This window comes from Triticum aestivum, chromosome 7D, assembly GCF_018294505.1.
Source record: "Triticum aestivum cultivar Chinese Spring chromosome 7D, IWGSC CS RefSeq v2.1, whole genome shotgun sequence".
In the NCBI taxonomy this organism is placed as follows: domain Eukaryota; kingdom Viridiplantae; phylum Streptophyta; class Magnoliopsida; order Poales; family Poaceae; genus Triticum; species Triticum aestivum.
Genome location: NC_057814.1, coordinates 168210141 through 168282229, shown reverse-complemented (window position 1 = coordinate 168282229; position 72089 = coordinate 168210141). Strand labels below are relative to the sequence as shown.

The 72089-nt window shown below is 48.0% G+C and overlaps 2 long non-coding RNA genes across 2 annotated transcripts; both read left to right on the top strand.

The window, feature by feature from the left end:
• The first annotated feature begins 16296 nt into the window (after positions 1 to 16296).
• On the top strand, positions 16297 to 17896 carry LOC123167889 (uncharacterized). The gene is made up of 3 exons (XR_006484126.1): positions 16297 to 16417; positions 16628 to 16717; positions 17212 to 17896. It is a non-coding gene; the product is annotated as an uncharacterized lncRNA (long non-coding RNA).
• A 14588-nt stretch (positions 17897 to 32484) lies between these two features.
• Positions 32485 to 34782, top strand: LOC123168211 (uncharacterized). The gene is made up of 4 exons (XR_006484245.1): positions 32485 to 33053; positions 33155 to 33992; positions 34083 to 34211; positions 34396 to 34782. It is a non-coding gene; the product is annotated as an uncharacterized lncRNA (long non-coding RNA).
• Positions 34783 to 72089: the final 37307 nt, after the last annotated feature.

The following is a 72089-nucleotide window of genomic DNA, read 5'->3' as shown; positions in this document are numbered from 1 at the left end:
GCAAGGATCATCCGGTGCTGCTCTTCCAACTGAGCGCGGCCGACAAGAACTACACCAAGTTCGACAACTTCATCGCCGACCCCAGGTACACGTTTGTTGGCTTCTCCATCGACGGCGACATAGAGATGCTCGGCCGCGTCGGACTGGAGATCGCCCACTTCATCGACATCCAGAAAGAATGGAGGGTGCCTACAGCTACCAAGCCTCTGGACTCCCTTGGGGACGTCTCAGGCATCCTTGTCCACGACGTAGAGCTCACCAACGCAGAACGCAGCCGCTGGGCGTGCATGCCCCTGTCCATGAGGCACATCGAGTACGCGGCAAAGGACGCTTACTCTACGTACGAGATATGGAGCCGCCTCACCATCATCCAGGAAGAGTTGTGCCGGGCAAAACTCGACAAGGAGCAGACCAGGAAGCGCGCTAGGTCCTATGGCGACTACGACTACTGAAGCAGGTGGTCCCGGCCAACAAAAGTATCTAGAACATTGCTCATGCCTTTCTAGATTTCTCATTAGATTTGCTTTCTCTCAAGACTGTCATTTGCTTGTTATAAATTTAGGTTTGCTTGTGTCGCAGTTAACCTTGTAGTTTGCTTGCAGTTTACATGTCTTTTGCACAAGTTTATTTCCAGTGCACCACATAGGCACTTATGTGCCTATGTGCCTCTGATACCAAGGGGACCGTGCGTAACTTGGCTTCACGTCGTTTTATGCAACATTCTAGACGTCAACCAAAAGGTTCACCTTCTCTCTGATAAGTTCATTAATGAGGCCTAATGCCTTCGAAAACACATGGAGCTCATAGCCCATGGCCCCCGCAATGAAAACGTGTCAGTGAAAGCTTCTTTAAAGCAGAGGCACACCTTCACGTCCTTGCATCACGATCCTTTTGCGTCCGTACCTCCCTTAGAATCACGTCCGTGCCTCCAGTTTGTTACGTGTGTGCCTCTACGTCGGGTAAAACCGTACCTCTGTCGTGCGTAACATGTTAAGAAAGTTGCTGACAACAAAAACATCAGCAAACCAAGCATTACGTCCACCCCACTGGCACTAAATGTGACGTCATCGAAAACGCAGAGGCAGGAGCATGCCTTACGGCCAGCTTCCGATGTATCGGGTCTATGAAGATTTGCTTCGTTCTTAATATGGGACATGACTATCGCAGAGGCATAGGCTCCATCCTTCACCTCCGTGCCTCGACAAGAACGACGATCGTGCTTGTAACAATGAAGTGTATAGATGATACATTAAGGAGACATTAGGGACCACCTTGCACCTATTTCATACGTGACCGTGCCCGTTCCGTCGGCACATTCATGCCTCTCACAAAAGTAATAGTCGTGCCTCTGCCACACAACATATAAGTGAAAAACAATTATTTCTACACTTATAAAACCCGGAATGTCCTGGATAAATGTTGAATCCCATCTTGCGATAAAACCATGCAAGACGGTGCTTCTCAGAAGCACATCTGTGGCTTTTTTGCGCATGTTGTTGAGTGCCTCTCTAGAATCTAACCATGTTGAAACCATATTCAAATCTAACCACACTGAAATCTCTAGAATCAAATATGTGCCCCAGCTGAGACGTTTATTTTGTACTTGAAACTGCAATCTATAATAAAACAATGTAGTGTAATAAAACATACGCCTTCCGACCCAAATTAATTGGCTCAACCTTGTACTAACCAGTACAATGTGAATTGTATTGCCTGGTACGAAGTTACTGCAAAGTTGACACATTTATTTTGGGACGGGGTAGTACTACTACTTAAAAACAAAACACGATTGCTTGACATGGAAACGAAACTGTCTCCATTCTGACATCGACGATTGCTTGACATACCCGTGGAAAGCATAAAAACCATGGAAAAGCAAACATCTACTAACAAAACTACACTACTCCCCGTCGTCGGAGATGTCCACTATCTCCATTCTGACATCGACGTCGTTGGCCTCCGCCTCCTGCTCCGCATCCAGCTCATCGAAGAGCAGATCGGTCTTCGCTTGTTCTTCCCGGAGGAAGCGCCGGTTGGACTCCACATACGCCTCATCTTGGATGGACTCCAGGATAGCGGTCTGCTCCGCCATCAAGGCCGACTCACCGAGATAGAACTCCGCCTCGTCTTCCTCATCACCCCACTCCTCCTCGTCCTCGTCTTCCTCGTCACCAGCCTCCTCATCGTCCTCGTCATCCTCGTCACCCCCCTCCTCCTCGTCCTCATCATCCTCGTCATCCCCCTCCTCGTCGTCCTCGTCATCCTCGTCCACGCCTTCCTCGTCGTCCTTGCCATCCTCTTCCACGCCTTCCTCGTCGTCCTCGTCATCCTTGTCCACACCTTCCTCGTCGTCCTCCTCATCCTCTTCCATGCCTTCCTCGTTGTCCTCGTCATCCTCGTCCACGCCTTCCTCGTCGTCCTCGTCATCCTCATCACCCCCCTCCTCTTCCTCCATCACATCTCCCCCCACTAGATCACCCCCCTCCTCTTCCTCCATCACATATCCCCCCACTAGATCACCCCCCTCCTCTTCCTCCATGACATCTCCCCCCACTGGATCAACTCCCTGCATGAGCACCGACGCATCCCCCTCCACTTGCTCCACCTCCCCAATCTCCTCCGGCCCCGGCGAGTCCGGAGACATGCCCGCTGCGACCCGAGCGGCGCGCCTCAAACGGTTGTCCTCCTGCAACTAAAAGCGGTGCTCGGGAGTAAGCATCGCGTAAGTAGTTTTCTTGTGTCGAACCATGGCGGGGGCCATCACAAACGAAAAGAGGAAGATGGATGATTTCCTGGGATTGCCGGCGAAAGTGGGAGAAGCAGGATGATGTCTAGTGGTGGCGGACGCCGCTCGGCTTAAATAACTGCTCCTTGACCTCGGGCGAGGAGCCGGAATGGTGACACGCGGCGTTCACTTCGCTGACGGATGAGATGGCCGTCGGTCCTTTTGGATTCCGCACCGCCGACACGTGGCATTCACTCTATTAAATACCTCCACCTCCTCCAGAGCGGCGTCACTAGAGGAAACGCCCGTCGGACCCTTGGGTTTTCGGAGCGGCGTCCACGCAGCGTTCACACCGAATACGAGGAGACGCTCGTCGAACAGTGGGGTTTCTGCAATCAACACACGAATGTGACTCTGTGTAACGCATAACCGTGCCTCTCCTGGCTTCATAGTTGTGCCTTTCAATGCGAACGATTCAACAGAATCATTTGGAACACCAAGACAAACTAACGTCACTCTACACAATACCACGTTGTGCCTTCCTGGGACCCATGACCGTGCGAAGAATATACCACAACAGCGATAGGTCATTCCGTGCCTCACAGAGTAAACAGTGGGTGTTCACATCTGAACCAATTCCGCTGGGTCTCCCCAATTAAAGAACCTTTGTGCGTTGAATGCCCTTGCCTCTCCGTCTGATCGAGTCGACAGAATCATTCGGAACACGAACACACGGGAACGTGACTCTATATTATACGGCAGCATGCCTTTTAGCGCTTCACGCCCGTGCCTGTGACCCTTAACACTGCCACGAACGTCCATGCCATCGTCAGTGCACAAGTCATGTCGCTACCTGGTACAGAACCGTGGTTGTAGTCACTTCACACCCGTGCTTCTAATAAAAGAACCGCCACGCAACTCAGCACAGAGCCGTGGCTTTTAAAAACAAGGAAATTACGCTTTTAAACACCTCGACTCTCGAACCGGCCACTCGCAAAGTAAACATTTAGCGTTAACATCTAAACCCATTCCGCTTTGTTTCAATAATAAACTTACGAAACGTGACTCTCCGACAGACCCAACCATGCCCTCATGGCATTCATGTCCGTGCCTCTTCTTCTGAACGAGTCAACGGAATCATTTCGAACACTAATACAGGCGAACGTGACTCTATATAAAACCACGCCATCCGGAACACCAAGATAAACTAACGTCACTCTACACAATACCACGTCGTGCCTTCCTGGGACCCATGACCGTGCGAAGAATATACCACACCAGCGTCTCTCGAATAGGCCATTCCGTGCCTCACAGAGTAAACAGTGGGTGTTCACATCTGAACCAATTCCGCTGGGTCTCCCCAATTAAAGAAAGAACCTGATGGTGCCTTTGTGCGCTGAACGCCCGTGCCTCTCCGTCTAATCGAGTCGACGGAATCATTCGGAACTCAAACACACGGGAAAGTGACTATATTATATGGTAGCATGCCTTTTAGCGCTTCACGCCCGTGCATGTGACCCTTAACACTGCCAAGAACGTCCACGCCATCGTCAGTGCACAAGTCATCGTCCGCGGCTATATTCACTTCACGCCCGTGCTTCTAATAAAAGAAGCGCGACGCAACTCAGTACAGAACCGTGGCTTTTAAAAACAAGGAACTTACGCTTTTAAACAACTCGACTCTCGAATCGGCCACTCACAAAGTAAACAGCTAGCGTTAACATCTAAACCCATTCTGCTTTCATTCCATGATAAACGTACGAACGTGACTATGCGAAAGACGAAACCATGCCCCCATGGGATTCACGTGCGTGCCTATTTTTCTGAACGAGTCAACGAAATCATTTTGAACACAAATACAGGCGAACGTGACTCTATATAAAATCACACCATGAATTTTTGGGATGCAAGCCCGTGTCTGTGACCCGAAACACTACAACACAGAAAAGCCACGAACGTACACGCCTTCATCAGTACACAAGTCATTACAATACTAGGTTCACAACCGTGGATGCAGAGACTTCATGTCCCATGCATCATAAGTAATGGCGCCTAATTACAATGATACTCGAAACCAAAATACATTTTGTTAACAAAGTAGCTGACAGCGAAATTTCACAAGACAAGGTAAGAAACTCCACTCCACTGCTTAACAACACCAGACGCACACAACAGCCAGGGACGCTACTGTATACCTAGTCCCCACCAACCTTTTTGCTGGTTTGCTCCCGGCGCAGTTCATCAATCTCCTTCTTCAGCGCCTTCATATTCTCGTCATGTCGCTTCACAGATGCGGCCGATTCCTGCAACGACCAGATGTGCTCTTCAAGGAGATGTCTCGTCTGAGCCGTAATTTCTACGATCCTGGCATTCGCCTTCTCCAAATCTTCCATTGTTTCCTGGCAAAGCTTCTTCCACGCGTAGGTGATCTCCAGCAGCTGCTCGTACGTTTTGTCAGCCTTTGCAATTGAAACCAAAGCATTCATCTCATCGACCAGGTTATTGAGAGTAACTACAAGGACCTCACAGCACTTGTCGTCGCCGCCCCGCTCACCATTCCCTTCTCTCTCGAGCCACAGCTGCTCCCCAATTCTACAGCAGGGGACTTCTGTTCAAGACCATGACGCAGCCTAACCCTACCTCCAATTGACTGTAAATCAGTATCAGCAAGACACACCCGCATCAAATTAGGAGCCAGCTGACCACAATAATTCATGTTTCACAAACTAAATCAAAGCAGCCGAAAGAAAGAAAAAATGAATGAAGGAGAAGCAGAAACAGGGTGAACTTACAGACGAGGAACCCTAGCGAGCCGGGATCTCCTCCCGCGACAGGGCACGGCGGTCCGGAGTAGTCTCCTTCTGCCCAGCCATGGCGGAGATGGTCAGTGAATAGAGATGAGCAAGAGGAATGGAAAGCCTGGCGGCGGACAAAGGGAGGAGTAGAATGTGGCTAGGGTTTCGAGACTCCGTCCGTCCGCCTTAAATAGCCGGAGCCTGGCCTCGGGCGATGAGCCAGAGCGGCGTCACTGGAGGAGACGCCCGTTGGACCATTAGGTTTCTGGAGCGACGCCACGTGGCGTTCACTCCCGAATACGAAGAGACGCCCGTCAAACCATTGGGTTTCTGCGATAAACGCACGAATGTGACTCTTGGCAAAGCATAACGATGCCTCTTCGGGCTGCACAGATGTGCCTGCCGTTGCGAACGGTTCAATGGAATCATTTGGAACACGAAAACAACATAACGTGACTCTTCACAATACCACGCCGTCACTTCCTAGGACCCACCATCGTGCAAAGAATACACCACAGCAGCTTCTCTCGAACAAGCCATTTTGTGCCTCACCGAGTAAAGAGTGAGTGTTCACATCTGAACCCTTTCCGCTGGGTTTCCGCAATTAAAGAAACGAACGTGACTATGGGTAAGACCAAATGGTGCCTTTCCGTTGGGTTTCCATCTGATCGAGTCGACGGAATTATTCGGAACACAAACATAGACGAGCGTGACTCTATATAATACCACACCATGCCTGTGCCTCTCCATCTAATCGAGTCCACGCCTTTATCGAGTAATATACGAAACATCAAGAAAGAAGCATGATTGTGCTTTTGAAAACAAGGAAACAAGCTTTTAAAAACAGCGTCTCTCACATAGGCCATTCGGTGCCTCACAGAGTCAATAGTAAGTGTTGGCGTCTCAACCCATTCCGCTGGGTTAAAGAAACGAATGTGACTGTGCGTAATGCAAAGCTATGCCTCTGTGGGCTCACCGGTCGTGCCTCTCCTTCTGATTGAGTCGACGGAAGCACTCGGAACAGAAACACAGGGGAGCGTGACTCTATATTATACGGCACCATGCCTCTTAGCGCTTCACGCCCATGCCTGTGACCCTTAACAGTACCATGAACGTCCACGACATTGTCAGTACACAACTCATGTCGCTGCCTGGTACAGAATCGCGGTTGTATTCACTTCACGCCTGTGCTTCTAATAAAAGAAGCGCGACGCAACTCAGTACAGAACCGTGGCTTTTAAAAACAAGGAACTTACGCTTTTAAACAACTCGACTCTCGAATCGGCCACTCACAGAGTAAACAGCTAGCGTTAACATCTAAACCCATTCTGCTTTCTTTCCATGATAAACGTACGAACGTGACTATGCGAAAGACGAAACCATGCCCCCATGGGATTCACGTGCGTGCGTGCCTATTTTTCTGAACGAGTCAACGGAATCATTTCGAACACAAATACAGGCGAACGTGACTCTATATAAAATCACACCATGAATTTGTGGGATGCAAGCCCGTTTCCGTGACCCGAAACACTGCAACACACAAAAGCCACGAACGTACATGCCTACATCAGTACGCAAGTCATTACAATACTAGGTTCACAACCGTGGCCGCAGAGACTTCACAGAAGACCAAGCCCCAAAATATTCACTCACCGAAAAACACGCAGCAGAGACGGCAGCAGCGACAACGACTGAAAAGGTAAAGTTACATAAGTTGATCCTATGAAAGTATAAACTAGCTATGTGGAACCTCAAATGCACTGCCACTTAGCTACCTGTGTGTTTCAAAAGCTACAAGACAAAAACGACGGCATTGGCGATGAACTACAAAAGAAAGAAGAAGAAGATGCCCAAAAACCTCCACTCAACGAAGAACAAGCACAACATTCAGCAGCAGCAACGAGAACAGTAGCAGAGACAACAGAAGCAGCAACGATTGAGGAGGTAAAGTTACATAAGCTGATTCTACGAAAATATAAAGTAGTTCCATGAGAACTCAAATGCACTCAAACTTAGCCACCTTTATGATTGAATAGCTGCAAGACAAAAACCATGACAGTGACGATGAACACCAAAACAAAGAACAGGAGGATCCCCAAGAAACTACACTCAATGAAGAACGGGTGGAACTGTCAGCATCAACAAAAACAGATCAACGGGTGAAGTTGCACAAAATGTTTCCACAAAATTACGACTTAATCACAATCAAAATAGCTCAAACCACGCACCGAACGCTTTGCTATTTTCCCATAACAGCTGCTATAATTAAAATAAAGTAGCAAGTTAAATTATTTCAATGATAACGCAGAAACACGAAGAAGGCGACCACGGAGATACAACCAATGAATCAAACACACAGATTGTTCCAGAGAAAGAAGCAGAAACCATCGAAGAAAACCCTACACCGTCATACGATGCCAATTCCCCTGGCAGAGAGGTCAGTGCCAACCAGGTCGAGACTGAAAAACAAGACGGAGAAGACCACCAGCAAGACATGACGGTTGATAAGGAAAAACATGATGCTAAGAAAAGCACAGACGACTCAAATGAGGATGGAGCAGAAACTGAACAAAAGGGTACAACACAAAAAGAAGAACATAACATGCCGCAAGAAGCAGAAGGAGAACAAGAAAGGAACAACACTGGACAGGACATATCTTCTAGCATCGAAGCAGGCAAGGCAATAGAAACTTAATTGCTATCTTGTGATCTTGTGACTTGGAATTATTTACATTAAATTCAAAATCATCGCAGGCACAATGGAGAAAGGGGGCAAAGATAGTGATTCCGTCAACAAAGCCATCGAAGACCTGTATAACGCTGTATGCAAGCCATGGACACAGAGAGAAATGTAAGTTCATGCAACTAACACAAAACACATTATTACACACGATCATTTTCACTATATCATGTGTAAACTAAAACATTTTTTCTAAATATACTTTGCAGGGATGAGCTTTGCATTACAACGAACAAGTTTGATGTCAATCTAGGCCATGTCGCCGAAAGCTTCAAGGTCGGTAAATCAGTACGCACCAAAGCAATCGAGCCCATGCTAACAATCTTGAGAAAACAACTAAATGGCATAGGGAGAAAGATTCTGTCGTTAAGCAACACTGTAAGTAAAGATCACGGCAAAAGAATCACGATTAAAACAATATATATGACTTTATAAATAGATAAACTTCCCCTATAACTGAACTGACAAATTCCCTTTGTGTATCTATGACAAAACAAGCAGCACTCGATAAAGGAAGCCGACGACGAAGATCCAATGTGCTACAGAAATAATGATCAAGAACACATTAGAAAAAAATTACTACCTGTCAGGCTTACATCATTTTTCAACATGCAAGAAGAAGAAAAACGACAAGATTATAACACGGTAAGCAGATCAGCTTGCGTATATGTTATGCAAAGTTCTCTTTTTATTTTATGTTTCTAAATATAAAAAGGTTTCCAATTGTTTTCTTTTTATTTTTTGTTTTGCAATTCCTTCTACCATGTTCGTTGCGCGGGTTTGAGCAAGACGAAACTATAAGTCATTACTTCACCATTACAGTTAACATGCAAAAACAGCGCTTTGAACTCCTTGACTCTTCAACTGCATATCCAGGCACAATAGAATTCTTCAACAATATAACCAGCAAATTAATGAAAATATGGAAGCACGTAAGCACAGAGCTACAGCTTTCACAAAAAAGCATCGACCATTTCAAAAGGGTCAAACTGCAGGTGCCACTTCAAGGAGAAGACACGTAAGCACTTCCAAGATTTCACTTCTTACTTTTTTTCAATGCAAGATTCACTACTACTATTACTGAAATAATTCTGTTCTTTCATCTTTTCAATGCAACAATAACCACTACCATTGCTCCAACATTTCTCTTCTTTCCGTTTCTTGAATGCAACAATCTTACTAGTACCATTCCTCTACATGCAGAATGGACTGCGCATTCTATATGTACATGAACCTGAAGCACTACTCCAATGATGGAACAGCAGCAACCTTAGAGCCAGAACAAGTACCAGAGTTGAGGAAAAAAATTCTATATCAACTAATCAGTCAACACAGAGGGAATACCAAACTTTCATTAATCAAGTGTACAACAGGTTAGTCTTTTCATAAACTAAACCTTACAATTTTGTCAGACTAGAAGAAGTAATATTCTTTTTTTAATTTTTATTTTTTGATTCTAAATGATATGCTGAAGCATGAAGTCGATATGGGAGACAAAGAAATGCAACAGACAGAATGTTGCGTACTAGAAGAGTTTCCACCAAATCCCGAGCCAAAAGAACATATTATGCATGCGACAACCACAAAAGAGCATGAAGTTATTGATATATCCAGTAAACACAAAGAGGTTATGGATGTCAGCAGCCACGCCGTCGCCCAAGAATCTTGCACAGACCACGAAGAAAAGGATCCACCAATAGAACCAGATCAACCACCACCAGACGACAAGATACCACACCAAGCCGAAGAGGAAAAGGACGAGAAAAATATCAAAAGCAATATCCCGAGCACAGAGAAACTAACAGGCACTGGTTTAAAAGAGGATGACAGAAGCAACGACGTACCAAATACACAACAACAGGTTTCCGAATAGAAGAAACAGCCTGTTCTTCTTCAAGAAGAAACAGGCTCAACAAGCAATCAGCAAGGCACCTCCAGCACCATCTCTTTAGACTTCCTAAAACCCAAAACAATGGAAAAGCATGAAGAAGTTGATGAATTTCTTTCAAGCCTTAACCCACTCCAACTAGACGAATACAACGAGCATGTAAAGATGGGCTTTAAATTCGATGTAATCAAAACATGGTTGAATGACCATGAAAGCTATGAATTCAACAAAGATGCCAAGCCGTATCTGACAATCTTGCAGCAAGAATTGGGAGAACATTCAATGCCTCAATCATCTGAGAACAGCTCAGACAAGAAAATCTCGGTCAAGAAGAGGCCGGTAAAGCCTTCAAGAAGGCTCCATGGAAAAATCATGATTCCTACTTTTGTCCCAGGAGATTTCAAATTTATGAACAAAGCCAGAGCACTTCATGAATACCTATTCAGTAAAGAAGGACAGGACGAATGCAGAGAGTAAGTACTTTCTCTTGTCACAACAAAAAAACAAAGAAATGTTGCCCCTTTTTCAACCAACCTAACTAATGTATAAAAAATTTCTGCTTGCAGTCTAAACGTATATATTAGCTCGAAGCGACCCGATTGGATTACAGGAAAACAAATAATGGAACAGCTACAGAAAGGAGATCATGGACAGATGGAGGGCTCCATCGCAAACGCATTGTTCGAAGAATGGACAGTGCAACAACAATACAACACAACTGATAAAGCCATACTTCCCGCAGAATTTGCAAACGTATGAAGTCCAATTTGACAAAAACACTTGCATCATTTCAGTGATTATAAAGATTGAACTAAAAAGTAGAAAACTTTTTGGTCGCAGATCGTGCTCGGTGTTAAAACTGGAGAAGAAGAAGGACTAGCAGAATTCAATGAGGACGAAGCATCGAAACAGTTTGCACCCCTTGTAACAGGGAAGGAACTTTTAAAGAAAAAGCTGGTAAGTTAATAGAAATATACAAACATAATTCATTCTTCCTACAGATTGCACATTTACATGTCATTTAATTCTCCTGACAAGAATGAACTTTAACTCACTCTTGCTCCAAACACCGCAGATTATGATACCTCACAACACAGCTAAACACTACACACTGTACGTGCTCAACAAGTACACGAGCTCCATCGACATACTTGACTCACTGAATTACAGACACGGAGGAGGAAGAAATACATGGAAAACACACCATAAGGATCACCAAGAACTAGCACATCAATTCAACCTTGGTTTTCTAATTGGTTTTCCAATTCCTGCATTCCCTTTATTAATGGAAAAACCCAACAATAAAACCAAACCGTAATCACAGATTAAAAGGATGCACGCACTCATGAAGAAGCATTACGGCGAAGCGGAGCTATGAGCCAACAGCGAACCGAACTGGTAGAGGATAGCAGAAACACCTAACAGAGTTTGTGTTCCAAAATAGCAGGGTACCCAATGCGGACACTTCATGGTTCAATTTTCAAAATACTAGAATGGCATTGATCTCATAAAAGATGATGAGGATTTCCATGTAAGTGAATAGTACGAGAGAAACAATTTTAATTTTTACAAGCAGCACTACTTGAATCCTTCAATTATCTCGTGAAAGAAAAATAAAAGAATATCCAATGACCTCCATGCAGCAAAGCAACGTAGATGCCGAGTGGAAACCAGAGTTCCTTTTTACAGCCATATTTGGTGAAACAAACCAAGTAAAGTGCGAGCAACTACCTGGAAGAACCAAAGAATTCAAACGAGAAACTTCAAACTTCTTTTCCACCAACAAAGGTAAGAAAATCATTTCTGGTTATCTTTTTTCTTGTAATGACCTACCCATCCCACGGTTCACCAATGTATTTCGTATCACGAGAGCTTACATATTACATATATGCTTCCGCTGACAGAAACAGATGAAACAAAAAGGAAAAAAAGACGGAGCACCAGTCCATACCCAAAACATTCTCATTGCTTCCAACACACAAAGGAGGCATCTGACCTCTTCCAACTAGTCATGAGCGACAGCTGGCAGGAGGAATACAAAAAGTGAGTTGTTTTCTATTGCACCTCAAAATAGTTGGACAGAGGCGAAAATTATATAAAAATCTGTTTCTCACTCACCGTGACCTCCAAAATTATTTTATCTTCCTGTCGCAGCAAAACTATATTTAGGCGCATCCGGAGGGACAGTGAAAGCACGCAACTTACTGGAGCCCAACTAAAGGCACTATTTGGTCCAAGACCAGCACAGACGAACATACCACATCATATGGAAAAGAGGGTGCTCGATGACATAGCAGAAATCTGGGAAAGCAGACAAGATTCAAAAGAGAGTGACAGAGTAATATTAGGCCCAAACTTTGCAGAGGTAATCTTTTAAGAAGCAAAATCTTGTCTATATTGCAACACCTAATCTTTTTATATTGTTACACAACTCTTTTTTCTAACAGTCTTTTTCATCGTAATTATTGTTTGCAGCATATACTGAAATTAAATAAAGACAAAACTAGTGTTGCAAAATTTAAAAGTGAATTGCAGAAAACAAAGAATCAGCTGGTTTCCGTGTATCTCAAAGAAAATCAACGGGAAAAGCTCTCAACAGCAAACATGGTAACATCCCTTTCCTCCGCGACAAAATCACAAAATATGCGTTCTATCAAATTACTTTATATTAAACTGTCAGGAAACCAACAAGTATTTTGTATGCAGATATTCATTCATTCCAATGGAGAAGCATGCTGCTACGTACTATATGTGCTGGACAAATACAAACACAAAGTTCACATTATTGATCCTCGAGAAACGACTCCAAAGGAATTTGAGAAAGAAAAGATAGATGTGGATAAATTTCATCCAGATGAAGCATGTCGAGTTCTTCAGGAACATGAAGATGCTAAAAAAAGAGAAAGACAGTTTCAGGAATATCATGCTCATAAGTTGGCAATTGTAAGCATTTATACATAACAATTTTTTCAGTTTTACTAGTTGCAGTATTAAAACAATTACAAAATGCAATTCCCAGGTACCTAGGATTAAAGAAGTCTTCAACACCATACTTGAACAAATAATGAATCCAAAGAAAACAAGATGGCAGATTCATACCGCGCAAGATGTTCCAGTGGTAGAAAAGGGCGAATCACCATTTGCTGTTTTGAAGCTTGCATTTCTCTACAATGGTGAAAAGTTCGTCGAGGACCTGGAAGATTTGATAGTAAGTCTATATATATTTACTTATAAACAACTTTTATGCACCAACTCTAATAATATATTTCTCTTCTCGGCAAAATTTCACAGGATGAGGTCGAAGACTGAAGGGCAGAGGCAATGTACATTCTCTTAAGTAGCGAGATGAATGAAGTCAAAGCTAGTGAAATGGGTGACGAGATTAGCAAGATCTCCAGCAAGAATGAAGACTAAAACTTATGATTTAGCCCGCGAGGCTAATTCTATCAAGACGTGACAAAACAGTTTATCAGTAACTCATATTTGTATATAATGTAGTTACAAATTACGTGTTCATGTTGAAAAAAGAACTATTTCGACAACAGTACCTCTTACATCATCAGAGAGTGCCAGTAAACTATAAACAACAATGCCTCTTCTTATTTGTACGACAGCAGTGACTCCTAAAATGAACCCTTACGCGTGACTCTGGAGACCACCCTCCGTGCCTCCAGAGGCGACATGGCCCTGTGCCATCAAAGCCTGGGTCACCATGCCTCCGAGCAATATCCACACACACACACACACATACCAAGAGCGCCTCAATCGTGGCTAGCTCCTACGCACACGTGACTGCACATGCTTCAAACCCGTGCCTCCGGAGGCAACATATCAATGCCTTCGTAGGATGCACACATGTGCATGCACGCACAAACCTATAGATCCTCAACCATGCCTAGCTTAAGCAGACGTGACTGCACATGCTTCAAACCCGTGCCTTTCGAAACAAAGCAGCTTGCCTTTTGCACGACCTGCTGTAAAAAAAATTAAACGAGCCGAAGGCGAGCAGGAGGTTCCCTCGCGCCGGCGGCGCCGTGTCACACCACGACGGACAACGCGCCGCACGAACCAGCACGCTGCACGACCAACACACACTTCGACCTATGCCCCCCCTTCAAGATGTTTATGAAAATTAAACGAGCCGAAGGCGAGCAGGAGGTTCCCTCGCGCCGGAGGCGCCGTGTCACACCACGACGGACAACGCGCCGCACGAACCAGCACGCTGCACGACCAACACGCACTTCGACCTATGCCCCCCCTTCAAGATATTTATGAAAATTAAACAAGCCGAAGGCGAGCAGGAGGTTCCCTCACGCCGGAGGCGCCGTGTCACACCACGGACAACGCGCCGCACGAACCAGCACGTTGCACGACCAACACGCACTTCGACCTATGCTCCCCCTTCAAGATGTTTATGAAAATTAAACGAGCTGAAGGCGAGCAGGAGGTTCCCTCGCGCCAGAGGCGCTGTTCTTCAATTTAGTAAAGTTATACAGTCGTGTCTCTGCTAGTCTACACCTGTGCCTATACAGAATTCACACGATTGAACGATTCTGAAAACTGCCGTTTTGCATTAAAAAGTTGCTGTTTTTTCCTTACTTGAAAGGTCACATTTGATAGTGTTGGTAGTCCCCGCCCGTAACTACCCTATAAATCTCCATTACTTGGAAATATAATGGGAACAAAAAGGGAAACGAGAAAGGGAAACAGAGAACCAAGCACGCGAACTTGTATCTTACATTCTTAAGAAGTTGCTCCCCACTACAAGCAATTATGTCAGCATACATGCTGCCACGTCAGCAGTTTGCCACATAAACTTTGACGGACGGCGGTACGCAGCCACCCCAGGTAGGGCTGCAAACGAGTCGTGTTCGAGCGAGTTGGCCTAGGCTCAGCTCAACTCATACTAAAATTCGAGCGAGCTCAAAATGTGCGAAGCTCAAGGTCGAGCTACAGAGAGTGGCTCTTGCTCAGCTTGTAACGATCCCGATTCGATCTCGAACTAGTTTCGAGCTAAATAAGATGATTTTTAAAATCATTTAAGGTAAATTTTAAAGAAAGATAGGCCACAACAGAACAGAAAAATCACTATAATTTTGACTTATTCTTTCTTAAGTGAAGACTAGTATTTAACAACAAGAGATCATAGATAGAAGGCGGCGAAGGTGCGCCAGCTCTGAAACTTTGACCAAAATAACAAGATATTGAACACACGGTTGGCCACGTGATGAGAATAAATTTTCTTCATGCTTAATTTCCATGTTTGCTAGTAGGTAAAGTGAAGAAAAAAAATCGTACATAACATATATGGAAATGAATGATCCTAATTCTTGGCAATAGATATGAAGGTTATTTAATATACTTATATGATATCGAGGTATCGAGCTAAAATCGAGCGAGCCAATGCTGGCTCAAGATCAGCTCGTTTCTCGATTGAGCTATATAAAGTGTTCATACTCAGCTCATTTATTTTCGAATCGATCTCGAGTTGAGCTAAAATATGAGTCGATCTCGAGTGGCTCACGGGCCTCGAGCTTTTCTTGCAGCCCTACCCCAGGGTCGTTTGCTCTTCCTACTTCTATAAGTTTGCTCTTCCTACTTCTATAACCGGCGAGGTAGTCAAAGAGGCCAAATGCATCTAAACACGGTTGTTTGATCTACACATCTCATCTTCCTATTCTCAATAGAGCCGTCGCTGCCAAAATCGAGGTCCGATGTGCGAAAACTAATCACCATGAGAGCTCGATGTTGTGCACCCGGACCACCACACCTCGCCTGGATGGCGTCGCCGCCAGGCCGCAGTGACTCCCTGGTGCCCGCTTGACCTTCGTCGCACTACTGCACCACGCCTGGACGGCACCGCCGCCCGCCCGCAATGCGTCACCGACACCCGCAGCTTCTCCTCGAGGCCCCCAGTAGCTTCGCCCAACTGGTCACTTCCAATCATCGGCATCCGGTTCGCCCATCTGCCGCGGCCCTCCGCACCCACCATAGAACGTCCATCGCCACCAAGGATCTAGCCACTGCCCGTCCTGCATCCCCTCAGTTCCTCCTCCCTTTGTGGTGGTGTGGAGCTCGGTGAACTAATCGGCGTGGTCTGCGGCGAGAGAGGAAAAAGAGGGGCTCGGGCTCTGCTTGCCTCTACCATGTTTATTTTATTTTCTCCGTCAGATTGGAACATCTCTAGCGCCAGCGTGAGTTTCTGGGATTTCCTTGCGGTTTACAAGATGAACCCCTCTATCATTGGCGCTAATGTTCCCATTAGCAAGGTAAATGGGGTTCAATATTGCATGATTCTTTCAATAATCCTTTATGTCTTCAAGAAACTTTAGTCCCAAATTATTCGGTAGTTGTGCTACAAAACATTAATTCTTGCATTGTCACCTGCGTGCTGGGATCAGATTTCAGCTACCTGTGCCTAAACTATGACTGGTTGTTGTCTCTTGGTCGATTGATTCTGATGGAAAGTTTTGTTTTAGGAATGGGTTCCAGAAGATAGACAAGATCAAGGACTATCACAGGCATCCAAGCAGCTAGATGGACTCACTGGCAATGAGGGAGTGCAAGCGGTAAGTCTGACTGAACATTGTCATGTGCTCTCATAAAGCACCATTCTTTGCTTCTAAGTGAACATGAAGTTTCACATCTTAGGTGGTGTGATGAACTATTGCAACCTCTCTGTCTGGGTAGTAATATTGAACTGTTATGTAGTGTCTTAAATTTGTCTATATTTTCTGAGAGTTCCTGCAGCTTAATGAAAGAATTTGATCGTGTACTCAAAGATGAGAAGAAAAAGAAAACACTTCTGAGATCAACAAGCAGCTAAATGACAAGAATCAATTTAAGGTTGGTAGTTTCTTTGTTATATCATCATCAGGTGACCTATCCACAAACACTGATTGGCCTCAAACATACAGTGAGTTGTTTTTTCTGGTTTTCTGCATTGTCTTAGATCTGTTACTAATCATAACCTTTCTATATCTTTTATCTTCTTTCTCCACGTGACTAATGATAGATACCCTTCTGTTTTCTTTTCCCTCAACAAAATTTACTTCGTGTGCAGAACTGCAGATCAATGAGGTTGCTGCAGCTAGCAGTCAAATATATATGATATTATCTTCAGTGAGGTAAATATTAGATACTGTAGCTAAGTTCTGTTATGCAAATTGCCACACCATGTTCTTTTAGCAAATACTTTCATTGACGCTTAAATATTAGAAAAGACATCATCCGCAATGTATACACAGAATGTGGGCTTTGCTAAACAAACATTGGTGGTAAGAAGTTCAGATTATCAGAACTTCTATCGTTCATTTCCTCATAATTGTTTTTGGTATTCAACCCCAACATAATAACTAATTCTTCTTGGACGTCGTGTTTTGATCCCCAAAAGGAGTACACAGTCATAGGTTATACAGTTTTCTGCTTTATCTCACTTATTTACCATAAGCATTGAAAGGGATGCAAAGAAGATAGATGGTCTGCCGAAGTAACTCTGACCTGGTTCCATGTTGAGGTTGCACATCAGCTTTTTCCAGAAACTATGTTCTCACAAATAAGACTGACTTTCTGCAACCGTATTATTTTCATCATTGTAAAAGTAATTTAAATTATTCTGTAGTATAAGTTATGGTGCAAAGTGATATATGTTGTTCTAACCTTTAAATTATTCTGTTCTTCAGATTCCATAGATCTTTCATGCATGTGGCTTATTAATCATTTTGACATTCCCATCAGATTACTATGATAGGAATTGAAGCATTTTATAAGCTTTGATTTTCATTCTTTCGAATTGTCATTTGTATAATTTTTTGTTCTATATCCGGTGCACTCCACTTCAACATTCTGGTATGCCAGTTGTTACTTCTTAGGCCTTTGTTTTTCACCTCTCTTCCTAATATTTACTCGCTACTACATTGACTTTTGGTAAGCTAGGTCTGCAGCAAGGATGTACATTTGGATTTGATGTTATTATGCTATAAACTATAATTGTGCTTCAAAATGATTTATATACAGAACCATGTTATTACATTTCTATAATGTTTTATATTCTCCTTTTTCAAGGAAATAACCCCTCAATGGAGCTATTCTTCGTATGTGCACTTTTTTTTGTTTTATGACTGGTTTCAGTGGCACAAGAGCAATACTCAACTTTTATTTTGTCTACCTACCTTTTCTAAGTGAGGTTCAAGTGACCTCAAATTACAAGTATGCTTAGCTATTTTTACCAATCAACCAGCCTTACATATAGTAATTCTTTTCTTGCAATTTAAATCATTATATTCTTTCTTGAGACATTAAGGATTGTTGTTTTTCCCCAAGAAACTATTCAGTATTCATTGAGTTTGGTTCTATAGCACACATGATTATCTTGATTGAAACATGTGTTTTATTTGGTCAGGTTCATCTCTTCCCGTTTGCTAATTTTTCCCATCTCCACCCCGAATTGATTGCCAATAATTCCGCGGCAATGCGCGGGGTATTATCTAGTTTTCTTTGTGTTATTGCGCGGAAAGGGAAAACGGAAAATTTTAGTAGTTTGAGGATCAAACTGCAAAACGCACGAAACCACAAACCAGAAAAGGAAAACCGGGAACCAGCCGCGCCAGCTGGTTTTCCCTTGCAGGAGCGCTCAGCGCACGACACTTGTCATGTGTGAAGTGCTCCCGAACCGATCGTTACAAGCGCTGCGAAGGAGCGCTCGTTAAAAGGGATTTGCCTTGGAAGCCGCTGTCCTTATGTTACCCTGCACCATAAACTGGGTCGGATCTAGCTATTGGGCCAGAGTACGACTGTGAGGCAAGACCATGCTCCAATGGGCCGACAACATAAGGTATGGATGGAGCAGTGAGCCAGCACAAATGCTATTTCTCACCCGTTGCCAGTGGTAATAGGTCTCGCGTACAATGCGGCGCACTGCTCCCACTATGTTGTGTAGTTGCACGTGAGTTTTTTTCCTGTTGTTTTGTTATCATTTATTTCACTTTTCTGGAGTGGTTTTTTTGTTTTTCTTTGGATTTTACCCTTTTCCTATTTATTTTATTTTTCCTTCTTTGTTTGTTTGTTCCTTAAAATTTCTATGATTTATTTTATTTTTTTCCTTTTAATTTTTATTATCTCATTTTTATGTTTAGTCAACGAATGTCTAATTTTTCATACACATTGTATATTTTTTGCATACATTAGGACTTTTTTTATACAGGCTTAACCTTTTTTCATATATATATATATATATATATATATATATATATATATATATATGTTTTGACGTCTACTTTATTCATACACATTGTACATTTTTTATACATTTAACCTTTGATAAATACATGATTAACATTTTCTAAAATACCTACTTTGAATATATTTACGAGAAATATGTGCTAAACACTTTTTGAATAACCGTTGGAACATTTTTTAACTATGCCAAAAATTATCATTTTTTAAAATGTCACATACATATTTTTGAAATGCCTGAAAATTTCTTTTAAATGCAACATGATGAGGTTATCTCCCACCGGGGAGGCCGATAGTGGCCTAAACCTAGTTGGAGCCCATGGAGACCCAGACTCACATTCACCGGGTTCGGGGGTAGCAGTCAATGTGACCGAGGTTTATGAATCCTTTCCATCTGCGAACTATTAAAATGAAAACCATGATCAAGTAATCATTTAGAAATTTTCAGCCACGTCACTATGCAAACTACTTTAAAAGCAGCAGTTTAAACTGTTAAAACAAACTACTTTAAAAGCAGCAGTTTAAACTGTTAAAAGAATATATTTTTCAGCAAGCATACCGCATGCAATGCAGCTATGTATTGTTCGATTTTCAAAATAAAACAAACCCAAGAAATTCTCTATTGGCAAGTCCAAAACTCCAATACTGCTATTGAATGTGACCACTTGGAACTCTGCTGAATAGTTTTTTTTTTTGAAACGGACTCTGCTGGATAGCTAATTGCCAGGCTTTGTACATGTGTGCATTAGCAACTATTGTCTTTGTTTGATGAAGTTCTAGAACGAATCTGGATTTATTTTTTCTTTTTTCTTGTGTGCTTGTAATGTAAGAATCTGCATTATTTCGGACATTTGCGCAAGGTCTGGAAAAGGGTCCGATCACTTTGGGTCTACTGTACGCAGTGCAAGAGACTGTTTTCAAAACTCGAACCCGTGACCTCATGGTTACAAGGCAACAGCTTTACCGCTATGTCAAGACTCCCCTTCAAGTTTGTTTTCTATTGCATTGGAGAGAAAAATTCTGGCTCCACCACTTTCTATCGTATTGCAATTTTTCTTTTACAATGAATACCAAGGAGCAAATTCCTGGCTCCACCACTGCCGTGAGCCAGTAGCGGCAATCCTTTTTTTCAGTTATGTTGGACAGACTTAGAGTGGGAACAACAAATGGTAATTAATTTGTACTATTTATCATCACAGAGATCGCAGTGGCACATCTACTAAATCACACTTTTCAGCAAGGATTGTGGAAATTGTCCGTATTGGGAGGCCGTGTATTCTGCTAGATATCACAAAGTCTAGGATAGACATAGACAGGCATAAAAGCTACTCCCGGAGAATATCGGTAAGTTCTCCCCTCCAGCGACGCTCCCGCGGGCGTCCGGGAGGCAACCCTAGCGCTGCCGCCGCCACCCCCTCCTCCTCTCTCTCCTCCCTCGCCGCCGCCAGGGGGCACGAGCGGGCGAAGCCCGGTCGTCGCCGGCGGCGGCGGGGCCATTTCGTCTCCTTGCGCGGGAGGTGCGGCGCGGGCCGGATCTCGCCGGCGGGGATGTTGCGCTCGATACCGGGCGTAGCGGCGCGGCGGCGCTCCGGAGTGGGTCAGCGACGGCGGCGTGGCGTCGGGCGACGGGTGGCATGGTGGTGGTGCAGGTCGGCGGGTGGTGGCGGCGGCGGCTGCCTCGCAGCAGCACCTCGGCGCCATGTCTGGCGCTGCGGGTCGCGGGCGGCCCTTCTCGCCATGGATCTCTGGTGGAAGGGCGGCGCGGTAGCGGTGGAGGTGGGCGGCCCCGTCCAGCCGGGCCCTTGCGGCTGGACGGCGGCGCTCGGCGCGGGAGGGCCTCCCTGGTGACCTCACATGCCTGCGGCTTGACAGTTCCGTGCTCCCTCCTCCTCGGCAACGGGCGGTGGCCGGCGCTCTCTTGCGGATCTGGGCGTTCGGCTTCGGGGGCGAGACAGGGAGTCTCGGGGGGGGGGGAGCTGGTAGGGGGGGCGGGTGCGCTGTTGCGTACCCCGTCACCGGCGCAGAGGTGCCGGTCGTGGCCATAGCGGTGGGAGTCGCGTTGGTCGTGGCGGGCTACGCGACTCGGATGCAGGCGAGCAACCATGGCCGCTTGGGTGGCATGGTTGCAGGTGGTTGGCGGACCGGGGATGCAGCGGAAGGGTGGAGCACCGGGGTTCATCACTTACCTGTCCGTGCATGGGTCGACGGTGGCGGCGTCCGCGGACGTCGTGTTCCTCCTTGCAGGCTCCGTCGTGGTGCTCTCACTCCTCCCGTCTTCTTGTTCCGGGTGAAAACCTGATCTTTGGATCGGACGATGGCGACGGTCCGTGGTCGTGCCCTTTTTGGAGGCATCGTCTTGGAGCCCTTGGCCCGGCGTTGTCCGTTGCACTTCTTCCCGGATGATCTCTCATCTTGATGGTGGTCTCCGTCAGCTACAAGCGGTTCTTTTTGCTCATTTTGTTGGTCTTGGTAGTCGTTAAGGTTGTGTGTCGGTGCCCGGCATTCTTGTATCTTGCCTTGGGTTGTGTGGCGTGCGTTTGTATCGGTTGCTTGGATGTAAGTGTTGGTGCTTTATATATAAAGCGGGGGAAACCCTTTTTCGTAATATCGGTAAGTTGCGTTTGCTTAAGTTTCCACTTACCAGTCCCTTGAACTCCAATTCTTGTTCACCTCCAGTGTATCTACCACATATGCATACACACACACACGACACACGAGTTTGCAATCATGCTGTCATTCCATTGGCAGTGAATGGAGTACTGCCAAGTCAATCTTCACTTTTACCGCCCCCGGTGCTCATTTCACCGAATCATCATTCACAGCAGTAGTGTTGGGCAAGCAACTTATTCTTGCCTATGGAATTTCCATTGAACTTCGCTCTCTTAGGCTGTCTACGCATAAGCCATTTCAATGGCATGCAACATGCCAGCTTGACATTCCTCCGACTGGGCCAATTTGCGGTGGCTTTTGAAAGCGTCCATGACCCTTTACCAGCGTGCCAGGTTGCCTTTTCTCATGACCACGATACCTATCTCATCTTTTCTTATCACATTGCCCCAACCCGCCTAATCGTCTGACCCCACTACTCATTGGGGTTGATTAAGCAACGATCCGGTCAGGAAGATGCACTGAAAATGCTGGCTTTGCGCTAATTGCTCGTGTCTTTATAGGATTTTCCAAATCCTCTGATGAAACTGAAGTGAGCAGTGCGTGCTGAGTGCTAACACTCGAAGATAACAACGACAATGACAAAACAAAAGAAAACTTGAGGATAACTATACAAAACGGGGTACAGTTTTTTAAGCTAGTACCAAACCAAAGGGAATACTATTCTATGAAATGGCACGGTGTGATGATTAACCAGCGGACAAGATTCGTGTGTGTCTCTGCGTGTGTTAACCGTTGACGAAATCCTCTTCTAACATTGACTGCTTCGATCATGTGTTCACACATTCTATGACCCAGCAGATGCCCCCTCCATGGGTCAAACTGCACACCATCCCCGGTTTCTCCATCAGCGAGCGACAAAATGTAGCCGGATCCCAATTGTCAAATGCGTGATGCATATACGGCCATAAGAGACGATCTGAAAACCTAACAAACCTGAAGATAAGGAGCATGCATTCGGCACGGAATGACTGCATTTGTTTTTCAGATCCTGCGCTCATTCTTACTCGTCTGTTTGCCCTTTTTCTTCGCTTCAGTTTTCTACGAATATCACAGAGAATGAAATACATATCTCTGAACCAAACTGCTGGTCTGCTAGTGCTGAAAAAGGTACTAGTAAAAAACTGCAGCTCCCGAAGTCCGAATGCACGAGTTGGTGTGGTCAAAGAATTGGCCGGGGAAGTTGCAAGGCGCAATGCAAAGAAGGCGCGCACGCTCTCGTAACGGAGGAAAAAAAAAAGCAGTCAATTAGTGGCTTTGGTGCTCTGGTTTGAAGCGTGCAGAAACTGCAAACCGCATGGCCGATTGACACCTAACCCATCCGTCTCTGCTCGTGATTCTGCGGCTGCCTGCCATGGACGCTCTCAGCTCGCCAGTCACCTACCCCATCCGTCTCTGCTCCTGTAACTTTCCGACTTCTTCATGCCCGAGATTCGCGGATTAACTGGGCAGTGCAAAGTGCCGGCCAATCAATCGGTTTTCACCTGTGCAAGTCTTCAGCGTTTCTGTCTCTATCTTTTCTGTTGCCGTAGTGACCGTGTCATGATGTGAAGATGATGTTACGAAATCCCTCTCTCGCTCGTGCAGCGCGGTAGGTCAATTACGACCACTGGGCCTGTGCAAGTTGAATTCGCCGGGCTGCTCTTCGGCGACCGTCCGGTCCGGTCGCACGGTTGCTGTCCGGCGACCTTTATGATTTGTTATAAGTAACGAACAGATCGATTAAGCACGAGGCCTTTTACCGATTTCTGTTCATGTTCGCTCGTTTACCTATTTCTCTTTGAAGTGAAATTGGAATCTCTGCTCGCTTTTTCTTCTGTCTGCAAGTGTCGCTATGTTCTAGAAATGCCAAAGAAGAGTTGGCTTGGACACTAGTCTGTAGGCTGTTGAATATACAGTCGATAAGTTGGGGTCAGGTCAGGTCAGGTGTCTACAGCACTCTCTTTCTTCATCTGCGTCTTGAGATTGGATTGGTTGAAAACTAACCTATTCTAGCTAGCAAGATAGCATAGAAAATAAGCGCGACGAAATGCAATTTAAGTCCATAAATCTACCCGGTCTTTTCAATTTCATCATCGCCGGTCGCGTCGTGGGAACATGTCCATGAAAAATGTCGATTCAAGCAGACCAATACCGTCCTCCTGCATTATTTATACAGATGCAGTCATGCAACATGCTGCAAGGATCCAAATAAACCGTGCTACGGAGTGCATTACCAAACAAAAGAGGCAGAGGAAATTTTGTGGAAGGCAAATTGATACAGTACTGTTGAAAGAAACAGGCAATGCCGATCTTCCATGTCCTTTGTGCAGAAAGGACTCGCCACACGACGAGTCCCATACAATTTAAGAGCGACTGACAGCCTTGTCTAAGTGATTTAACTCGCTGGTTGGTGAAGCATCCGCCGCTGGGCCTATTCATGTCCTCAACTGTTTAATACTGGCTGGATGCATAATTGTTTTGAACAATTCTTATTTTTCCAACCCCGGTGGATCGATCTGTAGTTCGTACCACTTCTAGAAGGTGTGTGTGTAGTAGTAGTAATCATGAAAAGTAGATAAAACATGGTAAATATGGTTTGGTCATTGGTGCATGCAGTCTTTCAAACCTGAAGCACATACGTACATGCTATGCACATGATCCAGAATCCAGTGTCCAGACCAGTTTTGGTCGAACTCAGTCACAGTCTGTGTGTGAATTTCGAGCCTGAATATGTGTCCAAAGGGCACCAAGCGAGCCTTTCAGACACGCAAAACCGTTCAGAGCCTCTCGCGAGCAAGTTACTCCCTCCGTCCCAAAATAAATGACTCAACTTTGTACTAACTTTGTACTAAAGCTAGTACAAAGTCCGAGTCACTTATTTTGGGACGGAGGGAGTAGAACGGTCTGAACCATAAACCCCCTACACCATCACCATCCTTTTCTCGACAGTGCCTTTCAGTTATATAGACAGTATCAGCACGCGCGTCGTGCTGCGTTGAACACAGTGGGAACCATCCAAATCCCCGAATAGAAAGATGCCTAACGGCTTAACGCCAACATTGTTTCAGGAAAGCAACAGTCTGCAGCTTTTTGGGCTCCAGAAATTCCTCAAACTTCTGAAATCCTGATATTACCGTTTACCCATATCCAGATCCTGCTAGAAACACTCCTACACTTCAGAAATCCTGATTCATGTCCCCTCAAAGGGTCAGAGAGCTAGTGTTTGACTTGCCCTTGTTTTGCTTAGCATATTTCAAGGAAAACTGCCTCACTTTGCCAGCTCCGGTAACCTCCAAATTTAGGCGAGCACAAGGGCGGACATTGTTTCTTTTTGTTTGGCGCCGCAAGGAGATGGTGCTCATGGTCAGTACACACTTGGCTAGAATAAGACATGCTTGCGGTTAGGACAAAGTCCTAATCATGCTATAAGCCCCACATAGAGCCTAGCTAGGGATAGATTTTGGGAAGCTCTTGAGCTGCTAATCCGTAGCCATTATACAAAGATGGGTCAAGTAGTGCAAAATTCGCTCTATAGATTCCGTTCTCTTTCAACACCTTCACGTGCCTAGCTAGTTTGAAACTTCTTTTTTTCCAGAGATCATTCCTTTTGCCCAAACTTCTCTGCCAGCACAACGGCTTCTTCAGAATTAGCCGGAGTTAATATCTTGACTAGCAGCAGGAGCTAGAGTCCTAACACATGTTAAGTTGGCGCATATTGTTCACACTGCTTATGTCTCTGTATTTAATCGCATTTCATCATTGTAATATTGACTTTGCTGTTGTCCTAGAATAAGAATCGTACATGGAAAATGTGTACAAAAAAACTCACACATTCCTTTGCTGACAAACGCACGATTTAGGTATTTCAAATTGCAAATATTCCGGTAAAAAAGTTATACTTGGATCTACGTGCAAATGGAGTATGATAAATCGCACTCCTCACACCACAATCTTATTTTCTTTCCGCTCCACGGATGCAACACAAGTCATTCTCGTACGGCACCACTTACGTATCCCACTTTCGTCAATGGCTCCCACGTTCCCTTGGTGACGAAGGCACAATTTAGGTAAGCTGTATTGCAAAGATTCCTAGCATATGTTAAGTTGGCGCATATTGTTCACACTGTTTATGTCTCTGCATTTAATCCCATTTCGTCATTGTAATATTGGCCTTATCGTCCTAGAATAAGAATCGTACATGGAAAATGTGTACAAAAAACCCTCCCACATCCCCTTGCTGACGAACGCACAATTTAGGTAAGCCGGATTTCAAAGATTCCCGCAACCGAAGTAAGTTATTCTTCGATCTACTGGTGCACATGGAGTATGATAAATCTGGCACTCCTCACAATACAATACAATCTTCTTTCCATTCCATGGATGAAACGCAATACATTCTCGTGCGGGCTCCACTTCCGTAGCTCACTTTCGTCAATAGCTCTCCTTGATTAGGGAGGCTCTGGCCGGCTTAATCCATGGAGCTTATTTCAAGGAACTGCCTCACTCTGGTAGGCTCCGAATTTGGGCGAGCACAAGGGAGGGCATGTGCTTTTTGTTTGGCGCCGCAAGGAGATGGTGCTCATAGTCAGTACACACTTGGCTAGAATAAGACAGGCTTGCGGTTAGGACAAAGTCCTAATCATGCTATAAGCCCCACATAAAGCCTAGTAGTGATCGATTTGGGGAAGCACTTGAGCTGCTTATCCGTAGCCATTATACAAAGATGTGCCAAGCGATGCAAAATTCGCTCCATAGATTCCGTTCTCTTTCACCACTTTCACGTGCCTATGGAGCATGGAACACTAGACAGGGTACCCTAGCTAGCTAGTCGAAGCTTCTTTTTAAGGTTCGCTCAAATTTCCCTTCCAGCGCAACACTTTCATAAAGTCATTTAGTGAGGGCCACATTGTTTAGATGGGGCATGTTGTTCAAACTAGTTAGAGCATCTATAGCCGGACTCCTCAAATTGGCCGGTACCACTGATCGAACAGGAGAGAGGGAAAAAGTTGACTCAAGCGAACCATGTCCGTGGGGGACATGGCTGTGAAAATGAAAATTTGAGGTGGTCAGTCACTGTCCGCGAACGCGTCCGGACGTTTGAGGGGTCAAATTAGATGTACACTGCTGTAGATGCTCTTATGCTCCGCTATTTAATTACATTTTGTCATAGTATTCTTGACTTTGTTGAGCTAGAATAAGAACCGTACATGGAAAATGTGTAGAACAAAAAACGCGCACATTCTTTGCTGACGAGCGCGGAATTTAGGTAAGCCGGATTTCAAAGATTCTCGCAACTGAAGTTAGTTATGCTTCGATCTTGTGGCACATGGAGTATGGCAAATGTGGCACTCCCAATAATACCAGTATGGTATAATCTTGGTTTCTTTCCATGGACCCAAAACGCAAAGTGCATGCATTCTCTTACTATGGCTCCACCTCCGTAGCCCCGTTTTTTCAATGGCTCCCCTCCCGAATTAGGCTCTCGCCGGCTCAATCCATGGAGCCATTCGCTCCGCGCATCACGGGCGATCGATCGATCGACAAAAGACAACGTACTACGCTTCTGCAACGTGTGGAAGAAGCGAGATTTTCTGCAGCTGGTTTCCGGTTGTTGCGTAGTGCACAGGCCTCCCGCGGCAGCATGTTCGTTTCCCGTCCCGCTCCGCCCCGTCGCGGTCGCCGCCGATGCTTCCAGAAACGGTGATCGGAAGAGAAAGAAGCAGAGGTAGCCATGTGTCATGTGTGCTCCTGCGTCGTCAGCAGAGCTAGTTTTATACGTAGTACGTACGTACGTGTGGAGCCTGCGGGCGGCGTCGACGTAGGGCGGATGAACCGACGGTTACGCTCACGTCAGTGTTACTAGTAGTAGCTCGGAGCAGGAGTAGATGACAGAGCAGTCTGGCGAACGCCGGCACGCGGCTGATCGATGGTGTACGTAGGGGTAAACGTGAGGGGAAGTTGTGGACGGTCGGATGAAGGTCATGCTCTCCACCAGGGCAAATTTAACAATTTTAACATGCGGACGAAATCAATCACAGAATGAACTGCCCACAAAAGTATTTCACACGGCTGAACTTTTTGTGTGGCGCCCGACACGTCGACGCCACACCCTACGGTGCAGCGCCTAGCTCGGGGGCGTTGCATCTCTGTCCACCGTGGAAGCTCCTGGGCCCGCACCCATCAGTGCAGCGTCTCCGAGCTAGGCGCCACACATGTAATGTGCAACGCCTAACCCTTAGCCGATGCACGGTGACTTAGATGCAGCCGCCGCGGCCCTCTCCTCCCCCACCCACCCCATTGCACCAGTTACAGAAGAAGCCGCGGCGGCGGCCCTCTCCTCTACCCCTCTCAATCCCCTCTCCCAAATCCTTCAGATCTGACGATTTGGTCCGTGGATTTCTTCACCAATCCATCCTAGAAGGTAATCTCCTCCGATCTCCTTCTTTCTATCCATAGAATGTATGCTATTATGAAGATATGGGAAACCTTTCTTTGAATCTTGCATGTATTGAATCTTGCATGTATTAGATTTGGGGAATCCTTGTTAGATTAGAATGTTGCATGTATTATATACCTAATTTTGCAACCCTAGTTTAGTTGATTTTATTGAAAAGATATGGTTTGGATACATAGGTTGACATGTTATTTCTATGAAAAAGATATTTGTATTGAATCTTGCATGAGGTAAGCCTAGTCTTGTTTATTTGTATTGAAATTATATTTGTATTGACAAGAATGCTTTGGATACATATGCTTTGAATTTTGCATATAGTAGGCGTGCTTTAGTTTATTTTTATTCAAAAGATAATCGTGTTGACAAAAAAGCTTTGTTTGAAATTGTTAGGATGGTTTGGCTTCTCGATGATCACTGGGATCATCAACACCGGTCGTATGCTATGTCTGTGGAGCAGCGGGTAATAATGAAATTGGCCGGTATTATGAATTTCGTGTTTATTTCAAACACAAATGCCCCATATGTAATTTTTTGATTTGCTTGTTTGTAGGAGCTTCAACCTCTGAAGATTCGGTCTCACGGGGTCAACCTTGGGGGGATGCGCTATGATGAGCGATACACACCGTATGTAAGGGAGATAGGACTCCTCCCTTTCATTCAGTTGGTCAGCCGGTCGACGCCACCCCTCAATGCTGCAGCAATCACCGCGCTTGTTGATCGTTGGAGGCCGGAGGCACACAGTTTCCATCTTCAGACCGGGGAGATGACCGTGACGCTCCAGGATATTGCTATGATCGCCGGTCTTCCTATCGAGGGGAATCCTCTATGTATGAGCACTGATTCTGATGGGTGGCGCGAGCAGATGCATGCCCTTATCGGTATGGTTCCTCTGGAGCCTCCAGAACCAGCAGCAGAAGACAAGAAGAAGGAAAGAGTCGCAGCCGGTGCTCCTTTCAGCTGGATTGCATGGAACTTTGGTACTTGACCCCGAGGAAGCTAATGAGGATGAGGTCAAGACATATGCTCGTGTCTACATGTGGTACGTTATATTCAGGACTATGTTTACTGATGGCACATGCAAGAATGCTCCATGGATGTGGCTGAAGGCGTTGACCGTCTTCGATAGCAAATGGAGTTGGGGTTTGGCGACACTGGCTTACTTGTATAGACAGGTACAAAGTTGTTTCTTTTTCACTTCATTGCTACATTTTCAATGTGATCTTCCTGTTAATTCAATCATGTTCTCTTTTATGTGCAGTTGGATGACGCCTGTTGTAGGAAATCTGGAGGTATTGGTGGTTGTATGCTCGCACTATCTATATGGAGCTGGGAGCGATTGCCGGTTGGACAACTGAAGACCGTGAAGTTCGAGGATTGGGACGACAAAGACGACCCACTACGACTCCCCACTTGGGCTTACAAGTGGGATGTGATAAATGAGACAACGGATGATCCCTCGGTCATGTACAAGTTGTACACGAGCGAGCTGGACACGATCACGGCTGAGCAGGTGACTCGACATTGCATCAGTGATTCTCATGCTTCTATCGTAACTCGAAATCAATTTTGCATTCTATGATATTTTGCAGCTGGAATGGGAGCTGTATGGAAGAGGGGATAGTTTTGGTAACCCTATAGAGTTCAGGCTGAATCCGATGTGCACTAGGGATAGGGATCTTTGGCATATGCGGTGCCCACTCATATGCAACTGAGCGGTTGAGCTTCACCTGCCACATCGGGTGTACCGCCAGTTTGGTTTGTTCCAGCCACACCCGCCAGAGTGGGAGGACACGGACAAGTTGCTACACGTGTAAGATATAATTAACCTTGAGCACTTAGCAGCTTCTCGGCGGTTTCGATGTTGCTAATATTCTGTTTCCAACTTGCAGGTTGGATAGGAGAAGGCAGCGGAAGGTCAAGGATTGGGCCAAGCATCACAGTAAGTATGTCGTACAGTTCGCACTTAGTGTGGAGCAAGCTAAGGCTGGAAAACGAAGCCAGCTTCGTGAGCACTGCCCGATCGCGTTCAACAACTATCTCACATGATTTCTTGCAAGTAACTGTGTGGATGTATGCAAGCCGGCGTATGCTGAGGAGATTTTGGAAGATCCCACCGTTTTCGATCGGCTAACCCAGCGCCAGTACAACAAATTAGTCAGGGAAGGCACCTCAGTCCCTACAGCTCCAATGATGAACTTTGTGGTATTTCCCCTTTTTTCTTTTCCATTCGCACTATTCACATCTTCGCTTGCCTAACACGTTAATGCCGATTCTGTTCATAGCGTGCCCAGATCAAGAAAGCAGCTGATGAGGCCGAGACTATTCTGGAGACAACCCCGGTTCGGAAAAGCGATGGGCAAGGTGCACTTCGAGCATTCATTAAGGTTCACATCTCTTTCAAACTACAACTTAACATGTGTTGCTACGTTCGATAGCTCATTCACTTGTACATGTTGCAGCACCAGGGCCAAAAGTTAAGGCGGCTATCAAACCTTTTCGGTTGTCGTGACCCTGAGTATGTATCACCTGAACGGTCTAGGTCGGCGACACCATCAGATCCCACTTCTGGCCATGGTGATCCTTTGGATGATGAGGATGTGGGTGTGGTCACCCAAGAGGTATGGCATGAACATATATTCAATTATTGATGCATTGCTAACTTTATCCTCACACGCGGTCTTTTTCATATCTTTTGTTGTTGTAATAGGTTGCTGATGATATGACTTTGGGACCTATCAAGTTCGGTCAGCATACGAGTTAAAGCCTAGGAAGGGAATCAATAAATACACACCTGAAGACTTCACCCAAATAGGCAAAAGGACGGCCGGCACCTCGCGGATGGCGACTTTGGATGACGTGGAGGAACCGGAGCCGGAACCAGAGCGTGTTGCTCTTCCTAGGAAGGCGAAGAAGATAGCCAGCAGGAGGGGGGAGGAGCCCAAAAGTGCACAAGGAACTAGTCGTTGTCCTCTATTTGTTATGTAACTCGCCTGACAAGAGCGTGAAGATCATTAATGTTTATTCTGTGATGCATGCCTGAAAATGTGCCTGACATGACCCAGTTTGAGGGACAAAAAAACACTAAGTGTTGTTGTGGCGCCTAGCCTGGAGGCGCCACATTGTATAGTGCAACGCCCCCGAGATAGGCGCTGCACTGTACGGTGTGGCGCCTCCAAGCTAGGCGCCACACTAACACTTAGCGAATTTTTGGCCCCAAAATGGATGCAAACTTTCTGTTGCCCTCTGGATAGCTCTACACAGGCATGCAATGCCTCGGAGATAGGCGCCACACCATGGAGTGCAACGCCTAGCTCTGAGGCGTTGCACGGCTGTATAGAGCTATCCAGAGAGCAACAGAAAGTTTGCAAGTTACAGGCTGGTGTGGCGCCTAGCCTGGAGGCGCCACATTGTATAATGCAACACCACCAAGCTAGGCGCTGCACTGTATCGTGTGGCGCCTCCAAGCTAGGCGTCAGACTAAGCAGTGCAACGCCTAGCTCGGAGGCGTTGCACGCCTAGGAAGAGCTATCCAGAGAGCAACAAAAAGTTTGCAAGTTACAGGCTGGTGTGTCTAGGCGCCGCACTGTAAAGTGCAGCGCCCCCGATCTAGGCGTTGCACTTGTATTTAGCGAATTTTTTTGGCAAACATAGGATTGTGTGGATAACATATGCACACATAGTATGATGACGTGCGGATTGATACATAGCAAGCAAGACATTATAACTGTGCAAGTTTCGAGCCATCTCAGGCCATTAGCGTTCGCAGCCATCGGATCATCATCTTGGACGTTTCTGGCCATCCGATTTCATCTCAATCCCGGGTCGCGTTGCATCGGTTCATTCGGTGCGAGCGAGCAGATTCCGTGATGGGCCGCTGCTCTGGCGACAATTTCGGAACCATGCTGTGAAATTGGGCCTGATGGGCTCTACCCAGCCCGAAAAAACATATAGGCAGAGTGCTTCGTCTCCTGAAAAAGCAGAGCGCTTCGCGTGGGTAGGCGATGGTTCAGGCAGGACGACCTCATTCGCCCCTTCCGTTTCTTCAACCTCTCCATGCCCTTGATCTAGCGACTTGGATTGTGTCTGCCGCGACCACCGTTCCCTGGCTCACCGCTCACAGTCCTCCTGACATCGTCGACCACCGCATCAGATCGCTGCAGCACCACGCAATCCTATCTTGACCCAGTAGACGAATCTCCTCGTCCTCTCCCTCGGCCTCGTTCCCATGGGTAGAGCCGCCGCCTCCTCCTTCCTCCCCAACTACTCATGTCGCTTCCGCGCATCCTCTTCTCTCCTCCTTGCCCTGTGGTTCACTTGACTGCACGCCGGCGAGACCCCTACACTCCTTCTATCGTGGTGGTGCGAAACAACGGTGACAATTGCTCGATGGTGCCAAGGAGGGGGATTAGATGATTTGCCGGTTAAGATCTAATTTCTCACCAAGGAGCTAATCCAGAATCAAACCTCACCCCATGATCTCCTCGGGGAAAAATGCGCAGGAAATTGTGGTACGGCTACTGTCCTCGATGGATTTTATCTGGCGTCATCTCAAGACGACCGTCGTGCAGGTATTGCCTTTAGTTTTCCAGATTTTATATAGGCCAGCGAGGTAAAATTTTACCATGGAGATGACTAACATGGCTTCTCTGTCTTATGCTCTATTTGTTAGTGAAAAATCTTGCACTTTGTCCGACAGAATTCAGAGGGACTAGAATGGGGAAGGACCTCGGCTGTATCAGCTAACAGTAACACAACAACAGTACCTAATGATGTATGGTTCCAGCCTTCAAGCCCATGATGGAACTGGTTACTTGAATCTGAATGGTCAACCTCATGCCAACTATCTTTTAATCTTACTATGCTTTTGCATTATATTCTTCAGTGAGAAGTTGTTATATGTTACAAAACTAGATTCGAACTCACTTTAGAACTGACCTAAATGCATTCTTAGTCCAGTAGTTAATTTGGACATGCCACTTTCTGGCTTGCTCATAAATATCTTCGCTATTTTGACCCTCGAGCCATCCATTAGTCCTATGTTGTTGTACCGATGCGCCTGCTTTTTATTCTATTAGTTATTTCAAAAAAGTCTGTACATATGTGCTTCATCCGCTTACTGCATAAGACTTCTTCCTATATTTTTCTGAACCATTTAAGTTACACGAAAATATATCTATATTGCCGTCTATGCCAGATTTGAATTTCATGGCTCCAATGATCCAAGCCCTTATTGGTTGATTCATCACCGTTTGATATTATTTATGGAGTGAGAAATTTTGATTCAATTAAGCGGATTTGATTAATACATATATGTTTAATCAGTTTTCTGTGATTTTTTAATACTTGCATCACATGTCAAGAGCGGGAAAAGGTACAACGACAGACCATGGTCCTTAGGCATCTATATAGAAATGCCTTCCGAAGCAGAGAACAAAAGCGTACGCAACTTCTATTTAATATGCAGCTTTTCTATTCACTATGATGATTATGAGCATTTCATGTACAAGGTAAAATACTCGTGTGCTTACCAACAGCGTGAAGATCATTTTTCCTGCCCCTATGTGATGATTGGTTCGTCCTTTTCCTGCCTGTGTCAGATGCATCGGTGGATTCTTGTTTCCGTTGATCTGCTGCCTCGATTGTTACCGAGCTAAGGGAGGAAATCCTTGGAATTCTCTGCTACCTATACCCATAGGGGTTTCATTCAGATTGTACAGTTGAAGAAGGTAGAGATACTATCAATTTCAGACCACCCCTTTTTAACCTCAGTTTGATGAGTCTGTCTTCTTGAAATGATTTTGTCTATTGACATGTTACTCAGTATGTTCGTTGAATATCAATTTATGATGTTTCCAAAAGCAAGTTTGGTTCCTGCTCCTGTGTAGTTTGATGAGTTCGTTATTCTTGCAGAAAAAACTAAAGCATGCTTTGGACCTCAATAGCAAAGGATTTTGTTTTACTATGCTCGTGCTAAAAACGTGTCCTTGTCATTTTAGTTCTATGCAGTAGAGGACTTGTTTTTTCTGAGAAGGAGGTATCATGTATGCAAAGCCAAGATATGAATATGAAGATTTTACTTGCATCCTCACCGCAAGTATTGCATTTTCAGTTCCTCTGTCCGTATAGATTGGTGCAAGGCTGAAAATACTAGCTGCCCATCAATGCTATCTCGTATGCATTCTTGAAGTTCCTTTCAAATTTTTGTGTAAGGTTACTGCCATTCATTTGCTGAGTGAAAGTTAGTTCTTCCTCCATCCCAACTTAGTAAAATTAAAATATTGGAATGCATGTCACTTCAATGGGAAAAGGAAACCGTGGAACAACTTATTTTAGATGTTTTGTAATTTTGATAGTTTATCTAAAAAAAATCGCATCTCTATCAAAATAGACGGACGCAACAACGTGCGCCAGCAATGATCTAGTGCATGGTAGTTCACAACCAAATCAAGGAGGAAATAGATAGTACTTCACGACACATAGTAGTTCACAACCAAATCGAGGAGGAGTCCAAAATACATAGTAGTTCATGACACATAGTAGTTCACAACCAAATCGAAGAGCATAGTTTAGAGGATAACACGGTCATCGTCCACAAGCAAGTTGAAGATGACATAGCTCTATTGCGTAGAGCAAGGCTCCTTTCCCTTCTTCTTCTTCCTCCTCCCTTTTCCTTATGCGGCGAGTCTCCTTAACCACCCTCTCCATGAATATCTTGTTCTCCCTCTCTTTTTTTCAGCTTCAAATGCCCAAAGTTTCATGGTTCTTTCTTGAAAATCCTTGAGACGCTTCTTCTGTGCCTCCTCACATTTCCTCTTCAATGCATGCTCCCTAGCGCGGCACTCATAATCTGCTCTCTCTCTTTCCTTCCTCTTCTCTTCAAGCTCCTCTTCCTTCTTCTTTAGTGCGGCTGCATCCTCCTCTCTCAGCTTCTTCGCAGCCTTCTCCCACCATCCCGCCATCTCATCTTCGCCATCCTCCTTCATTGTTGGTTTGTTGGGTTGAGAAGCCACCATGGCCCCATCCGTCCATGTCGCCTTTAAGACGCTTTGTCTTACGTCTACCCCGTTTAACAACCTTCAACTCCGGATCCGGCCATAGTTGAACTCCATGGTACTCCAGCCATTGTGATTGGTCAAAGTATGGGTGAAAGCGGGGAGCCCATGTTTTCTTGACCGTCATGATTGAGAACTCCGACTCCCTCATGATGAGTGGGTGATTGACGTCCACATTTCTAACACGATCGGCGGTATACAAGTGTTAGCATGGGAGATGAAGCAACAATGGCCTCCCGCAAGAGCAATTACAACGTGTTAACGACACCTTGAAAGCCCGACCTCCATGTTGGCGGCCATCGTTTGTGGTTCCTCCTGGCTCTTTCACTTCGTACTTCCACTCTTCGTTGTCATATAGTGTAGCTTCTTGTGAGTCCGCCTTCCGTGATTGAAATTCCAACCATTCATCAACCTTGGGTGGGAACTTGTACTTGTACTTGCGATTGTTCTCACCCACTATCTGTGCATCCATTTCCATCGAGTTTTAGAAAGTACGCATTCATCTTGTCAAATGTGTATTGAACTATTGCCGTCACAGGTAATCCACGTGCACCTTTGAGCACCCTATTGAAGCATTTTGCCATACTGCTTGTCATTTGACCGTATCTCCGACCATCTTCATCAAAAGCACGTGCCCACTTGTTCCGGTATTCAATGTTCCTATTAAGAAAGTCAAGGATCGATACGGTCGACTAGAGGGGGGGGTGAATAGGAGACTACAAATTTTACTCTTTCTTGTCAATTTTAAGGCTTAGCGGATAAAAAGGGTTCACTAGATATGCAACTAGGTGAACACAACCTATATGACAAGCAAGTTCTAAGCTAAGTATGCTAGGCAACAAACTAATTAGCAAGCCAACAAGCATACAAGGCTAAGTAAAGTGCGGGAAAGGATTAACCACAAGTGAGACGAGGACGCGGATTTTATCCCGAAGTTCACTCTTCCTTGGGGAAGAGCTACTCTCCGTTTGGAGCGGTGCCGGAGCCAAAGCTTGCGGAACGCCACCGAAGGCTCACTGTAATCTCCTTCGAGTCACCCCCAACGGATGAGCCTCGAATCACTTGGGGTTGGTCTTGAAGGCGACCACCACACCTTTACAAACTTCTCCGGAGCACACCACAAGCAAGGAAGCTTCCGGAGGAACCTCTAACCGCCTAGGAGCCCAAGCTCCAAGAGTAACAAGTCATGGTGGATGAATGTTGCGGGGAATGCGATTTGGTTTGGTCAAAGTGTAGATCGGGTCTTGCTCTCCCAATCCCCAAATTTTCAACAAGATTGGGTGGAGGGATTGAGAGTAGTGAGCAAAATGGGGTGTAGCAATGGAGGAGCTCAACAAGACATTAGGGTTAGGGGATGGAGGAGGAAGAAGGGGGCTTTTATAGTGTTCTTGGCCGGGAGGGGATTTCTGCCCGTTGGACCCCGTGCGCACGGGCCAAGTCAGCCCCGTGCGCACGGGGTGTCCAGAAATATTCTGACTACCCCATGCGCACGGGGGTCAGAGACCCCGTGCACACGGGGTGTCCAGAAGATTTCTGATGAAAACATCACAGGACACCACGGCAAAGCACACAACAAGTGGAATATCTAAGGAGGTGTAGGAGGGCTGGTGTATCTGTCTTGGAGGCATTCCCACACGACACTAATTCCACGAAGACCCCTCTTGATAGTGCGGTTTTACCTATGACTCAAATCGAACCAAAACGAAAAACCTTCGAGTCACCGGTAACCACGCCTTTGATCTTTTTGGACTGGGGGGTCGCACACCTCCATCAATGGACACCTTGGAACCAATGTCCTGAGATAAACTTTAGCAACCAACATTAGTTCCACTAACCACATTGTCATCACACCAAAATATAATCTAAGTGATACTTGCACTTTCAATCTCCCCCTTTTTGGTGCATTGATGACAACATGGTTAGGACATGGCATGTAGGATACAACTTAAGTAAACAGCCATGCGACAATAGTTGATCAAAGGAGCTCCCCCTATATATGTGCAAGAAAAAAAATGCTTGATTATGCATCAAGCACACACATATGAGGCTCCCCCTAGATCCACATTGTCAAGGCATGTGATCAACATAATAAAACCCAACACGGTGCCTAGATCACATGCAAGTGTGGTGAGCAGAAAACGTGAGACTAACATATAGAAGCTTGATCATACTCCACAAGATATATCAACATAAGCATAGATAAATTCCATAAAGTAGATAGTCTCTCACATAGACTAGGTAGCTCACGACCACACCGCGAAAGCAAGTAAATAAGAGTATCTCAAGCCAAATAAACACAACCAAAACAAACGAGAAACGAGGCCTTGAGATCTCACCCAACTGAAACCAACTGCAAACGCCCCTAATAGAACACTTCTCCCCCTTTGTCATCAAGACAACAAAAAGGGAAAAGGCGATGCTAACGAGACTCTAGACAAGAGGAGGTGCGCTCGAAGCATCATCATCATCATCAAAGTGCCATCCCCCCAAGGGAAAAGAACGAGCTGTGGCCACACTGTCGATGTCCTCGGACCCTGGACCAACCTCCTCACCAGCTGCAGCACGCTCAGCCTTCTCCTGACGCCTCACCAGCTTGCCCTTGTTGATCTCCTTGACCTGACGGCGCTGAATGGACTGACACATTTTGAACATGTTGCTCACGGTCTTCAGAAGAGACTTCTTCTCCTCTCTGGTGAAACTGGCATCAGTAGCAACTTGCTTCCCTTTGCTACGCGGAATCCGCACATAGGATGAACATCCCTCAGTGTAGGTAGCATGATCCTCAGGCCTGGGGTTGCGCCCCTTCTTGGGAGGCACATATGGTGGAGGAGGAGCCGGAAGCCAGTTGGAATCACGCTTCGGAAAGGAGGTGCGGTACTTGGCAATGTACCTGGCGGGACAGACGGACTCAATCAAAGCTTGGATGAACGGAGCATAGATGCATGACTTGTTCTCCTGAACACACTGCCTGATCTCAAAGAACACGAAGTCCAGAACATCCACTTTCTTCTTGTTATGAAGGTAGACAAAGATATCCAACATGGAGCTCCTCAGATTGTGAGAGTCCCCGGTCTTAGGATTAAGCGTGTACTTAAGAATGTGACGCATAGTATCATAGGTTGGCTTCAAATGTTTGATAGAACCGGTGGTGAAGGCCTTGTCTGGCTTGTAAGCAAAAGCAATCTCATCCTTGTCTCTACCTGTCTCACGAACACGGCCATACTCAGGATGCTCCTCAGCAAAGAACCGATACGGAATGATGTCAGAGAACTTGGCCATGGAGGCCTCACACTCATATGTGCCAGACATCCAAGTCATAGTGCGAGCCTCATCACTGTGGAAGTATACGGTGGCAAAGAACTGCATCACAAGATCTTCACTGAACGAATGGTGGAAGGCGACGAACGGGATCAAGCCAAGCCTCCCAAGAGCACTATACACACCGGGATAGGTATGATCATTGTCCCGAAGAGCCTCCACATTGATTTGCTTGTGGGGGGCAAACTTGTTTTTCTTGGTCATGATCAGCTCAGAGAACACCCGGTGTTGAAAATCATTCTTGAATCTTGGTTCAACCCCTGCATCAGTGTTTGGCACATAGGGGAAATCCTGCCTGCAAGCCCAAAGCTCTGGCTTGGTCCACTTAGAGAGAGGTAGATTCTTGACATTCCGACCTCCTGGGAGCACATGTTCCTCTCCTTCCTCCTCATCAACATCATCAGCAGAATCATCCTCATCTTCTATCTCTGCATCTGCGGGGTTCTCATAGTGAGCATCTTCCTGCGAATCATACTCCTCTTCTGAATCCTCGGAGGCTTCAATCACTGGCTGCTTGGAGGCGGTACGGCGAACACGGCCCATCTCAGAGCCCTGACCACTTCCTTCGGACGGCTGACGAGGAGCCAAAGAGAATTCCCTGGAACCTGCCTTGGTGCGCTTGCGACGGAGCTCGGACCTCTTGTCAGCAGAGTCTGAAACACAACAGCAACAAAGCACAACAAACACGAGAGACACAAATAAGTACAAGTGCTCGAGAAGCTGGCGAGGAATGGAAGACAGAGAAGGAGGACCGGCACCACTGTGTACCCCGTGCACACGGGGGTCTGACCATCGTGGACACGGGGGCCCGTGCGCACGGTACAAGGCCCGTGGACACGGGGGCCCCGTGCGCACGGTACAAGGCCCGTGGACACGGGGTTCGCCCAGCGGCAACCACTTCCAGATCGAAATCCGGGAGTGAGTGCGGCAGGGAGAACTGCCACAGTAATGCCCATCCGCCCCTAGTCTACCACACGGGAATGACTGGCCTAGACTAGTAGAGGAGGAAACCCTAGACTAAAACGGATCCAAAGGAGGAAAAAGAAGAACAAGGGGAGGGAGATACCAGAGGAGGACCCCATCCCGGAAGATCTCCACGGAGCAGCGAAGTCCCACGGCGCACAGAGGAGCACGGGCGACAAGGAGGCGACGGCGGCGGCCTGGAGGCGATCTGGGGCGTGGAGGGGGCGACTGGGTGGGAAAGAACCCAAACCCCCCACGTCCCACCTCTTCAGGGCCAGAAACCGCAGACCCCGTGTGCACGGGCTAAAGGCCCCGTGCGCACGGGGGCCCGTGCGCACGGTACAAGGGCCGTGGGCACGGGGTCCCCGTGCGCACGGTACAAGGGCCGTGGGCACGGGGTATCCAGAGGATTTTGACAGGAGGAAGCTTGTTGGGTTATGGCTGAATGCAAATTCTTACCAAGACCCCAAAGAGCATTCCCGCCTCACTTCTGAACACGTCGCAGAGGAAATCCAACACTACTAGAAAGGAGTATGTGTAGCACTTGCACTGGAAGAGACTCGAGAAAACACACACTCACGGAAACACGAACACAAGGACAAGAAGAACCACACAAACAAAAGACAAAAACGATCCAACCTCCAATGGAGGGCGGTGGCCGAAGCCACCATGTTTGAGTTTGTTTGGTATGGCACCGCGAAGATATGAACCTTGGGTCCAAGACCAATACTCATCTTTGAAGCACAAATGCCATCTTCAAATGGCTAATGTGAAAGATTTTGATCAATTTATGCACTAGTAGGATAAGATAGCTCATTAGTTGAGCTAGCTCCCCCTACTTAGGTGCCTACATCTAAAACAAGATACTAGTAGAGTATGTGTGTGTATGCAAGAACCTCAATCCAAGTTACTTATATCCACGATATTCAGCTCACGCCTTAACTCGCGGAATCTTGCTTCATCAAGTGGCTTGGTAAAAATGTCGGCAAGTTGCTTCTCGGTGTTGACATGGAATAAATCAATGTCTCCCTTGGCCACATGATCTCGAATGAAGTGATGACGAATCTCGATATGTTTGGTTCGGCTATGTTGCACTGGATTGTCGGCGATCTTGATTGCACTTTCATTGTCACAAAATAGAGGCACTTTGTCACATTTGACACCATAATCCATCAAAGTTTGCCTCATCCATAATAATTGTGCACAACAACTTCCTGCAGCAATGTACTCGGCCTCGGCGGTTGAAAGGGACACACAATTCTGCTTCTTTGAAGACCAACTTACCAATGACCTCCCTAGGAATTGACAAGACCCGGAAGTGGACTTGCGGTCTACCTTGTCTCCGGCCCAATCCGAATCCGAATATCCTAATAGCTTGAAAGTTGCTCCTTTGGGGTACCAAAGGCCCAAGTTTGGGGTATGAACCAAATATCAAAGGATTCTTTTCACTGCCGAAAAATGGCTCTCCTTGGGAGCGGATTGAAATCTTGCACACATACACACACTCAACATAATATACGGCCTAGATGCACAAAGGTAAAGCAAAGAACCGATCATAGAGCGATATACCTTTTGATCCACATCTTTACCATTGGGATCAAGATTAAGTTGGCCATTTGTGGGCATGGGCGTCTTCATGGGCTTGACATCTTGCATTTTGAACCTCTTGAGCATGTCTTGAATATAAAGTGCTTGGTTGATGAAGGTTCCTCCTCTCAATTGCTTCACTTGAAATCCGAGGAAAAACTTCAACTCTCCCATCATGCTCATGGCAAATTCCTTGGTCATAAGATTCTCAAACTCAACGTTAATAGCATGGTTAGTGGAACCAAAAATAATATCATCAACATATATTTGGCACACAAACAATTCTCCTTTTACCCTCTTCGTGAAGAGAGTGGAATCTATTAACCCGATCTGGAACCCCTTCTCGCTTAAGAACGCCGTAAGGTGATCATACCAAGCACGAGGTGCTTGTTTAAGTCCATAGAGCGCCTTATGGAGTTCATAAACGTGAGAGGGGTGATCGGGGTCTTCGAAACCGGGAGGTTGTTTGACATACACCAACTCCTTAAGAGGACCATTAAGAAATGCACTCTTCACATCCATTTGATACAATTTGAAATCATGATGTGAAGCATATGCAAGCAAGATACGAATGGACTCAAGACGGGCAACGGGGGCAAAGGTTTCACCGAAGTCCAAACCTTCAACTTGGGTGAACCCTTGTGCCACTAACCTTGCCTTGTTTCTAGTGACTTGTCCATGCTCATCTTGTTTGTTCTTAAAGATCCACTTTGTTCCAATGACATTATGATGTTCTTTGGGTCTCTTCACAAGAGTCCATACTTTGTTGCGGGTGAAGTTGTTGAGTTCTTCATGCATGGCATTTACCCAATCCGGGTCGTCAAGTGCATCTTCAACCTTAAGGGGCTCAACACAAGAGACAAACGAGTGATGTTCACAAAAGTTTGCCAAATGTCTACGAGTAGTTACCCCTTTGTTGATGCTTCCATAAATGTTGTCGGTGAGATGTTGAAGATGCTTTAACTTGGCGGCCGCTTTTTGCACTTTGAGGGTAAGCTCTTCTTCACTTGGTTTTGAACTTGTGGAAGAAGCTTGACCTTGAGAATGCTTTAGCCTTGGAGACACCCTTCTCTTCACAACCTCTAGTTCTTGATCACTTGGATGTGATGATGTGGAAGACACTTGAGGTTGGGATTGATCTTGATCTTGATCTTGATCAAGAGCTTGACCTTGGGCCTCACGGATTGGTTCTTCGTCATTTGGTTGGGCTTGCCCTTGATCTTGCTCGGGAACATGAGGGACTTGATCTTGTTCTTGGATAGGTTCATGATTTTCCATAGCATCTTGACCTTGTGGTGGCGGTGATGACTTCCCTTGTGGAGAATCCACAAGAGGGGCTCTTACTCCTTCTTCTTCTACTTGGACTTGGGGTGTTTCTTGTGGACGAATGTGGCCTATCCCCATAGTCCTTATAGCTTGTGAAGGAGCCTCATCACCTACAACACTAGGAACAATTTGCTCCGCACGGGAACCATTATCTTCATCAAACTCCACATTTACCGTTTCCTCAATACATCCGGTGGATTTGTTGAGAACACGGTAAGCATGCGAGTTTGATGCATATCCAACAAATATGCCCTCATAAGTTTTAGGCGCAAACTTAGCTAAACGGGATTTCTTATTTAGAATGGAACACTTACAACCGAATACTCGGAAGTATTTGACGTTAGGCTTTCTCCCGATTAGGAGTTCATAGGGAGTCTTGTTCTTGAGCTTACGAAGATAAAGCCGGTTTGTAGCATGGCACCCGGTGTTGATGGCTTCGGCCCAAAGCTTGTATGGAGACTTGTACTCGTCAAGCATGGTCCTTGCCATCTCAATGAGAGTCCGGTTCTTCCTTTCCGCAACACCATTTTGTTCGGGAGTGTATGGCGCGGCATATTGATGCTTGATCCCCTCATCGCTCAAGAACTCGTTCATAGTGTAATTTTTGAACTCGGTGCCGTTGTCACTTCGAATTGCCTTGATCTCACAATTATGTTGACGTTGAGCTTCTTTGGCAAAGTTGATGAAGGTGTCTTGAGTTTCATCTTTAGTCTTGAGGAAGAACACCCATGTATATCTTGTATAGTCATCGACAATGACAAGGCAATACCTCCTCCCTCCCAAACTATCATAAGATGGAGGCCCAAAGAGATCCAAGTGAATCAGCTCGAGAGGCCTCAAAGTGGTAATGATAGTTGACACCTTATGAGCTTTTTCATGAAGTTTTCCGGCAATGCACGCACAACAAGGACGATCTTTGGCAAAAGACACATTGGTTAGTCCAAGGATGTGCTCCCCCTTTAAGAGGGCTTGTAAATTTCTCATGCCAACGTGCGCTAGCCGGCGATGCCAAAGCCACCCCACGTCGGCCTTGGCCATTAGACATGTTGCAAGATAAGTTTTCTCATTTGAGAAATCAACCACGTAAAGGTTGTCTTCAACATGCCCAACAAAGACCACTTTGAGATTGCTTCTCTTAAAGACGGTCACATGAAATTCACCGAAATGAGAATCATAACCGACACGAGCCAATTGAATCGTAGAAAGTAAATTGTAGTGCAGAGATTGAACAAGCATGACATTCTTAAGTGATGCATCACTAGAGATTACCACCTTGCCCTTGCTATTGTCACCAAAAGAGATGTTTGAAGTGGCCTTGACCGAATCAATGAACTCCACAAGCATCTCCCTCTCTCTGGTCATATGATTGGTGCAACCACTATCGATCACCCATTGTGTTCCACCGGAGGTATAGTCCTACAAGAATCAAGCTTTGATTTTAGGTCCCCATTTTGCAATGGGTCCTAGAGAGTTAGCAATAAGGGTCTTAGGAACCCAAATAGTCCAAGCATAATCATCATAGTTAGTGCCAACAAATTTAGCAAAGGTATGACCATCATTTCCTCTCATGAGGACATAAGATGGGTTGTTCTTGCCGGCAAACTCTTTGGGAATGGCCTTGTCCCTAGTGACCTTGCCATCCCCGACATTCCCTTTTTCCTTCTCCTTCTCCTTGTGTCCTTCATGAACAAATGCTATATTTTGTTGGGGAGGAGAAGTAGGACCGATCTTCTTCTTGTTGCTCTTCTTCTTGGTCTTCTTCTTCTTAGAAGAGGGGTCAAACCCAATTCCCTCCTTGGCAACACACTCCTTTTGGTTGCTCAAGAGGTCATTGAGGTTTTTCTCCCCTTGAATGCACGACACAAGCCCTTTCTCAATTTGGGCTTTTAACTTCTTGTTCTCCTCTTGGAGAGAGGTGCAATCATGAGCAAAGTTAGCCGTACAAGATTCATCATTTAAATCAATATGAGGGACAGAAGTAAGAGCCTTAATGGTTGTAGCTTTAAGTTGAGCATACGACTCGGTGAGGGCAATGAGGTCACCTTTGACAACCTTGGAACTAGTCACAAGGAGCTCATGTTCCTCAACAAGTCTCGTGTGGTCAACTAGAAGCTTTTCAACCCTTACTTTAAGGGCATCATTGTTCTCAAGAGCAAGTTGCAACGCATCATCGGTTTTAACGAAGTCAATTTTATGAGAACACAAGGCTTCCTCAAGTGATGCTCTCATGACACTCTCTTCATATAGCTCGTGCTCGAGGAGTTCGACTCTCTCTTTTTCCTCTATGAGGAGGTTTTCAACGTTCTCAATGAAATCATCGCGTTCGGCGAGTGATTTAAGGAGATCACTAAAACGAGCACGAGCTTCACCATGAAGAGTGTTCATGAAAGCCATCAAGGATTCCTCATCATTATCCACACCATCATCACACTCATCCTCCACTATCTCACATGAAACATTGGGAGTGTGGATGAAGGGTTTTTGAGAGTTGGACTTTGTTTTTACCTCTTTGGCCATGAGGCAATGATGAGTGAACGGCTTGTCCTCGTTGGGAGAGTCGAAGAGGCCGGTGGTGGAGGAGGAGGTAGTGGCATGCATGGCAATAGCGGTCGTGCCCACATAATCATCATCACCGTCATCTTCATCTCCGGACATGTACTCCTCATGAACAAGAGCCTTGTCATCTTTCCTCTTGGAAAACTTGGTGAACTTCTTCTTCTTGAGCACAAGCTTCTCGGACTTGTCTTCACGTCTCTCATAAGGACAATCATGCACAAAATGTCTTGGGCTATCACAATTGTAGCATTTTCTTCGTCCAAACGATCTTCCTTGCAGATTCTTCCCTTTGTATGCCATGGTCCCGGAATATTTCTTGACCAAGAGAGCCAAGTCTTCCGCAAAGTCATTTGCCGGGCATGAGGTGTCAACATCTTCCTCACAAGTCTCTTCAACAACTTCTTCATCCCTTGAGGGTTGGGCAACTACTTTCTTGGCCTTCAATGCAAGATTTGAGTTCTTGGTGGCTTGAGCTATGGCAAAGGTCTTCTTGGACTTGGTCTCCAAAAGAAAATGAGTTGAGAAGGTGGATACAACTTGTGCCGCGGTCAACTTTTGATAGTCCGGGCGTTGATGTCTCATCATCACCATGGTATGTTCCATGAGAACCATAGCATCAGTGAACTTGTCCTTAATGAAATCATCATTCGCCCAAGTGCACCCAAAGGTTCTCAAATTGAGCACAAGAGACTTCAACCTTCGATATACCTCTTCCGCGGACTCACCCTCATTTCTCACAAATAGGTTGACTTCTTGCTTGAGCAAAGCCAACCGAGATCTTCGAATTGCTTCATCACCTTCGAGGGCCTCCTCAAGGCAATCCCAAATTTCCTTGGCGGTCTTGAGGAGAGCAATGGAGTCACTATAGTCATCGGTCACCGCGGTGCGCAACATGTGGTGGGCGGTAGCATTGAGTTGATCATCAACTGCTTCTCTTGGAGTGAGATTCATGGGATCCTTGGGGTTGAAACCATTGACCACAATCCACCATAGTTGTGTAGATGCACTGCGAATATGAGACTCCATATCTAGCTTCCACTTAGCAAACGCGTTAGCTTTCAAAGGGGACGGAGGCCCCACAGGATTAATGCAAGGGTGCTGCAAGGGTTGTGGTGAGTAAAATGGTTCCACGGCATTGTACTTGGGAACTTGAGTGCGAGCCGGGGATGCAAGAGGTTCTCTTGAATCATCCGCATCATGAACCGCATTTGGATCAAATGAGTTTGAGACGGATGTCGAGGGCTTTAAGCGAGCATCAATTTCCTCCTTGACCGAGGAGCGAACTTCTTTCAACATAGAAGTTTTGAGGTCCGCAAACATTGAAAGAATATCGGCCGCGGTCAACGGGGCACCCGGGTTAATGGGGGCGACGGGAGCAACGGCCGGAGCAACAAGTGCGTCGGCCGCGGCGGGGGGTAGGTTTTGACCATCCTCCGCAAGTGGTGCGACACCTCCCTCATTCCCTAGATCGGCCATATCCTCTAAGGTTGTAAAACCTTATATTAGAGCACGAGGCTCTGATACCAATTGAAAGGATCGATACGGTCGACTAGAGGGGGGTGAATAGGAGACTACAAATTTTACTCTTTCTTGTCAATTTTAAGGCTTAGCGGATAAAAAGGGTTCACTAGATATGCAACTAGATGAACACAACCTATATGACAAGCAAGTTCTAAGCTAAGTATGCTAGGCAACAAACTAATTAGCAAGCCAACAAGCATACAAGGCTAAGTAAAGTGCGGGAAAGGATTAACCACAAGTGAGACGAGGACGCGGATTTTATCCCGAAGTTCACTCTTCCTTGGGGAAGAGCTACTCTCCGTTTGGAGCGGTGCCGGAGCCAAAGCTTGCGGAACGCCACCGAAGGCTCACCGTAATCTCCTTCGAGTCACCCCCAACGGATGAGCCTCGAATCACTTGGGGTTGGTCTTGAAGGCGACCACCACACCTTTACAAACTTCTCCGGAGCACACCACAAGCAAGGAAGCTTCCGGAGGAACCTCTAACCTCCTAGGAGCCCAAGCTCCAAGAGTAACAAGTCATGGTGGATGAATGTTGCGGGGAATGCGATTTGGTTTGGTCAAAGTGTAGATCGGGTCTTGCTCTCCCAATCCCCAAAGTTTCAACAAGATTGGGTGGAGGGATTGAGAGTAGTGAGCAAAATGGGGTGTAGCAATGGAGGAGCTCAACAAGACATTAGGGTTAGGGGATGGAGGAGGAAGAAGGGGGCTTTTATAGTGTTCTTGGCCGGGAGGGGATTTCTGCCCGTTGGACCCCGTGCGCACGGGCCAAGTCAGCCCCGTGCGCACGGGGTGTCCAGTGAGATGCGAGGTACCCCGTGCGCACGGGCCAAGTCAGCCCCGTGCGCACGGGGTGTCCAGTGAGTTTCGAGGTACCCCGTGCGCACGGGCCAAGTCAGCCCCGTGCGGACGGGGTGTCCAGAAATATTCTGACTACCCCGTGCGCACGGGGGTCAGAGACCCCGTGCACACGGGGTGTCCAGAAGATTTCTGATGAAAACATCACAGGACACCACGGCAAAGCACACAACAAGTGGAATATCTGAGGAGGTGTAGGAGGGCTGGTGTATCTGTCTTGGAGGCATTCCCACACGACACTAATTCCACGAAGACCCCTCTTGATAGTGCGGTTTTACCTACGACTCAAATCGAACCAAAATGAAAAACCTTCGAGTCGCCGGTAACCACGCCTTTGATCTTTTTGGACTGGGGGGTCGCACACCTCCATCAATGGACACCTTGGAACCAATGTCCTGAGATAAACTTTAGCAACCAACATTAGTTCCACTAACCACATTGTCATCACACCAAAATATAATCTAAGTGATACTTGCACTTTCACTTGACCTCCGGGATCAAGTTTTTTGTGTGCGAGCAATTTATTGTACAAAGTGGCGAACCGCTTGTCGGAGAAAGCGAGACAACAATCTTGGAGATCATCGGCCAACTCCTTAAGGCCACATGCCCTATAGAAGTTCAAATAGAAGTGCCTCATGCACCATCGATGGTGCAATGGAGCATGCCCGGGAATGTCAATCTCCACCGCGTTAAGAATTCCTTGATGCCGATCCGATATGACACAAATTTCACTCTGAGCGGGTAACACCTTCGTCCTCAAAAGACGCAAAAACCACTCCCAGTTGTCTTTGTTCTCCACCTCAACCAAAGCAAATGCTAATGCAACACCCGGTTATTGGCATCACTTGCTATCGCAATCAACAAGGTGCCCTTGTATTGTCCGGTCAAGAACTTGCCATCAATGGCGATGACCGGCCTACTGTGTTTGAAAGCCATCACGCATTGCTCAAACGCCCAAAATGCACGGCCAAATACTCGGACTTTCCTTCCTTCATGAACCGTTGTTTTTTCCCCATGAGGCTCGACCACATGAACCATGCCCGGGTTTGTGGCGGCCATGGCTAACAACAACCTAGGGATTTGGTTGTATGCTTCCTTCCAAGTACCATACAACATCTTAAATGCGGCTTGCTTCGCCTTCCATGCCTTGCCGTACTTCACCTTGTAATGAAAGATGGCTTTCACAAGGTCAATGACATGTTGGACGCTCATTGTTGGAAGTGTGGATATTGAGTTGGAGAGCCTGTAAGCGATGAACTCGAACGTGAGTTGTCTGTGGTCTTGGGACACAATCTTGCCATCCACCCTTTTGCCTCGGCACATGTGAGTTGGCACACAACTCACTACGTGCCAAGTGGGACCTCATTTCCATGGTCTTGCACGCACAATCCACGGACATATTTCATCTTCACATGCACATGCAACCGTGTAGCACACATTGACGTCCGAGTTCACCACCTTGTGTGGACGATAATGCGTAACCGAGTAGTTGTCGAGCCACATCTTCAATTCCAAGAAGGTTTCGAACTTAGACCCTTTAGCAATCCCGCTCTTGCCGTCATCCAAATCACGGTGAGATCTTGGCCTAACCCCAAGAGATATACCTTGGCCACCATCTACCACGACTTCATCCGCGAGACTAACATCCTTGAACAATGTAGTCCGATGATCCCGACCGAATACCTTCTCGAAAGCTTCGACCTCCTTCACCGTGAACCCCTTCTCATCAACTTGTTCATGGGGACCTTCGTCATCCGAATCCGATGCATAGCCACGGGAATAAGGGATGGAATGGTCCATTGTCTCTTGCAAATGATATTTGTCAAGATCACCCACATTGTTGTCATGGAGATCAACTTCATTGTCATCGTCCGCATACTCATCATTCTCCTCTTGCAAAGCTTCATTTTAGTTGTTTGGAAATGGGCTCAATGTTGGCCTTACTTCTTGGGTCAAAGGAGGTTCAACAATTTCATCTCGCTTCAAGGGTGGGGGGCTGCTAGCAACCAAAGGGGAGGGGTTCCGGTTCAAGTCCAAATGCAAATTTGAATCAACCTTCTTCGTTGCAAACAACTCAAGAGCCTTGTCTAGTGATTCGGCCACTGTCTCCTTGTATGCAACCCAACGTTGCTCCGAGTTGACACGCATTGTCTTCCAACGGATGTGCATTCCAAAACCAACATTATGCCTTCCCTCCAACTCAACAATATCACTAGGGTCCATCCAATTCAAATCTTTCCTCACTTGTTGCAAGAGCTCCGCATAGCTAGGACTACTATCAAACACCATGTCAAGCTCATCCGGGTCCGGTTCAATATTGCCTTTCAAGAAGGCGTCTTTGTCCCCATGATGAACAAACACACATGTTCTTCCCATCCCTATAAGCATTCAAACAACACAACGTAACATTGCTTCCATGAGTACTAATCCAAAGATTAACACGGAGTACAAACCCTAAAATATATATGAAAAACAACAACCCTAACCCTAACACAAACCCTAACCCTAACCCTAGCACCAACATAAGAACACCCATAAGAATAACCCTAACATACTTACAAGCCTAATCATAGGAAATTAGCAAACAAACATCTCACATCTCCATGCAAATCTCTAGATCCATACAAAACTAGGGTTTCCCCAAACTAGCAACAAATGATCAATTTGTTAACATTACTTGGATCAAAACAAGGGGATCGGAGAAGATTACCTTGAGGGAGGGTTTGAGTTCGAAATCCACAGACAAAATCTTCAAATTTGCAAGATTTGGGAGAGGATTTGAGAGGGGGCAAATCTCGGGTCGGATGCTATGGGGGTTGGGGTGTGTGGGCGGGGGGAGTGGGGGAGGGGGGGCAGCCAACTAGTAACAGACAGTGCAGCGCCTAAGGGCTAGGCGTTGCACATTACATGTGTGGCGCCTAGCTCGGAGGCGATGCACTGCTGGGTGCGGGCCCAGGGGCTGCCACGGTGGACAGAGGTGCAAAGCCCCCGAGCTAGGCGATGCACCGTACGGTGTGGCGCCGGCGTGTCGGGCGCCACACAAAAAGGTCAGCCGCGTGAAATAGTTTTACGGGCAGTTCATTCTGTGATTTGATTTCGTCCATAGGTCAAAATTGTCAAATTTGCCCTCCACCAGCTTCAACTGAGATGGACAAAATGAAGCATATCGACTGAGTGAGGGGCCAATGCTCTCCGAATCTCCGTACGTGCTCCCGAGTCCCGATCATTGGTCTCAATCTCATGAAAATTTGCAACTGCGCCATCCCTGAAAAAAATATGATTCCCGAACCGTCGATGGCTAGGCTGATGAACCTTACTTGTTTGGAACTTCGGACTAGGTACCCGATTGATACTGCATGTTATCAAACTAACGATCATGTATGTTTTGGGTTGCGGAGGTATCGAGCCCGAGCGTGGCGACAAGTGGCAATGATGCTTCTTTGGGACGTCCTGTTACAAGGATGGTGCGTGACAATTTTCTGGTGATAATCACAGCCTTGGCGGGAGTGATTTCAATGGTGTTGTCTAGGGTGTCTGGATTTACCACCGACGAAAGCGTGAGATTAATGAATTGTCTTCAACGTGTGATTTTGATGGTGAAGTCTTCTCTCACCCTGTGATCAATTGATTCGTGACTGACTATTTGCTTGGTGCGTGCATAGTTTACTGCTCGCGTGGATATCAACTTTGGGCTATATGCGCTTGCATATTTTTTAGTGGTTGTAACTACTCGACGAGGATCAGTGTTGCTTTTCTTTTCCTTTATGTTTTTCATAAGCCCGGGCATAGCACTGGTCCTTCATGGCTTTGCTACTTGCAGACATGATCCTTTCTGTATATGTGTTGATGTTGATTGTGTGCATCCTAATTATGCAGAAGCTGAGTGTATGCTTATGGTGTTTTGTATCCCCTTAATACTTCATAATGAGTTAACACAAACATCCTTTTTTTTCGAGAAAACCATGCATAGAATACCCATCGTTTGCCGCTGCTTTGAGATTCATGTCATATTTTCATTTGTTTTGTTTATTTTGTAATGTTTTACCAGATACTTTTCTCATTTCAAAGTGTATCATAATCTTTTGTTGTTATCCATAAAGAAGAGTGCACTTGTTTCATAGTGTGTTTTTGATATATAGTGAAAAACATTGTGATGCATTTTAAAAAAAAAACCATCAAAATATTACGTAATATTTTGAAATAAGATATTTTCCACTAAAAATCATAAAGCACAGCACGAATCTTATTGCAAGAATGGTTGGTAGATCTCAAATCAAGAAATGCTAGTAGGGAAAAAAAATAAGTACTTCATCTGTTTCAAAATATGTGTCGCTGCTTTGTATTAAATCAGCGGCACTTACTGCATGGCAGGCAAGCATAGTGAGCAATCTACAAATCATTAAAAATAATAATGCAGCGGCACTTATTTTGAGACGGAATAAGTGTATAACAAGACCGCACATATGACGTAACTCCTCGCCACGGCAAACGCATGAATTCTTTTTTTGAGGGCTTTTAATTTTTGAGGGCTAAACGCATGAATTCCAAAGCGTCAGGAATTCCAAAGCATTTCGCAGGATAACATGCATCCCTGGAAATGGAAATGGTTGGATACAAACTGTCTGTTTCGTGTTTGGCGTTCAGACTAACGAGTCACGACCTGCAGGGCACGGAGCTTTGACCCCAACAACCCCGCCGCCGCTTCCCCGCACCAGCCGTCATGCTCATGCACTTCTGCCCGGCCGGCTGTTCCGCAGGCTAATTTCAACCCTGCCGAGCAATCATGCATATAGCATCACCGTCGACGGTCGGCACCCACACACGCAGCACATCACCGGCGCGGTGCGAACGCCGCAAAAATTCATCGGCTCGAGCGCCTGGCAGCGAGGCCTCGAGGCGCGCAGCTCGCTCGCGTACGTGCTTCAGCTGATCGCACCGCCACCGCGCGCCACGTCGCCGTGGACACCTACGCCCCCCTGCGACTTCGACGCGCCCGCGGCATGCACCAGCCACCGCGACCGGCGGCCGGTTGATTGATGGCGGCCCCTGTCGCCGGCGCCACAGCCACCCGTCCAGCTGACCCGGACAGTGCAAAGGCGTGTCGCATCTCACGCCCGCACGCAGGTGCCGGATGTACGCTCAGTCCTTCACATCTCCATGGCCCAAAAGTCGCCAACTAGTGTGCATCGAGTCCAAAATCAGCGCTCCCCGCTGAAACTGGAGGATCTACTGCACGTACGGGTGTGCTGTCCATGGACTTGACCATAGCGCCCACAGACAAGAGCAACGTACGGCATCAAACATATATGCGAGTCGGCCGCAGGTGCATACACACCAGAGAGCCGGCTTTGTCGATCGACAACGCGAACTAACGGGCCCTGATCATCATCGGAACAGAGAGGACAAGAAGTGGACAACGTACGGCGCCGTGCCGGGGAGACGTCTCTGCAAGTGCAACCGGCGAAAACGACGAGATGGATACAAAACAGAGCCAAAACCAATACTTGGCTTTTAGCCTTTTACGTTGGATTGGATGGATGCCGTTGCAGATTCCCCGCTGAGTAGGAACCGTATGCAGACAAGCCCAACGACCGCAGCAGAAACAACAGCATGCATGCAGTATCAGATATCGGCCATGTTCTGCTTTGCTAGCTCCCGCCGGAAGGAAGGAATGAAAGGTGCGTCGTGACGATCGGGCATATGTCATATAGGATACTGAGACCATCTACAGCCGGGCACCCAAACCGTCCTCAAATGCCTGGACTGACGGCTCTGTCATTGATCAGTCGTAAAAAACCGATCCAGACGGACGCCTTAAACCAGCCTCAAATGTTCGGGATGTCCGGCGCCCCTCATATCTACCCTAAATATGAGGCGGATATGAGGCGGCCCGAATGCGTCCGTCATGTCAGTTTCGCCCGGCCTGGCCCACCCATGCCTCACAAATCTCCCCATCCAGAAAACTCTAGACACCGGTCAATCCAAACTTCACTCCACTCCCTTCTCGGTCCACTCCACTTCCGATCCCCTCCGAACTCATTCTATAACAGGCGACCGACGATGACTGGGCGAGCCTGCTGCATGAAGCGGAGCACGACGATGTGGAGGAGCTCGCCCTACGCATCGTGTTGAGGCGTTCTCTTCTCGACTAAGGCGGATCCGACAGCGGCGGATCTACTTCATCAGTGCCCGACGCATGTCAACGCAGCACCCGTGACGTCGCCAGCCCTTCCTGCTCGCGCGTAGCTCCAGCCGCTCCACTTCGCTCCTTGAGGTACGCTACCCACCTTCACCACCCTCTGGTCCAGAAGTGGTATCTGGCCATCGCTGGATCCTCGTGCCCGTGCCAGGACCGACGCGCACGAGGACGTCAGAGTCCGAGGCACGTGCAGCCTGACGCAAGGGGCGAGGGAGAGGGCAGCGGCAAGGGAGGCGTTGTCTCCGCGCCGGTCACGCGCGAGCCCGCCGATCAATCCCGAGGCCGCGCTCATCCATCGGTCCTCCGCCGTTCTCTCACGACGGCCAAGACGAATAAAATGCTAAGACGCTCTGACTCGCCATCGAGTTGCCGGAGCGCGAGACAAATAAGGACGGGTTGCAAAGGGGAAGGCGGCTGGTGCGGGGAAGCGGCGGCAAAAAAAAAATCACCGTCGACAGTCGGCACCCACACGCAGCGTACGAGGCATATCACCGGCACGGTGCGAATGCGGCAAAAAATCATCGGCTCGAGCGGCTGGCAGCAAGACCTCGAGGCCCGCAGCTCTCTCGCCTACTTGGTTCAGCTGATCGCACCGCCACCGCGCGCCACGTTCCCGTGGACACGTACGCGCCCTGCGACTTCGGCGCCTTCGCCACCCGGACCGGCGGCCGATTGATTGCTCAGGCAATGCCATCGCGGCCCCTGTCGCCGGTGCCACAGCCACCCGTCCAGCTGACCCGGCCAGTGCAAAGGCGTGCCGCATCTCATGCCCGCACGCATGTGCCGGATGTACGTTCGGTCTTTGACATCTCTCCGCCCCAAAAGTCGTTAACCAGTGTGCATCGAGTCCAAAATCATGTGCTTTTTGAAACTGAAGGATCTATCTACCACGTACGGGCCTACGGCAAAATTGACAAATTTAACCTAGGAACGAAATCAAATCATATAATGAACTGTCCGTAAAACTATTTCACGCGGCTGACCTTTTTGTGTGACGCCCGACACGAAGGCGCCACACTACATTGTGCAACGCCTCACAGATAGGCGCTACACGTCTGGCCAGCGTCGCACCCCTGAGATCCGAAAATTACTAAGTCAGTGTGCAGCGCCTGAGAGCTAGGCGCCACACTATACAGTGTAGCGCCTAGCTTCTAAGCGTTGCACTAGTGGTTGCTTCATTTTGTAGTGCAACCACTAGTGCAGCGCCTGAGAGCTAGGCGCCACACTATATAGTGCAGCGCCTAGCTCTTAGGCTCTGCACAATGACTTATCAATTTTTAGGCAGTCTGGGATGCAACGCTGGCCAGGCGTGTAGCGCCTATCTGTGAGGCGTTGCACAATGTAGTGTGGCGTCTTTGTGTCGGACGTCACACAAAAAGGTCAGCCGCGTGAAATAGTTTCACGGGCAGTTCATTCTGTGATTTGATTTCATCCACAGGTCAAATTTGTCAAATTTGCCCGGGCCTACTGTCCACGAACTTAACCGTCACTCGAAATAGGCTTTCGCCCCGCTTTATACATAAAGCAAAGATCCATAAAACCAACATCCAGGTAAGCCATAAAGGCGATAGCTGGGGCAACAGCACAATAATGCCTAAAGAAAGCATAAAAAGAAAGAAAAAATAAGGCCACCTAGTGGCTGTCGACGGGCGAGACAATGCTGATGAAATCTGACGAGCCGAATCCACGAGCGCATCCAACATGGTGTCTAGACGCTCGCGCTTGCGCGGCCTAGTAAGCGGGTGCCATTTGTCGTGGAATTGTCACGGCAGATGTCCTCGGGTTAGGACTTAGTCGTGGAGCCATCGCAATTGGGAAGCTTGAAGGGGTTAAGTGGGACAAGGAACACGAGGGTTTATACTGGTTCGGCCCCTTACGGTGAAGGTAAAAGCCTACGTCCAGTTGAGGTGGTATTAATCAGGGTTTCGATAACCAGGGAGCTAAACAGCTATGCCCGGCTCTCGATCAGATTGTTGTCGCCCTTAAACCGCTGCCGGGTCGTCCCCTTATATAGGGAGGCTGACGCCCAGCAGCCCTTAGAGTCCCGGCCGGCTCATAAGAGTGTCCGGCTCGGACTCTAAACAATACTTGCCCTACACTACAAGTTCTACTATAACAATAAGGATTGTACTACGGGCCTTAAGCCATACCCGGGTCTCAACCCATCTCTGGCCCATTATCTTGAAACTTGGCTCCGGGCTTCTGGCAATGACCCTACGAGTAACCCGGCCCCTCTTGGCGGGTGACTCTAAGGTCTATATCCTCAACATTAGGCCCCAGATTGACTTGAGCCGGCTCGTGTCAATCTTCAACTCTGCCGACAGAAAAATCTCCGGCTTACCGTTCGTGTGAAGGCCATAACCCGGAGTGACGTCATTCTCCGGACTCCGGATAATCCGCCGTGACGTCATCCTCCATTAAGTCCGTTTTTTACTCCGCCAGATCCACAACGGATCTCTGCTTTTACTGTCTTTGCGAAAATCAAGGCGCCGTGAGGGGGAGATAACCACGTCGCGGTCTCCTTGAATCTCGCGCCCACTTATGACTTACCTTATAAATAGGCCGGCCCGGCACTCTCTTCTCACACTCTCCTTCTTCCTCGCGCTGTCGTTCCTCTGCCCGAGCTTCTGCCGCCGCCGTCGCGCCCCTGATCTTCATCGACCCGGCCGCTGCATCACCCTGACCCGGACCAGATAACGGCGGCGACCTTCGCTCTTCCTCAACTCCGGTGAGTCTTCTCCGCCTTGCTAGAACAGATCTGTGGTAGGGTTCCTCCCGTTCTTCGTGTTCGTCACCTTTGCTCAGAAACTCGGCAGTCCTCGTCACCACTGTAGTCGGTTGATCTTTATCCTTGCGTAAAACCACTGCGGTAGACGTTCGGAACTCATTTCATCTGCAAGAAATCCTCTTTTTACTGCATAAGAACTGTGTTCAACCTCAAGAACTTCTCCTGCCTCTGTTTTTTAGGTCTAGAAAATTTTCTCTGCTCCGACTATTTTGATCCAAAAAAGTTACGGTAGTATGTGAAACCTGTTTACCACACTTAGTAAAAACGCAACCATTGAATCTCGGCGGCTTACATGTCCGGTTTAAAGAGAACCATGCTCTGTAAAATCCTCCGACTTAACTGCAGTAAGCCGTAGATGACCAACTTAACCTGAAAGCCCCGACAGCTTAGTTAACCCACCATATCAATATATATCATTAGTCCCCTTCATAAGCCATCACTGTAGTTTGAATGATAATCCCCGGCTTATAATTAACCCGGACACTTTTCTCTTCCTCATAGACCACCAACCGTCACCATGCCTCCCAAGGCTCCCATCACTTGCAACTGGATGAAATCCAACGTCACCGAAGAGACCCTGGCCAACTTTGTTAAGTCCGGATATCTGCCCAAGAAGGAAGTGATGTCCTACCGTGCCCCTGACCCGTCCGAAGAAAGACCTCAGCCGAGGGACGGGGAGGTAGTGATCTTTGCAGACCATATGAGCCGGGGCTTCGCACCGCCCGGCTCAAAATTCTTCCGGGACGTGCTCAACTTCTTTGACCTTCGGCCTCAGGATATAGGACCCAATTCCATATCCAACATCTGCAACTTCCAAGTTTTTTGTGAAGTATATCTTGGAGAAGAGCCGAGTCTGCTGCTCTTCAGAGAGCTGTTTTATTTGAACCGCCAAACCGAGTGCGCAAACGGTCCAAGTCTAGAGTTAGGCGGCATCTCCATCCAACGGCGCAGGGACTGTCTATTTCCTTACGCAGAACTGCCAAGTCACCCCAAGGACTGGAACATGACTTGGTTCTACTGCCAAGACACGTCCCCGGCTGATGAGAGCCCGCTGCCCGGCTTTCGCCCAACGCGCCTGGAGCCGACTCATCCGCTATCCGACAAGCTGACTGCCGCGGAACGCCAGCCTCTGCTTCCAACGATCAATAAGATCAAGGCCCTGCTAGGCAACGGTCTGAACGGAATAGACCTGGTCCGGGTCTGGATCTCATGGCGGGTGATCCCATTGAGCCGCCGCCCCGGCTTAATGTGTGAGTACACCGGGCGAAAGGATGACCCGCAGAGGCACAGTCGCAACGACCTTCCAGAAGACGTTGCCGAAGAAGAGACCAAGGCTCTATTAAACGAGAGCCTGGCAGACTGTGGAAAAACCGGGCTAGCCCCGTTCTGCAAGACCAATCCAGCCCCAGCGGTAAGCCGCTGATTTTAACCTTTCCATTTTTTTTACCTGTCATCTTACTAAGAACTCATTACTGTATTTCTCAGGCTGATGATAAATTTTGGCGGGTCAAGTATGACCATGAGGCGGCCAAGAAGGCCAGGAAGGCGAAGAAAGCCGCCAAGAGAGCCGCCCCTCGCAAAAAGGGAAACAGACCCACTGCTTCGGAGCTGCTGCAATTAAGCGATAGCTCCGAGTCAGAGGTAACCCTTAAACCTTTAAAACTCTTGCCGTATTTATTGTTTGCTGTTGTCCACTTTACCATCATTTTGCTTATTGACAGGATGACACCGGCGCCAGTAACCCGGTGATTGAAGAGGTAACATTACTCCCCTCCGACTCGGAGCCTTTGCCACAGCTGAAAGTCCGAAGGGTAACCCGGAAAGTAAGCTTTTCTCATCCATTAGCTCATCAAGACCCTCAATTTCTTTTGAAGCAGCAGGTTCACGAAAGCCGGCGTCTCACCCGGGCCCGCAAGGACACCGACCTCTCCGCTGGGTTACCCGACGCGACAAGGAAACGTCGCACCGAGGTCTTTTCTCACTTGTACCCTTTTCATCCGTTGGCGGGTGTTATCCGTCAACCGCTTAATTCTTCTGACTCCAATTACCAGGAGACTTCCCCTTCTTCTGGTGACTCTATGCAGTCAAGTCTGCCGGCCTTCAAAACTGCACCCGGGTAATAACAATCACCTTACATTACCTGTCTGTATTTACTCTTTGTATGCCTAACACTTCTGTCTTTTCAGTGCCCAGGCAAAGCTCACCAAAAGAGCAAAGAAGACCAGGTCAGCCGGAGTGCCGGACTTGCCTGAGCCGGAGACGACGGCTCAAGATCCGCCAGCCGCCTCCGAGGCCACCATTCCCATGGATACGGCGCCTGAAGCCCCTGCCCCGACCACCAAGACAACGACCGAAGCGTCAGCTAATCCGGAGGCCTCCGGCTCAACCCCACCGGCTAACGACCCGGACGTGGTAATTACCCGGGCGGAGTATGTTGAGCCGGGGAGGCTGACCGCACTGGCCCAATGCTCCGCGAAGGGGGAGCTGCTGCGACCCCACCGGGCGAATCTGGATCTCTCGGGCTACCCTGATTTGAGCATTGGAGAGCTCGTTTCTGGCTACATCAGCCAGGTTCACAAAAGCCGGGACGCGGAGATCGCCATGGTCAATCAGATCCAACAAAAGTCTGAGGTAACCTTCTGCTGTCTTCTTACTTTCCGCATAGTGATCCTTGTCATGCTAGCCCCCAAGTCTATAACTTATACTTGGCATATGATAGACTTAGAGTCCAGCTTACTTAATTGAACCAGCAGTACGTAGATAGACACGTTCAATATGCACTAGCCCCCAAGTGCCAAGTGTCTTTGCTTGGAAAGTGCTTGGGACTTATATAATGACTGTTTAATAACCCGGAAATATATACAGGCTACTGGCAAGAAATTTGAGTCGGACCTTGCGGATCTCAAGAGCCGGTTAAAAACTCAAGAGATGGAGACCCGGAAGGCGAATGCCAAGTTTGTCTCCAGCATCGCCGCTCAGGAGAAATTGAAGACTGAATTCGACGCTGAGCGGAAGGCCTGGGCTGAGGAGAAAGCTGCACTGGTGACCCGGGCAGAACAGGCGGAGAAGGCCCTCACTGAGAAGACCGCTGAGCTCTCCGGTCTAAAGCACCAGGTTTCCCAAATGGTGGCTGCTATCTTTGGTAAGTCGCCTCACCGGCTTTCATCAAGTCTGCACATGTTACGATTCACCCTTGTCACCGGCTTACCTGACCTTTATTAAACAGGTCCCAGGAGTGCCAACCTCAACCAGAGCGTGGTCACCAAGCTAAAGGCCGTGTACACCCTGGTGGAACAACTCTACACCGGGTCACAACGCGCCTTAGCTGTGGTGGCCCTATCCAATGAGGTGCCAACCCATCTGGCTGAAGTCCTGCGCCGGCTCGCAGTTTTGCCACAGCGAATCCAAGAGCTACGTCGAGCCTCCGCAAGATCCGGAGCAATTGCCGCGCTGAGCCGGGCCAAAGCCTTCCTGCCGGAGCTAGACCCGGCAGACATCGCCCTGGGTTACCCAGCCTGAAGGAAGACGGCTCCACCTTCGACCAGAAGGATTTCACGGCATGCGTGAAGGCTGTACGCCCGGTGGCCACCATCATCGGGAACGACACCGAATTAACCAAGTATCAGCCGGGGTACAACGCGGAGAATCAGAGGATTCCAACCCCTCGCTATGAAGCTCTTAGTTTGATTCCTCCGGCTCGCCAACACACCTACGCCCCCGAGATTGACCCGGCCGGGTTAATTGACGAAGAAGCTCAGTTCGAAGCTCTCAGCGGCATCAACTGGAAATCGTCGACCTTCGAAGCCTTGGGATCAGCCGGAGCAGAAGATGAGCCGGGGACTTCGACTCAGCAGGCGTCATAAACCGGCTAGCGGCTCACCAAACAACGCTCCACCCTTGAAACTTTGAAAGATTTTGTAATAGAATAAGTGCAACAATTTATCTCTGCCGTGCCATCGTGCACGTAATGAATGCTGAAATCCTTTGAAGTCATTCTTTTGATGCTCCTCCGGGTCATAATTATCCTTCGTGCTTCTCAACCTTTAAAAAAGTACCTTCAAGCATCTGCATAGAAAGGTAAATCACAAGTCTCAAGACGGCTTACCACCCTCCGGATTAAATGACCCGGGTAGCATGGTTGGTATCTTAACTCTAATGGACTTGTCTGGATGACATCCAGGATGTTCAATTAACAAGATAACTCCAAAATTAAGCCGGTCAAGCGAAACCCGGCCATGCACACGTTGTCATAATCAGAGTAGACTTTGCGATAAATCGGAACTTAGGGGCTTCCAGTTCGAATACGACCAGAGACCCGGCCCGAAAGGGGTTTAAGCCAAGATTCGGATACGATCATATAGCCCCCAATGGGTGTGGCGATGCCAATCAAGAGGGTACCGATAGCTATGTTCTCTTGGGTTCGAATACGACCCATGTTTGAACAGGAAGCCCCCAAGTGATTCTGAAAATTGTTTAACGACGCTGATTCGAATACGATCCACGTCGGTTCTCAGAGGGGTTACACTATGATTCAAATATGACCAAAGGCAACCTCCCAATGAGCTCGGGCACTTTGCCAATCAAATGGGTATCGACAGCTATGTTCTCTTTGGTTCGAATACGACCCATGTTTGAACAGGAAGCCCCCAAGTGATCTTACTGCTTACGGCTAGACTCAAATGCGATCATAAGCCGGATCCTCCTTTCAAATTAGTATGACACGTATATTTGGAGGAGAAAAAAGGACAGAGGTCCTGCTTTATTGCTTATCATAATATATATATGTCTGAGATAAATATGTACACCACAAGAGCCGGTAGCTCAAGTGTAATAAGGCCGAAGCTGAGTGATATTCCACGGCCGACGGGTCTCCTCCTCAGATTTACGCGAATCTTTACGCTCCCGAACATCAATGAGGTAATATGACCCGTTGTGCAAGTTCTTACTGACCACAAAGGGCCCTTCCCAAGGTGGGGATAATTTGTGTGCATCTGTTTGATCCTGGATGAGCCGGAGCACAAGGTCGCCTTCCTGGAAGACCCGGGTTTTGACCCGGCGGCTATGATAACGGCGCAGGTCTTGTTGGTAAATCGCTGAACGGGCTGCTGCCACATCACGCTGTTCATCCAACAAGTCCAGAGCAACTTGGCGCGCCTGTTCATTGTCCGTCTCAATATAAGCCGCCACACGAGGTGAATCGTGACGGATGTCACTAGGGAGGACCGCTTCTGCCCCATAAACCATGAAGAAAGGCGTGAAGCCAGTAGACCTGTTAGGAGTAGTGTTGATGCTCCATAAGACGGAGGGCAACTCCTCCACCCAACAACCCGGCGTCCGTTGCAAAGGGACCAAAAGCCGGGGTTTGATGCCCTTCAGAATCTCCTGGTTAGCTCTCTCAGCTTGACCATTGGACTGGGGATGAGCCATTGAAGAAACATCAAGCCGGATATGCTCTCGTTGACAAAACTCCTCCATAGCGCCTTTGGACAGATTAGTGCCATTGTCTGTTATGATGCTGTGCGGAAAGCCGAAGCGGAAGATCACCTTTTTCATAAATTGAACCGCCGTGGCTGCATCACACTTGCTAACTGGCTCAGCTTCCACCCACTTCGTGAATTTGTCCACTGCCACCAAGAGGTGGGTCTTCTTATCCCTGGACCGTTTAAAAGGCCCGACCATATCAAGCCCCCAGACCGCAAAGGGCCAAGTGATCGGGATCATCCTCAATTCCTGAGCCGGCACATGAGCCCGTCGGGAGAACCTCTGACAACCATCACACTTACTGACCAAGTCCTCCGCATCAGCGTGAGCCGTCAACCAATAAAAACCATGACGGAATGCCTTGGCCACAAGGGATTTTGAGCCGGCATGATGGCAGCAATCCCCTTCATGGATCTCGCGCAAGATCTCTTGACCTTCCTCAGGGGAAATACAACGCTGAAATACCCCTGAAACACTGCGATGATGCAACTCGCCGTTGATAACAATCATTGACTTGGCCCGCCGGATTATTTGCCTGGCCAAAGTTTCATCCTCAGGCAACTCTCCTCGGGTTATATAAACCAAGTACGGCATTGTCCAGTCTGGTATGACATGAAGAACCGCCACCAGTCGTGCCTCCGGGTCAGGGATAGCCAAGTCCTCCTCTGTAGGCAACTTAACCGAAGGGTTATATAGGACATCCAGGAAAGTGTTAGGCGGCACCGGCTTTCGCTGAGAGCCGAGCCGGCTTAAAGCATCGGCCGCCTCATTCTTCCTGCGGTCAATGTGCTCCACTTGATATCCCTGAAAGTGCCCAGCAATGGCATCAACCTCGCGGCGATAAGCCGCCATGAGGGGATCCTTAGAATCCTAAGTGCCTGATACTTGTTGAACCACCAAATCTGAGTCCCCAAAGCATCGTACCCGGCTTAAGCTCATCTCCTTAGCCACCCGAAGACCGTGGAGTAAGGCCTCGTATTCAGCCGCATTGTTAGTGCAAGGAAACATCAATTGTAGCACATACTGGAACTTGTCACCCCTAGGGGAAGCCAATACAACACCAGCCCCCGAGCCCTCCAGCTGCCTGGACCCATCAAAGTGAATAGTCCAATAGGTGTCATCCGGCTTCTGCTCAGGCACTTGCGACTCTGTCCAATCATTAATAAAATCCACCAAAGCCTGAGACTTAACAGCAGTGCGTGGCACATATTTGAGGCCATGAGGCCCAAGCTCAATAGCCCACTTAGCAATTCTCCCTGTAGCCTCTCGGTTCTGGATAATATCCCCAAGAGGGGCAGAACTGACCACAGTGATGGGATGACCCTGAAAATAATGCTTGAGTTTCCGGCTCGCCATGAACACACCATATACAAGCTTCTGCCAGTGCGGGTATCGCTGCTTGGACTCAATAAGCACCTCACTGACATAATAAACCGGCCGCTGAACCGGATGCTCCTTACCCGTCTCCTTACGCTCCACCACCATAGCCACACTGACGGCTCGTGTGTTTGCCGCCACATACAGTAGCAAGGGCTCCTTATCAACCGGAGCAGCAAGGACGGGGGGCTCTGCCAGTTGTTTTTTCAAATCCTCGAAGGCGGTATTAGCTGCATCATTCCAGACAAAGTTATCCGTTTTCTTCATCAACTGATATAAGGGCATAGCCTTCTCACCCAAGCGGCTTATGAACCGGCTTAAAGCAGCGATGCGACCTGCCAAACGCTGAACATCATTTATACATGCCGGCTTAGCTAGAGAAGTGATAGCTTTGATCTTCTCCGGGTTAGCTTCAATTCCTCTGTCAGAAACCAAGAAGCCCAATAGCTTGCCCGCAGGAACACCAAAAACACATTTGGCCGGGTTAAGCATCATCTTGTAGACCCAGAGATTATCGAAGGTTTCCCTTAAGTCATCTATCAGGGTTTCCTCCTTGATGGACTTAACCATAATATCGTCCACGTAAGCGTGAACATTGCGCCCGATCTGTTTATGGAGACAATTCTGTACACAACGGTGGTAAGTCGCCTGCGCACACTTGAGCCCAAAGGGCATAGAGACATAGCAGAAGGCTCCAAAGGGAGTGATGAACGCCGTCTTCTCCTGGTCCTTAACTGCCATCTTAATCTGATGATACCCGGAATAGGCATCCAAGAAACTTAAGCGTGCACAACCTGCCGTAGCATCAATGATCTGATCAATACGGGGGAGAGCAAAAGGATCAGCCGGACACGCCTTGTTCAAGTCCGTGTAGTCCACACACATCCGCCAGGTGCCGTTCTTCTTAAGTACAAGCACCGGGTTAGCCAACCACTCTGGGTGAAAAACCTCAACAATGAACCCGGCCGCCAAAAGCCGGGCCACTTCTTCACCAATAGCCTTCCGCCTCTCTTCGTTAAACCGTCGAAGGAACTGTCTAACCGGATTAAATTTTGGATCAACATTGAGAGTGTGCTCAGCGAGTTCTCTAGGTACACCTGGCATGTCAGAAGGTTTCCATGCGAAGATGTCCCTATTCTCAAGGATGAACTCGATGAGCGCGCCTTCCTATTTCGGGTCCAGATTTGCACTGATGCTGAACTGCTGAGACGAGTCACCTGGAACAAAATCAACAAGTTTAGTCTCATCAGCTGATTTAAACTTCATTGCTGGTTCATTCTCCGTGGTTGGCTTTTTCAGAGAGGTCATATCTGTTGGGTCAACATTGTCTTTATAAAATTTCAACTCTTCTGTGGCACAAACAGACTCTGCATAAGCCGCGTCACCTTCCTCACACTCCAGAGCCACTTTCTGGCTGCCGTGAACCGTAATGGTCCCATTGTGACCCGGCATCTTGAGTTGTAAGTACACATAACACGGCCGTGCCATGAACTTGGCGTAAGCCGGCCGTCCAAATATGGCGTGGTAAGGACTTCTTATCTTGACCACCTCAAAGGTCAACTTCTCCACCCTGTAGTTGTTCTCATCACCGAAGGCCACTTCCAGTTCGATCTTGCCGACTGGATAAGCCGATTTACCGGGTACCACACCATGGAAGATAGTATTTGACTGGCTGAGGTTCTTATCAACTAGCCCCATACGACGGAAAGTCTCATAATAGAGGATGTTGATGCTGCTGCCTCCATCCATGAGTACCTTTGTGAACTTATAGCCTCCCACTTGAGGAGCCACCACTAAGGCCAGGTGGCCCGGGTTATCCACCCGGGGAGGGTGATCCTCCCTACTCCACACTATGGGCTGCTCCGACCACCGTAAGTAACGTGGAACCGCCGGCTCAACAGCATTAACATCCCTCTTGTGAAGCTTCTCGTCTCGTTTGCACAAACTAGTGGTGAACACGTGATACTGTCCACCGCTAAGCTGCTTTGGGTTGGTCTGATAGCCCCCCTGTTGCTGTTGATGACCCTGACCAGACTGTTGATTAAAGCCCCCTTGACCGTTCTGAGGACCGGAATTTGACCCGCCGCCCGGGCCATGAAAGCCGCCGGCGCCTGAGCCGCCACCCGGACCATTGTAGTTTTTAAAGGCCTTCATGATAGCACAATCCTTCCACAGATGAGTCGCCGGCTTCTCTCTAGAACCGTGTCTCGGACAAGGTTCATTCAACAGCTGTTCCAGAGAAGGTCCTGACCCGCCGCCTCGGGGAGGGGGCCTCCCCTTGCGTCGCTGGTTATTACCTTGAGAGTTGGTGTTGGCTACAAACTCTAGGCTGCCATCGGCCTTGCGCTTGCCTCCTCCTTGGTTCCCCGGGCTAAACTGAGGACCTTTGCCGTTGCCGTTCTTCTTTCCCTTCCCTGCCCTTTCATCATCTGAAGGGGGATCCTTGGTACCATCGGAATCGGCGTACTTGACAAGAGCTGCCATCAGTGTACCCATATCAGTACAGTCACGCTTAAGCCGCCCGAGTTTCATCTTTAGGGGCACAAAGCGACAGTTTTGTTCCAACATTAAGACTGCAGAGCCGGCATCCATCTTATCCGATGAATGTATGATCTCCTTGACCCGGCGAACCCAATGGGTCGTGGATTCACCCTCCTGCTGCTTACAGTTAGTCAGATCCACGATTGACATAGATTGCCTACAGGTATCTTTGAAGTTTTGAATGAACCGGGCTTTCAGCTCAGCCCAAGACCCGATGGAGTTCGGCGGTAACCCTTTCAACCACGTGCGGGCAGTTCCATCTAACATCATGGTGAAATATTTGGCCATGGCCGCCTCGCTGACTTCCAGCAATTCCATAGCCATCTCATAACTCTCGATCCAGGCTGCCGGCTGTAAGTCTGCTGTATAGTTAGGCACCTTCCTAGGTCCTTTGAAGTTCTTGGGTAGACGTTCATTACGGATAGCTGGCATCAAACACGGGACACCCCCGGTTCTAGTAGGGATACCCGCATCAACGGACATCGTCGGATAAGCCGGGGGGGTCTGGTAAGCCATCACTTGAGGCGCCTGCTCCGCCTCCTGGCGTGCTTGGTCTGCTACGTAGAAGGCCCCATTATGAGCCGGGCCATGACCAGGGGGCGGGTCATGGCGTCGGACATTACTTGAGCCGGTCGCCGAGACCATGTGCCGGCTGTAACTCGGGCTCTGCCCTGGACGAGGGGTTGAATGGATCCTATCCCGGCTGTAGGAGTACGCCTCTTGCTGCGCCAGCGCTGTCTGGAGGAGTTCTCTGACCCGGCGGGTCTCAATAGCCGTCGGAGAGTCGCCATCAACGGGCAGAGCCGCCAGCCGTGCCGCTGCGGCGACCATGTTCTCCAGCGGGTTATTATAATGGCCCGGGGGTATTGGCACATACTGAGGCGGGGCGGGGGCCCCCTGGGGAGGCCCCATCACTCGTGGTTGAATAAGGGGTCCAGATCCGGGTGCTACGACCCCCGGCGGGTGACTAGACCCTGCACCCGGTGTGTTGAAGAGGTTGCGCGGATCGTAAACCGGCGGGAGTCGAGATTGAGCCTTTTGATGCCTCCTTCTCATGACCTCATTGGCCGCGTTCTGATCCATCGTGAGTTGGAAGGACTGCGCCTGAATCAGCTGAGTCCGGGCATCGAGAGCCGCCCGCTCCGCAGCCAGTCTGATCCCTTCCGCTGCAAGGTCCTCTTTAGCTTTTATCAGATCCAATTTTAGCTGTGCCACCGCCGCATCATGCTGAACTTGATCCGCCGGGTCGACCGTTGCGGTTAACAGGGTCGTCATCTTATCCGTGAGATCCATCAGCACCTGAGCCGGGGAAGGCACCGGGTTTTCCGATCCGGAAGCGGGGTTCTGAACAGGCTGCGCACCAGCCATAAAAACTCCAACCTGACTTGGCGGCTCAAAAAGGTCCGGAATACTGCTGCCATCGGAATAACTCATGAGCCTGCCATCTTGAAGTTGGTACAACGAGTTTGACTCATCAGCGGCCGACTCGCCGTTAGAGCCGGCGGCCGCCTCATCCCCAGACCCAGATGGATCAGAGGGCCCTCCGTGGATGCATCCCACAAAAGCGCGCTTTAAGGCAGGCCGGGCCCGGGCGGGTCGTGCGCGCTGAGCCGTTTCGATGAGACCGGCGCGGAGATCCGGCTCGGGGCCCGGCTCTCCAATCTTGCCGATGAAGACATGAATTCCACCGAAGGGGACCCGGTACCCGTACTCCACTGAGCCGGCGTCGGGGCCCCAGTCCGCATCGTCGATGTAGAGCTTGCCGCGACGACTCTTGGTCATCCAGCCCACAACGTATCCCTTGAGCCCTTCGAAGCTGCCCTTCAAGAACTCAAATCCACCGTGCGCCAGCCCCACGGTGGGCGCCAACTGTCGTGGAATTGTCACGACAGATGTCCTCGGGTTAGGACTTAGTCGTGGTGCCATCGCAATTGGGAAGCTTGAAGGGGTTAAGTGGGACAAGGAACACGAGGGTTTATACTGGTTCGGCCCCTTACGGTGAAGGTAAAAGCCTACGTCCAGTTGAGGTGGTATTAATCAGGGTTTCGATAACCAGGGAGCTAAACAGCTATGCCCGGCTCTCGATCAGATTGTTGTCGCCTTTAAACCGCTGCCGGGTCGTCCCCTTATATAGGGAGGCTGACGCCCAGCAGCCCTTAGAGTCCCGGCCGGCTCATAAGAGTGTCCGGCTCGGACTCTAAACAATACTTGCCCTACACTACAAGTTCTACTATAAAAATAAGGATTGTACTACGGGCCTTAAGCCATACCCGGGTCTCAGCCCATCTCTGGCCCATTATCTTGAAACTTGGCTCCGGGCTTCTGGCAATGACCCTACGAGTAACCCGGCCCCTCTTGGCGGGTGACTCTAAGGTCTATATCGTCAACACCATTGCTGCAGGAAAATAAGGAATTTGAACAAAGAGTCAGACGCCTGCCTCGGGAACACCTTCTCAATCATCATTTTATTTCTAGTTGTCCAAAGAGTCCATGACATGGCCGCAAAAATCAGCCAGAATATGCGGCGGTGACGGCCAGGCATGGTCGCCCTGGCCTGGAGGAAGTCCACGGGGTCCATGGCCTCCTAGTCGGGCCCTAGTGCCTCTCGGACGAACTGCCAAAGGACTCGGGCCGCTATGCACGAGAAAATGATATGGGCCACAGTCTCAGGGACCCTGCATAAAGGGCAGAGTCCATCACCCGGACCCTGTCGCTTAAGCACCTTGGTCCCCGAGGGGAGGCGATTTCTGAGAAGTTGCCAAACGAAGATCTTTACCGTCAGGGGCATGGGGGCCTTCCGTAAGTTAGCTAGCCAAGGGATAACGGGCAAGCGACCCAGAGCCTTGTATGCGGATTTGACGGAGAACTCACCCGAAGGTGAGAGGCGCCACGATACAGTGTCCGGATAGTCCGGCAACACTGGCGGCGGGGCTGCCAGGAGTCTAGTCCATTCGGCCTGCTCAACCTGCCCAAACATCCACCGGAACCGGATATCCCACTGTCCCAAACGTGTTGCCGCGGCAACAAGGATAAAACGGGTCCGTGCAGATCGAAAATAGGGTAGGAAATCCCATCCTGAGGGGTTCGGTACCCATCCATAGATCTAGCCAGAATTGGGTCCCGTCCCATTACCTATATTGAATGAGATCCCTAGGCGGATCTCGTCCTTGATCTTTTGGATGGATCGCCAAAATTGGGAACCTCCCAGGCGGGAGCATGCCAGGAGGGGTTCACCCCTCAAGTATTTAGCTAGAATCAGTCGTAGCCACAACCCTCCTTCGCCGCGCATGATCTGCCATACCTATCGTAGCATAAGGGCCACGTTCATGCGACGAGAGGCCATAATGCCCAAGCCACCCTGGTCCTTGGGTCTGCAGATATCTGCCCACTTGACCCTGTGATACTTCTGGGGGGCGGCCGTGGCCTGCCAGAAGAACCTCGCAAGCTCCTTATCGAAAGAGCCATGAACGCCCTCCGGTAGGATATACATCCCCATGAAAAACATGGGGAGACTCGCAAGGTTAGCAGAAATAAGGACCGATTTACTCGCCTTGGACGTAAATCGCCCGCGCCAGGGCTCGGCCCTCGTCGCCACACGTTCTATCAACGGATCGAAGGCACTCACAAGAATCGTTGAGTCAGCCAACGGTGTTCCCAAGTAAGTGATGGGAAATAAAGCCAATTTGCAGCTGAGGTTATCCGCAATCCGTTGATGCTCGTCCGCCGGGAAGCCTATAATGACAACCTCACTCTTATCGAAGTTGATTTTAAGTCCCGACAGCATAAGAGTAGGAACTTAAGATTCACTATGTCGAGGGCTGACCCTTCCACCATAATCATGGTGTCGTCTGCATATTGGAGGTGGGTGACCCCACCCCCGGAGATGAGATGACTAACCACCCCTGATATGTGGCCAGACGTCCTAGCCTTATCCAGGATGCCTGCCAAAGCGTCAACAGCGAGGTTGAAGAGGAGAGGAGAAATCGGGTCTCCTTGCTTCACTCACGTAGAGGACGTGAAGAAAGGCCCCACCTCGCCATTAATGTTGATCGCAGTCCTACCGGATTGGACCAACTGCATGATCCAGGAGCACCATCTGTCATCAAAGCCCCGACGTTGGAGTACCAACCTCAAGAAAGACCAATCCAGACGATCATAGGCCTTTTGTAAGTCCAACTTGAGGAAGACACCCTTATGACCGCGCGTCCTAACCTCATGAACAATCTTTCAGAAAAGCCGTCTGTCGGGGGTGATCCAAGCGCTCTGCTACAGGGGCTAGACGGTTCGCGCACACTTTTGAGAAAATGCGCTCGAGCACATTACTCACCGTGATAGAACGAAAGTGGCAGATATCTCTAGCGCCAACTACTTTGGGGATAAGGGTGATAACCCTATAGTTTATACGGGACATGTCAAAAGTTCCAATGTAGACCTCATGAAACATTGGCATAATTACTAGCTTCGGTATGTTCCAGAATTTCTGGAAGAATACCACCGGCAAGCCATCCGGCCCCGGGGCCGACCCTGCTTCATAGCGGTGATGGCCCTGCCCATCTCTTCCGAGGAGAATGGAATACTAAGCTCCGCATTCTCGCTTTCAGACAATCTGTCTGCAGCCGGCGAGAAGTCCTCTGCCAGGGATACCCACACAATAGCAACGACATGACAGCAAACATAGCTGCAGGTGCATACACACACACATAGTCCTGGCCATGGGCAGCCCGGCCCGAAAAAACCCGACCCGACCCGGCTCCCAGGGGCCAGGCCCGGGCCGGGCGTTTTCGCGATTTCCTGAAGGGGCCCGGCGGGCTTTTACGTGTGTGGGCCGGGCTTGGGCCCAAAAACCAGGCCCGATGGCCGGGCCGGGCCTGGGTTTTTTGTGTCGAGCTTGGCTAGGCCCGGTCCGGCCCGATGTATGGCCAGGTATACACACACCACGGCTTTGCCGGCTTGTCGATGAGTCAGGTCGACAACGTACGCGAACGGGCCCTGATCCGAACAGAGATGACAAGAAGTGGACAACGTACGGCGTCGTGCTAAATTAACGAACGCTCTCTGGCCGGGGAGACGTCTCTGCAAGTGCAACCGTCGAAAACGACGAGACAGATACAAATACCTGGCCAAAAACCAACAAATTGCCTTTAGCGTACGTTGGATGGATGCCGTTGCAGATTCCCTGCTGAGCGCCCAACCGACCGCAGCAGAAAGAGCAGCATGCATCCATGCATCTACTACAGTATCAGATATCAGCCATGTTCTGCTTTGCTAGCTCCTGCCGGAAAGAAGGAATGAAGGTGCGTCGTGACGATCGGGCATATGTCATGTAGGATGCTGAGTCAGGATCCTGGGAAGGTACATAGAGGAAAAGGAAACACGTGGTCTACGTATATGGATTGGTAGGTCATTAGTCTCGGACGGTCGTGGCACATTTGGTGGCAAGACAAAGACTCGTTCTTCGTTGCTGCCTAGATCGGTCGAGAGTTAGCGTACAGTGTGTGTATGGTTGACTAGTCGTACGAGCTACAGTGTGGCTGGTTAGCAGCATACAGTAATGTGAGCTCAATTCACAGTACTACCATAAATTTGTGTTGGTCGCCGTAGCACTTTACCACATACACTATTTTAGAACGCAAATTTGGAGGCAATTAACGAGTAACGATGTAATCTAACTGTTCACTTTGCATTGCAGATCCTTAATATAGATAATTGACCAATTACGTGCTTATAGAACATCTAACAGTATGAGAAAACGATCGACCGGAAACTCACGACGGAAACAAACACGGGAGGTTCAAACATGCACAGAAGCGGGACATGGTTGCTCTCGCCTTCAGCGGAACGGCAAACCCGGCTACAGTCCCACAGACGACAGCCGCCGCGCGCGTCCGTCTGCGTGCAGATCCACAACGCCACACGACGGTTGCCGTGGATGACCGGACTCCTCCCGGCACCCGATCCCGCGAAACGGACTGCCAGAGCGCCGGCTAAGCTATAGCCGCATTGATACGATCCATGCGCGCGGTTGACCTCGCCGCCGG